The sequence below is a fragment of the Bicyclus anynana genome, chromosome 2 (assembly GCF_947172395.1).
Source record: "Bicyclus anynana chromosome 2, ilBicAnyn1.1, whole genome shotgun sequence".
In the NCBI taxonomy this organism is placed as follows: domain Eukaryota; kingdom Metazoa; phylum Arthropoda; class Insecta; order Lepidoptera; family Nymphalidae; genus Bicyclus; species Bicyclus anynana.
Window position 1 is genome coordinate 8,228,118 of NC_069084.1, and position 56,420 is coordinate 8,284,537.

Genomic DNA, 56,420 nt, shown 5'->3' on the forward strand with positions numbered 1-56,420 from the left:
AGAATGAGAGGGTTAGGCCAATAGTCCAGCACGCTGGCTCAATGCGGAAATTCTCAGGTAGGTTTCCTTCACCGTTTGAGACACGTTATTTAATTTTTTAAAATGCATGCAACTGAAAAGTTGGAGGTGCAAGCCCCGGACCAGATTCCCCACACCCTCCGGAATCAGAGGCAGAGGTTATATCTATTGGGCTATCACGACTTACAAAAGGTTCAAGTATAAATAAACGAATTTTTGATATTTCGAGATAGCTTAATCTCCACTATGATTAAAGAAAATAGCTAACTATGGCTAAATTTCAAATTTCAACTTGCTGGCATTTTTAGTACGTGAGATTTACGTACCGTTTCTTACCTACCGTTGCAGGCTTACAATCAAATGTCACTAATCTCTGCCTTCCTATTCAGGCGACAATAAAATCTCCACGATTGCTGAAAACACCGTTAAAGTGAAATATTACCAATTCGTTAATCACGATGGAACAAATATCTCGGAACTGTCACGAAGTAATTCCTGAATAGCGTGACAATAACTTACAAAGTTAACAATCGAACATTCCACCGGACCTGAGCATTTAAATAAAAAGAATAATTACTGGCCACATAAATTCCCAATTTCAAAGTTCGGACATCGCCGCCTGCTTGAGATCCAGAAAAAAGAAAAAGAAACCGTAAAGAATTCCTGTCCCGTTTTAATATTTAGAGGATTTTCATGCTATTTTTTTAGTTTTACCCTGGGCCATTGTTTCATTGGAAAAAATATCATATTTTTGAGACGAATATCTCAGCATTTCTTGGGTTAATCTTGCAGGTGACAGTAAGAAAAAAGGCGTAATGGTCTAAGTTACTCGTCACTTAATGAAATGGCAAATGAAGCATCTATTGACAATAGATTCTCGTGTCATTGATAGAAATATTTAGATTTTCTTTCTTTCGAGAAACACGTAATCAAAATTCTCAGCCTGAACTTAAGTTTTCTTTGCGTCACGCTTCCGTGCCTCGAAGAGTCAGGGCACGTTATGCCGTCCATCCCGGTCATAATCTTCGTACCTCGGAGAGCAAGTTAAGCCATCTATTAACGTCTTTAGCATCTGATAGTTATCGGCACAGAATCAAACAATCAAAGTCCGCCAACTCACTTTGGAACACAGATGGGTCCAGTAGCTAGCACTAGGTGTTTAACTAGTTGTTTTAATTTGTAGAAAAAGAAAAATCACTCCTCCAACGCAAGTTCGTAATGACACCATAGGGCAGGCAGTGCATTTTCGCATCTATGTAATGCACGACATTCAACGAGTCTAAGCTATTCCTGCAGTGGACCGTTCAAATACGCTGATCATGATCATTTATTTTATATTGGTAAACGCCCCTCAATTTCACCCAGTTTAGTTCCCGTTCCCGAAAAAATACGGGGATAAAATATAGCCTATATTATACACAGTGAAAAGCTTTCTACTGCTGAAATAATTTTTAAAATCAGAGGGCCTAGTGGCAGTTTGATACTGTTACTATCACGTTAACGTAAACGCGAATTTCTAAAGAATTGAAACAGCGCCATCTAGTGGCACTACTGCACAACTGTTTCAATTCCATATAAATTTGCGTTTACGTCAACGCGATAGTAACAGTATGAAAATATTGAAAACTCCCACTAAGTACACAGTGTACAGTCAGTGACTGTTCACTAGTTTTCGAGTTAAATCATAGCAAACAAATTCTTACCCTCTAATATTAGTTTTGATACGCAACTATGACGTTATATCAAGCCAAGTCATCATCCATATTACGTATGCGATTCCCACATCGGATGCGCTGACGGATGCATAGATATACCTACATACTCATAAATATCCGGTTTTAAGACGAGCAAATGAATTATAATGATACGTCCTTACAGGATATTCTCACCGATGTCACTAACTTGTCTACTGGATGAAATTGTAAGGGCTTGTTCACCTATGATTATGTTCTAGGATTACTTGATTTTTTTTTTAAATTATGTTAACCATAATTATCTTTTTAAGTGCTTGGAAAATTCTACTCCATTACAAAAACTATAAAACCCTTTTGTACCTACCGTTCAAGTATCTATTCTATCTTCTATTCTTCTATATCTATATCTATACTTATAATAAAACTGGTCGAATTCTATAAATTTATTTGCCAAACGTTACCGTGGCATAACGGACGCCAGCGCCATCTAGAATCTATACTTATAATACGTATTCGGTACATTTTGTACATTCTGTACATTGAAGATATTTTGAAAATTTTTGTTGGGGGGCATTATTATAATCGATACTGAAGCTAAAAATATTTTTTAAAAGATTCAAACATTTTTATAATTCAAATTCTAAAGTGTAGAAATAGGGCTTGAAAGTTTACATTGATTTCCACGCGGACGAAGTCGCGGGCGTCTGCTAGTTTTATATAAAGTTTATGCATCTTTTAATCAATACCTAACTCTTTTCTGTTTATAGTAATGTCACTCTTCACGAGACTGGATATCGTTTACAAAAAAACAGATATATTAATCTCGATATTTCACAGTCCAGCCAAAACATAAAGAAAGTAAATATAAAGATGATTTTGATGCAGGTCATCTTTTCCTAGGTTTGCGTGTTCCATCTTACAGACAGTTTCTTCATGTAAAGCTAAAGTAACAGTAAAAGTAGTAAGTAGTAAAGAAGACTTTATTTTTCAGTGATTAAGACCGTCACTTTTGATTTATGACGTTACTTTGACTGTTACTTGCTATGAAGAAACTGGCCGTAAGACATTAGACAGCATCATATTTTGTCATGATATGGTCGTAAGCAGTCGTTAACATGTCACTGTGAAAAGAAAATAAAAATCCGTACAAATATAGCTATTTGCTATTAAAAATACTTTTCTTTTTACTATGCGCGTGCACACTTCACCTATTGTTAAACGAGTTTCAAGTAGATGGAGCCGAAAGCTAGTCGTCTCTTTCACTCGTATAACTTTTACCTATTTTCTTCCTTGTCTTCAAACAGCATTGAAAGGAAGCGAGCGTGCGAGTATCTTTTTTTTTTGAAATTTGAATATATTTGCACTTTTAAAGGAAGGTTTCGCTAAAGGTTTTTGAACCCGCTCTAAGCGATTATTCACTAATACCTGTTATCTGGATAGCTATTGTGTGTACGTAATTCGAGACTCCATTTTAACTAGCAATGTTCTTCGACTTTGCCAGTAAATGGAACGTTTCATCGGCATTGTATTCGTAGCTATAAATCATATCCAAATTGCAAATACGTCGACGCAGTTTTTTAAGATCTACGTAGGAATTTATGACTCATGATCTGTTGAAAGATTTTGGCATCATAAAAAAGACGCATTATTTTTCAAAAAATATCGACAAACACATTTTAAGAATAAATGAACTGATTTTGAAAACAATTTGCACAAATTGACGCGGATTTTCGAGGATCGGAACTGATTTGTTTTTAGAATAGAAATAAAAGTTTAAAAATTAGTTTTTTTACTAGGCCTGAAGCGTCCCACCAGGCAGACCTGTACCAATTAAGAAAACAATCCATCGGCCCAGCCGTAGATAAAACCCAGGACCTTCGTTTTGTAAATCTACCACGCATACCGTTGCGCCACGGAGGCCATCAAAACCCTTTCAAGTAAGCCCACTTTAGACTGCATTGTCACCAAAGTCCAACTTGTCATAGAATTTTACAAGACGGAGTACGGGTACGATTCCCGGCTGGACCGATTGACATTTTCTTAATTGGTTTAGGTCTGGCTGGTAATAGGCTTCGGCCGTGGCTAGTTATCACCCTACCAAAAAAGACGTACCGGTTCGGTACGATGTCGTATAGAAACCGAAAGGGGTGTGGATTTTTATCCTCCTCCTAACAAGTTAGCCCGCTTCCATCTTAGACTGCATCACTTACCACCAGGTGAGATTGTATTCGAGGGCTAACTTGTACCTACAGTATAAATAAATAAAGAATAAATAAAAACTTCGCTCCAAAATAAAAATAATTGCTTTTGAATTACACTTCACACAAATATTATAAAGACGAAAGATTGTGTGTGTGTATGTTTGTTCCTCCAAGCGCTGCGTCTACTGAAGTAATTTGGCTGTAATTTGGAATGGAAATAGATTTTACTCTGTATTAACACACAAGCTACTTTTCATCCCGGAATAATCCATGGTTCCTGCGGGATTTGTGAAAAACTGAATTCTACGCGGACGAAGTCGCAGGCGTCCGCTAGTAGATAATAATATAACTAAGTTATGTTACCCGGTTGATATGTGAGCATATGTGTACACACGGAGGGAATCTCAGGACATTTATGTCGCGTTCGCGTGTTTGGTGGGTGCATAATGATTTACCTGCAACATAGGGATGTCGTCTGTAAGGTTTTATTATCACTGTTAAATATATGAATTTGTAGCGATTAAAAGAGAGAAAAAAGAGAAAAGAGAGAAAAGAACGTCGCGGTATAATAGAAAATCATCATCATCATAATCATATCAGCCGATGGACGTCCACTGCAGGACATAGGCCTTTTGTAGGGACTTCCAAACATCACGATCCTGGGCCACCTGCATCCAGCGAATCCCTGCGACTTGATGTCGTCAGTCCAGCTGGTGGGGGGTCGACCAACACTGAGCTTTTTAGAATAAAATAAAAGAAGCTAGCGCTTAGAATAAAAGAAGACATAGTGACTAAAATCAAGTAAGATATGTTTAGATGGTTTGGGCACGTAAAGAGGATGAATGAAAGGAAACTAACGAAAGGGTAATAATAAGGCAAGGTCGAAAGAAAAGGTTGAAAGGGTAAGGCCAACAAAAACGTTACTGGACCGAACCTAGAAGGCGTCAAGTCAACGACATGTCTCGTGAAGAGAAAAGACATTGTCGACCACTAGCGGCGAAGTTGCTCGCTCTCGCTTTCATTAATTTCGAGTCCGCCGGCGGCTGTTGGTCTACTTTTGTGTTTCCTACAGACTTATTCAAAAATAATAATTATAAAAAAGTTTGGTGATGATGAAGTCTTTAAATTAAAGTTACGAGGGTCCACAAAAAACTCAACTATTGTGAAATGCTGATAACAAGTTTATTTCTTGCTGTCCCCCATCATTAAAAACCTATATTTGGCCCACTGTTGAACACGAGTCTCCTCTCAGAATGAGAGGGGTTAGGCCTTAGCCCACCACGCTGGCCAAATGCGGATTAGCAGACTTCACACACATAGAGAATTAAGAAAATTCTAAGATATGCAGGTTTCCTCACGATGATTTTCCTTCACCGTTTGAGAATCGTGAAAATTCGTCTTGTTATCCCAATATTGCACAATATTGTTTTAAACTAAGTCACCATCATCATCATCATATTAGCCGATGGACGTCCACTGCAGGACATATGCCTTTTGTAGGGACTTCCAAACATCACGATACTGTGCCACCTGCATCCAGCGAATCCCTGCGACTCGCTTGATGTCGTCAGTCCACCTGGTGGGGGTCGACCAACACTGCGCTTACTAGTGCGGGGTCGGGTTAAACTAAGTACCCAAAAAATAATATTAAATGTTTCATATCGATAGTTCGCCTCACTATAAACACGGTGGATATCTCCTTGATCTAGGGAATTCCTCGGCGTGTGCTAAAGCGTGCGGAGTGAACTTGGAAAGTAAACGAATCTTAAATGCATTAGCAACTTACACTACATTGTTAAGTCAGGGAGTTTGCATATTAAGGTCAGTGACACACTGAGATACAAAATTTTTACTAATGTTATAAATTAGAGAAGAGAAGGTTTTGAATAATAAACTATGTACCTACTATACTACTACTTTGAGTAATGAAATATAAGTTCACATTCTTTATATCATTCCATTGATTAAAAAAATTGTAACTCTCGCGCATAATACAGCTAGCTAGTAGGTAATTCGAAATTACTATTCCTATACAAAATTATTAACTTACCTACTACTTGAAACCACTGGCATGTCTATCAATAAGTTCCAAAGTTTTTATTAAACGCATGCTTAAAGAAAAGTCGTATTAAAGTGACAATGATTAGGTAATGACAAAATTGCTTGGAAATGAAATGTATTACATGACAGGCTACATATACCTATTGGTAAATGGTGATAAACTAAAAAAAGAAAAACCTGGCTGAGTTTGTTGTGGGCTCTTCTCGGACCAAGGCGACCTCCTTTTCCTTTTTGGAACCTTCGTAACTTTAATTTTAAGTTGTCGACTAATGATTATCACCATTATCTTAAGTATAATATTTACCTGACGTTTCCAAAGAGCTTGTAAACTAAGCCTATTTGAAATAAATTAATATTGATTTGATTTGATACGTGTCTTTCAAGACTATTCCTTGAGGATCAACCTGTATAAGATAAGCTAAGATAACGAAAAATATCGTCACAATTAAAAAAAATAAACGAGCTAAGTGTGTCACTGTCTTTCACGCTTTCTTAGTACAATATGCAAACGCAGGCCTTAGAAACCAAGAGTCAACCGATATTATATCTTATACTACGGAATCGACAAGACAGACCATTATGATAATTAATTAAAATTTATAATAAAACAACAATTGAATTTAACGTTTTCTATTAACGATGTACCAACCTGTTTGTCTATATGACGCTATGTTCTGCGCTTGTTTCATATTTCATTTATGTAGAATCAATTACATGAACAAATTTCGTCTAAACAAAATATTGTTGTAATTTGGTAAGTATATTGTCATCTCGAGCAATATTGAACGTTGAAGATATGAAGGTTTTCTACTTAAATTTTACAGTAATACCTATAAGAAATCACAAGGTGGCAGTTAAAATATCATGGTAAATTACTCAATATTGTTTGTACTAAGTTATATTACGGAACCTTCTTCACGCGAGTTCAACTCGCACTGTGTTATTAAAAAGACAAATCTTTTTGTAAGTATGGGCAATAAATCATAACGCTATTGCTTCTAATGTAAACACTGTCATGTGTGATGAAGTTATGCTAGACAAAAAAAACTGGCTTCTGAGTTCTGACAACCACCGGAGATAAGTCCTCGAGTTGCTGACGCTTGTAGTGTTCCCGATACACTTTTAACACTTGAGGAGTCTGATGTTCGGATACCTCTGGCTGGGTTGCGGTAGCTTACGAAACATTCCAGTCATTAGGCGAGTGGGGTTGTAGTCGGTTTAGGTCCGACGTAACCTTCTTGCCTCCTCGTGGCGAGAAGGTGTCCATGAGGATTTGCCCACGTAAAAAAGGGAAAACAATAGCTACCGGCAAAGACGTACCGCCAAGCGATGTAGCGTTCCGGTACGATGCCGTGTAGAAACCGAAAGGGGTGTAGATTTTCATCCTCCTCCTAACAAGTTAGCCCGCTTCCATCTTAGACTGCATCATCACTTACCATCAGGTGAGATTGTAGTCAAGGGCTAACTTGTAAAGAATAAAAAAAAAAAAAGCTAGGTACATGTCTATTATTTTCAAGTCTATGTAAGAGTATTATCTTCACCAGTAGCTAATTAGCGAGGTAAAGTGCCAGCTTTAACGCCAAATGAGACGCTTTGTTACATATCACTACTATAGTTAAGTTACATTGCAACAGAGTATTTGTTTTAATTACAAGCGTTTCCAGCACTGACTCTTAAGATGTTCCTAACCGTTTATTCAATCACCTTTGACTGCGATCTTACCTACTGGGGTATTCACTAATTTGGTATTTATTAACAACCTATTAAAGTAAACATAAATCAATTAAACGAGATATGCATATGCCTTCTGCATGATATCTACGATAGATTGTCAGTAGGTACCGGATGACATTTGTTACATATAATCTCAATTTCGTATAGTAGGTATATGTCAACTAACATACGTCAGAGTTAGTGAATCAGCTTGCTGTAAGTGACGATGCAATCTAAGATTGAAGCAGGCTCACTTTAGAAGAGATACTAGTTTATTATTATAATATCTCTGACGTTTTGCTACAGGAATACAAGATCGCTTGGCGATACGTCGTTGCCGGCAGGGTGGTAACTAACCACGACCGAAGCCTACCACCAGACCTAAACTTGTGCCAATTTCATTTCAATAAAAAAATATTCCTAAACTAAACACTATCTATCCCGAAAGTAAGCATAGATTATGTTATAGGTAATATAGTTGATTAATCATATAAATTTATATACTACATATAAATACTTATACAGTACTTACAACTACTTTTGTAAATAAATACATATACTCGTAAATACTAGCGGAACCCGCCAAGTTTCGCTTTCACTTATGTACACTTCTTCCCTACTATACCTCTAATCTACCCCTATCCTACCCTACCCTATCTTAAGTAAACTATACTTTAGGTATTTTTTTATATGTGATGTAATATTAGTGGAGTTTTATGAAGGATCCCTAATTTTTAAATAACTCCTATTTTTAAATATAATATAATAGCACTTGGGGATAGTGAAGCTTCCCAACAGTCATAGAATTCTTCAAATCGCTACAGTAGATTCGAAGACTATTCAATACATTTACACAAACAATCCAATTATTCCAATTTTTCCTCAACTGGGAATCGAACCCAAAGCATAACTAACTGCACCAGAGAGGTCGTTAATGTTGGTTTAACTTCAAAGTAATGTAAAGAAAAGCCCTGACATTACCTATACTCAATCATCATTAAAACTGCCTTTTTCAAACAGTAAAATGATAGTGTACAATTATTTTCAACACCACAACAATACCAATTATTTTCCATTTCCCAGCGAAATGTCAAGTTCTAAATATAGCCGGTGAATTTCAGAACGTAATCGCGCTTTAACACGAAACAACCTAATTAACATTCTAACTGAAATAAATCCTGAAACTTTCAGCGCAATTACGAAGTTTCTATCACATTTTAAACTTGTCCAATTTCCACAAAGCAAATTAGTTATGGTAAGCAATGTGGATCCGTATAATAATTGCGAATCTGAATCGATTCAGATTGTGTTTACCTTGCATTCATTGGCGTATAAAGAAAGAAAGACAATATTAAATTCTAAATGTACATAAATGGCTAGAGCAATAAAAGAAGAACGCCCTGCAATATGTGGCATGACCTAGAAAAAGGCCCCAAGTCAGCATTTTGCTACATACTTCCTATCCAAAAAAAAGTATGCAGCACTGATTTTCAGTTAGGACCCAGTTCAGGTGCCGCCACGTACACAGTTCAACACACTATGTAAACCAACGACCTTTTAATAATGTAAACTATTATTAATTAAGAACAAAATTAAAACTAAATAGGTAGGTACATTGATTTTTAAAAAATACAGAAAAGTAAAACATCGATGAAAAGAAATAATGATAATAACAATAAAAATATCACCTGCAATAAAGCCGTAAGTAGGTATACTTTTCTTTATTTAAAACTCTTTTTCCTAATGGAGATAACTAAATACTTGGTAATATTAAAAACGATAGTTAGTATAAAAAAACATACGAATTCGTAATTGAAAATTAAATATATAAATAATAATAAACACAAATACTTTTAATATACATTTCAAAATATATTATAAGTTATTGCAGTGGTGGTAAAATTTATAGCACACAAAACATTACATAAAAAATGAGAATTATAAAAATGAAAACTCTTATCTAGGTTTATTTCCTGGGGTGGGCCTGGGGTGAACATATCACTGAACAGAGTCGACACTCAATATAAAAATTTCGTTAGCAATATTTGCAGACGCAGACCTCTGACCTCGACTTATTTATTATTTTTTCTTTGTATCTATGGTAGGTATCAGAAAAGGTCTTAATATATTTTTCAAAATATTTATTACTCATAGGTTTTTCTTTGTTATAAGTTCTAATTGTTATTATTTGATATTTTAAATGATATTTTGTGTAAAACTATAAGTATTTCGGCGCCTATCGTAGAATTCCAAATTGGTAGCCCAGTATCCTAGGATGGGCACTGGACTATTCTAGGGTGGGCCAGGCCCACCCGACCCACCTGCTATATACTTGCGTATACTATGCTTGCATTATATTAGATATCTACCTATGTATTGTTTAGTGTTTAATGAGTTAAAAATAGGTCTTTTTCTATACTTGCTCCCGACTGAATTTTTCGCCCACGACGGCCAATCTCATGTTGAGATTAACCACATACGCAGGTGATAATATATTGCACAAGTGTGTGCGCAAGCACAGGTGCACTCTCTATTCCTTCACTCTCATAGTCACAGTGCGATGGGACGGCAGACACGATCGGTTAGAGAATTCAAATCTTCGAATTTAAAAAAAAAACATATTTTTATAGAAAGTCTCTTCCTTACACTTTAAAGTAAGTATTTTAACGCCTCATGAGTCTATCATTTATACAAAAATATAACCCGACTGGTAGTTCTAAAGATTAACCTGTTTATACAGAATAGTTAACTTTTTAAATATCCGATTGAGCCATGAATTTCGAGGGCGAGTTCGGGCACCTGCAACTTTTCATTTATGTGCATTTTTAGAAATTAAATATCTAGTCATCAAACTGTGAAGGAAAAACGTGAGGAAACCTACATATATATTTTTTTAATTCTCTACGTGTGTAAAGTCTGCCAAACCCGCATAGGGCCAGCGTGATGGACAATTAGCCTAACCCTCTCATTCTGAGAGAAGACTCGTGCTCAACAGTGAGTCGAATATGCGTTGTTAATGATGATAATTGATTTACATATCGTTCAGATTAGATTTTTGTTAGACATTCGTATATAAAACGCAAATGCTTACAAAGCTAATTGTGGACTTAATTAACTAAAATAATGCGGAACTTTTGCATTACAATTTTCACCGTGACATTGTAGAATGTCAAACCCTCATGGAACACGCGACGGTAATGATATTATCTATGTGAACATCCGCATTTACGTTTTCAAGGTTTGTTTGAAGTGTATACTTTATTGTCGGATTTTTTGTTATAATTTGTTTTTCGTATTTCAAATATCCCTAACTTTTCAGTTGTGTGCATTTTAAGAAATTATATATCACGTGTCTCAAACGGTGAAGGAAAACATCGTGAGGAAACCTGCACACCAGAGAATTTCTTAATTCTCTGCGTGTGTGAAGTCTGCCGATCCGCATTGGGCCAGCGTGGTGGACTACTGGCTAAGCCCATCTCATTCTGAGAGGAGACTCGAGCTCAGCAGTGAGCCGTATGTGGGTTGATAACGACGATTTCAAATATTTGCTCGTTGGTCCAGTGCTTACCTTATGAGGCTTCGGATCACTTCGAATCAGGAGGTCTTGAGTTCGAATCCTGGGTCAGTCAACATGTATTACCTACTGTATTATTCCTTCTCCTAAAGACCTGTTGTCATGTGGCACGTCGATTCTCTTTCTACAATCGCTAAAGTTTCTAAAACGAACAAAATATATGGGAATGACAGTTTCGATCGACAACTTGATTACTTGATCTGTCGATAGCAAAAGTCATTCCCATATTTTGTAAGTTTTCGAAGCGTCAGCGTTTGTAGAAAGAGAATCGACGTGCCACATGTCTACTGGCATAGAAGCATGTCACTTTAACTTCAACGCACTAGAGCCAATTTAGGAACTTTATTTTCCTGAATTTACTCAAGCTGTGAATTGACCCAAGACCTTAACGTAAAACTAAGTATTTCAAATAAACATAATAGCATCTCTGCCTCTGATTCTGGAGGTTGTGGGTTCGAATCCGGTCAAGGGTATGCACCTCCAACTTTTCATTTGTGTGCATTTTAAGAAATTAAATATCACGTATCTCAAACGGTGAATGAAAACATCGTGAGGAAACCTGCAGACCAGAGAAATTTCCTAATTTTCTGCTAACCATTGGGCTAGCGTGGTGGACTATTCGCCTAACCCCTCTCTTTCTAAGAGGAGACTCGAGCTCAGCAGTGAGCCGAATATGGGTTGATAACGAAACATAACATCAGGTGACCCGCATGCTCGATTGCTCACAATACTCGTTTAAGCAGTAAAAAAGTGATAACTCTTTGTAGAAAAAAAGAACATGCTTAAATTTTACGCGTCCAGAAATTTTGGGGCAGAACGGATTCTGACAGACAGAGTGATATGAAAGATCGCTTTGGGCTACATGACGCGAGTGACGAATTCATTTATTACTGTCTACTACTTATGTACCTATTGTTAAATGGTGATAAACTAAAAAAGAAAAAACCTGATTGAGTTTGTTGTGGACTCTTCTGGCCGACCAAGGCGGATTTGGAGCCCTCGTAAATTTAATTTTAAGTTTTCGACTAATTATTATCACCATTATCTTATAATATTAATACCTGACCTTACAAAAGTGCTTGTAAACTAACCCTAATTGAAATAAATGAATATTGACTATTGACTTTTGTAGGCATTAAAACAATATTTTTGTGACGTGACATGGTAGCCCAGTGAGATGTGATAGCCCAGTGGATATGACTTCTGCCTCCGATTCCGGAGGGCGTAGGTTCGAATCCAGTCCGGGGCTTGCACCTTCAACTTTTCAACTTACTACCAACTTTTCAGTTTTGTTCATTTTAAGAAATTAAATATTACGTATCTCATACGGTGAAGGAAACAATCGTGAGGAAACCTGCACATCTGATAATTTTCTTAATTCTCTGCGGGCTAGCGAAGTAGACTACTGGCCTCATCCCTCTCATTCTGAGAGGAGACTCAAGCTCAACAGTGAGCCGAATATGGGTTGATAAAGATGACGAAATAATTATATTAATTTCAAATAGAACTACATACGAGTAAGCATGTAACCCGACCTTTACCGCTGTAATAAAGAATCCGTTTTGGTTTTGCTTTTATTTGCTGTCCTTCAAAAAAGTTTTCAAACGAATCGCCTGTGGGATTTATTCCGTAAGTTCTTTTTGAAATCATATTATGGAACTTGTATTTTGAAGAAACCTGAAGTAGCGATCGTACCTAAATGTCGTACGGCTATAAAGAAGTGGAGACAGAGTAACGTATGTATGTATTGTTATAGTTGGTCTACTTTAAAAGTTTGTTTGGTTTTAGATGTAGTAGTAAGGTATACGGGCATCAGGCATTTAACCCGCCGTGAGTGAGGTCTCTCAGGATCAGAGGGTATCTCATACCCGACCATTTGTAAAACTGTAAATGTTTTAGAACTGAGGGTTTCCTGGAACTCGGCTGGCTTAGTAGCTGTAGGGGGTGCTGTAGAGTTTGATTTTAGATATAACCACCTAATTTTAAAACAATTATAAGTTTTTTTAGCTGCTCAGATTTTTTGGTTGATATTAGATTAAATTATTATCATGTACTCTTTTTTAAATAATGTTTTATTTATTAGTTTAGTAGAAGCTTTGAGTGCAATAATTATTTTCCATTTATTAATACAAACGTTTGATACACTACAGGGCTGATGAGGAAGCGTAATAAAAAAAAATATTAAATCAGTTTTTTGATACTTTTTTTTTTTTTTTTTTTATCTTTATTTTTTTTTAGTTTTTTGATACTAAGTCAATACAAATGACTGCATTAGTAAATTTAGGTAAACAAATGCCCCTCATAATGAAAGAAAAATGATTTATGATTAGAAATAACTGGGTTATTTTACCATATTACATTTTCTTGACGCTAATACGAGTAAATATATTATAGTAGTGAGTTATATTCTAATGATGATGATGATTCTAATGTGCCTCCAGTTTATCAAAATTGACAAATCTATATTTGGGTATGTCACACCCTGCTAATAGTTGGTGTAACTATCATATATATCACCGTATTCACGCCAGGTTAATAGTACATCGTTGACATACAGCGTGGTGTGTAAAACTGAAGAATTTTTTTTAACTTCTGTTTGTACCACAGAACATACAATATATGCATTTGAAAACAGCAGTGCATTGTTTTACTTCTTTCCAACGATTATTATCACTGTAAGGTGTGTTGTAGTCAATAGAACAGTGACATTGAGCTAGTCGATCGGAGCCCCAGGCCTCAGATTAATTGTGAATATATCAATAATGATCCTCATGACGATACTCTTGTAATCGTAAAAGCTGAATAGAAAAATATATTCATATACTAAAACTAATCAATATACATACCGTCATGATAAATGAAGAGTCAAACTTTTGTTCCAACACTTTTAGCCAATGATCTTATAATGAAAAGCTTTGACCATTATTTTGAGAAGCTTTAACTTGGTTGTATCGAAGGTCATATACAGAAGGCAGTAATCCAAAGAGGTTCCTTAATCTACTGCATTAATTGACCATTTCTTGGACCCTGAAGTTCTACAATCGCAGAACAGCATTGTTTTATATTTTTATACGTTTATAGAATTGTGCCTATAAGGCCGTTTTTATCTCTTATGCCTGAACTTGGAATGGAATAAAATTTGTCTGTTTGCATAATGCATATTACATACTTCTCTTTAAAAAAAACAGTAATCATTTCAAAGAGTATAATATTTAGTATTCAAATTACAGGGTGAGTAATAGTTGGATTAATATTTTATAACTTACTTTTTATAGAATACCTACTAGTAGCTAAAAAAATTAGAATATATTCGCGTAGTCATAATTCCGTATAGACTAAGCCTTAAAACAAATAACCGTATTTGTTCCCAGAAAGTGCAACATAAGGAAGTAAGTTTCACATTCATAAAACACTTAACTATGAAAGGTAAAGTTCAGGATTTTCCTTAACGCGGGTCTTCCCAGGACAATTCTTATAATAATCATACACCTATGTAATAAAAAGTTTGTGGTTTAAAAAATATGAGTACCTACCATAAATCACAGTGAAATAATTTTCATGAAGATTAATCTATTTCTTTACTTATCAAATGTACGAGTATACCTTATTACATTTTATTGATTTAATAACACTGTTGCTGTGATCCATCTAAGAAATTGCTTTCGTAATAAATATAACACTTAACACACATAACTTTATCTACAATGGGGTAAATACGAAGCGGTGAGAGGCCTCCGCTAGTCCCTCTGGCCTCCTTCAGTGGAGGGTGCCGAAGACGAACCAAGAGTTGCAGTTGAGATCAGTTGGTATACCGGAGTTGGGTGGAGTTGGTACCGGCGGCACTCGACGAGGTGAGGCTGGCCTGAGGTAACTGGCGGGCAAGAGTAGGTACATTTGGGCTTTTTCTGTAAACGTTCGCTGTTGGTAATGGAAAGCCTAGGGTAGGAGGGTGTTTAAGGTTTGAAGGACTTCATCACGATAAAAAGGACCTGTTAAAAGTAGCATTTGTGAGATGATATATTACTGGTGTTTGCAGTTTTAAGAACTATGATAATAGCTATCGACAATCAGGAAGATATTTGCACTTAGAGTAATTCAAAATCATCGCAGGGAATCATCAAATATGTAAGCACCTGATTACCTTACAAAGTTCGAAAAGCTGTTATAGGCTTGCGACTGTGCCAAGACTGTCGCACTAATGCATGCTGAATTTTGAAAATTGATTACCTACCAGCAATAAGAACTTTAATACTAAGATTTACTAACAAAACAAAAAAAAAACGATAATATTTTTGTGAAAAAAATTATATCAATATAAGGTTTGCAATTCATTTAAAATAGTTTTTTTCATTTGTTTTTGTTCATGAAACTAGCTAATCATTTATGTCCACCATAAAGAGAAGACAGAAGATGATTTTGAAATAAACTAATAATTTCAATAGTCACCTGCACTTCCTACCTTTTAAATGAATTTCACTTCAAAAGTCCTGCTTTCTCCACGGTCAAATAATTTTAAAATATAGAATAGGACCCAATAATTTTCACTTTACAAATATAGCACCTTCTGCTATCTACAGAATTTGATTCTCGAATTAGGTTTTCTGGAGGGAATTTATGGAAAGTCATTAAAAAGGTCTTGATGACTGTACAGACAAACAATCGTGTGATTCTATAAGGATTTTGATTATCCCTTTTGAGGTACAAATTAACACTAATCGTTTTTTTTCTATATCAGTTAAAATTATCGGATATGCATGTGTGTAGTAGTCCTAATCCACAAAAGCCGTTGTTATCATTGACGTGAAGGCAATAAGGAAATACTGACTGATCAATTTGTGATGCAATTGCTCTGCTTGGTGTGAATGAACTGACTTTTATCTGATCCATTCTGATACTTGTTAGTCAGTTTCAGTATTAAAGGTCTTATTGCTGGTAGGTAATGATGATAGTAGTTACATTGTTGGGGTTTCATAGCTTTAAATGATATATATTACAGTATTTGTAATTTACACTGGTATATTAATTCGCTTGGCAAAATACTAGGTATGTACATTAGAAAGGTTCATCGTTAGCAACCTATTTTAGGCTCACAGTTGAGCACAACTCTCAGAATGAGAGGGGTTGTCCACCACGCTGACCCAATGCGGATTGGCAGACTTTTCAGGTATGCAGGTTTTCTTACAATGTTTTCCTTCACCGTTTGAGACACGTGTATTTAATTTCTAAAAATGCACATAACTGAAAAGGATTGAGGTGCATGCTCCGGACCGGATTCCACCCTACACCTTCGGGATCCAAGGCAGAGGTCATATTCATTGGGCTCTGCGAATGAAGGTTATGTTATGGTAAAGGCAGGTCGAATGATGATTTAAAAACGTTTGGCGAGGAAACACTGCGCTTACTAGTGCGGGGTCGCCATTCCAGCACTTTGGGACCCCAACGTCCATCGGATCTTCGAACTATGTGCCCCGCCCATTGCCACTTCAGCTTCGCAACTTGTTGAGCTATGTCGGTGACTTTGGTTCTTCTGCGGATCTCCTCATTTCTGATTCGATCACGCAAAGATACTCCTAACATTCCATCTCCCGGGTATGCGGCCTTTAAACTGACCGACCGCATACCATAATCTTCTATACTAGCGTCGCATAACTTTGCTTTTGCATCTGTAATTTTGATTTTTCTTTTTTTGAAAACCATCTCTGCAAATAACAATAAAAAATATTAACAGAAAGAGATTAACGCGTAGCAACTGACTTCAAAGTGTTACAAATAGGTACCTTCTAATAAAATATTAAGGCGCCTTTATGAAACTTTACAGCAATTCTTCATGTACAATCAATTGGTAAAGTATGTGTCAAACTTCTAGTCCATTCTGGCGTTGCTAAAAGTCAAACTACGCTGCGCTATTACATAACCTTTCTGGGATGTATTTTTGTATACCTACTCGTACTTTGCCATAACCTTTGTGGTTAGAGCGGACTCGAAGTTAGGCGCATACTTTAATTGAATATTAAAAAATAATCATTCCTAATATTAGAAAGACTTGTGTGTGTGAAGATTTGTGTATGTTTGTTGTACCTTTACGCCGCCGCTATTAAACCTTTTTTAGGTTTTAATAAAAAGCTTAAATTAAATATAAAGTTTGAAAGTATTCAAGTTAAAAAAAATACGATATATTTGTCACGATCTTGAACAATTTAAGACCTTTTAAAATAGCGTTTTTAAAAAAGCGTCAACTAGCCTATTAAACGTGAGATTTTTTTTCTGTCTGTTTATTTGTCTTTGCGCCCTCATGTGGCTTTTACCCTATTTTTATCGGAATAGATAGGTAAATTGTTAAAGTATTCATTAGCCTTCGTGGGCGGTTATCGTCGACCGCTAGGCGACAACGTGGATTGAATTAATTGTTTCCATTTGGAACTAAGGAAGTGGATTCTAACTATTATTTTCCTATTCCAGTTTACAATTACTTTTATGAAATTCAGATCAAACGGTTACTCGGGCAAAGTCTTCAACCTAATCGTCTCTTATGTAGATCTAAAGTCAAAATCAAAAATATTTTATTTACGTCCTAAGTCATTAATATCAGCCTATCTTAACCCTTAACTGCAGTGGTGAAAAATAATCACACTTATAAAGTCGTAGGTCCGCGATACCAATACTCAGATTTGTAGGAGCGAGCGAAGGACGTCGTGCTTCGGTGTATTTTCGGAAGGTACCTGGAAGCGGGAGGCGCTGAGACACACGTAGTACTTTTACACGCGTTTAAAGGTCCAATGGACCCACGACTAAAGTAACGGGTTAAAGACACACAACAGCGTCAGGCCTCCTTATAGGACAGGGGATATGGAGTTTAGACCCACCACGCTGCTTCAATACGTGTTGGAGGGCTTAGGGTGATAAATTCTTTATGGACTACTACCAAATTATGTTAATGATAATGACCAGGATGGCAAAACGTGCTATTCGAGTCACGAGGTGTTACACCACCAACTGCCCAACCCGGGCTGAGAATTTCAACGTAAGATTTCATAGAAGAACTAATACCTCACAGCTGGACCCTACGACCTGCGTGATCGGAAACCACATAGGCTAACCACTGAACCAACGAGGAAAATCTGAATTATTAATAACTATTTTTGAATTTATAATAAGTAATAGCATAAACGCAATAATATTTTTTGAATTCACGGATAGGTAATTAATTTATAACTTTGATAAAAAATATAGACAGGGTATTGTTATATCAAATGATGAGATAGATATCTTTAGATAGACAAAGAGCAAACTGTCTATCTAACTCTATTTGCCCTAATCATCTAAACTACGTACTAACAGGAAACAATATAATGTAGGTTTTGTAACATGGAATAAGACTTGTATATTATTATTAAAAAAACATAATTCAGCTTGTTTAATATTAAATACTTAATACATAATACACCTTTCGTTGCTAGTTCGTTTCCTTAAATTATATTTTCTTAGGAATCTAGGTCCAACTCCTAAGGCTAGAAGTCGTGTACGAGCAGAGATAACTACGGAACCAATATGGACACAGTAATGAGCATTCGTAAACCTTGTGAGGATTTTCGTTTGAACACAAAAACCATAGAGTCGAAGTTAGAGTCGTAAACACATTTTTAGTACAATCTTTTATACGTAGTAGTTTGTTTAACTATGCCTTGAAATTGTTCTATATTTTTTTAGATTTTTAAATTAATATTTAGTACTAGAAAAAATAAAAATATCTGAGTGGTAACCTTCCTAGCGGCGACATGCCAGAGTTTCAGCGACCGGCGGAACCCCATTTTCAGCGCAATATTTAGTTAAACAAATATTTGTCCAGACTCTAAAGGTTACATACAGTTTTTGTTAGGAAATTTCCTGTTTTTTTAAATCTTTTGTCAACTTGGAAATAACTTAAATAGCTTTTGAGTTATAAGTCAAAAATCAAACCCACTTTTTTATTTTTAGTTAATAGTTTATAGGATATTACGCATTTTTTGCGAAAACTATCTACCTTCAATTCCGAATCGAATGACACCTCTACCATTTTTATATGTGGACGCCTGCCGTAAGCACTCTCTTTTTTTTATTCAATGACAAATTGACCCTTGTCTGCGATCTCACCTAACGTTAAGTGTTGATGCAGTCTATTAAGGAAGCGGGCTTACTTCAAGAGGTACAAGTTTGTTATACCCATGCTTAGGACGGTTTCTATGCAGCATTGTACCAGAACGTTAAATAGCTTTCAAGTAAGTCTTAATTAAGCGATAAGTCTAAGGTTGGTAACTAGCTCTTTGTCTTTATTTTTGCGTAGGTGTTTAGTAGGTGTAGTTTATAATTCCGCGTAGGTGTTTATACGGCAGGTTTACAATATATAATTAAAAGCTATTCCTTGTTTTTCTTTATCCAATTGACAGAGGGCGAGGTCATTCACCCCCGATATCAATATAACCCTAACTGTTAAGGTCCTGGTAATCTTCGGATCTCACACGGAAGTTAACCATTCGTGACTTTAGGGCATTCTGAATGGGATTAATTAGAAATTTATTGTTTTTCACCCGATCACAGCGAAGCCGTAAGGTTTCTTTGATCTAGAAGTTTCTTATACTGAGCTCACACTTGAAAACCAAGTATAAAGTAGATTATTATTTTAATTTATTCAATATACAGCCTCGCTGCTCCAGTAGTAAGCCTATGTTTTCGTATCATGGGTTCCATTCTTGGCAATGGAATATTGAGTAATTTTTTTCTAAGGAATTCTCAGTTGTTTCAAGTAAATGATGACCAACATGGGTTGCCATTCCAGCACGACCATCGGCTCTTCGAACTATGTACCCCGCCCATTGCCCCTTCAGCTTCGCGACTCGTTGAGCTATGTCGGTGACTTTGGTTCTTCTGCGGATCTTCTCATTTCTGATTCGATCACGCAGAGATACTCCTAACATAGCTCGTTCCATCGCCCGCTGATTGACTCTGAGCCTTCTTATGAGGCCCATAGTTAGCGACCAAATCTCGGAACCATAGGTCATCACTGGCAACACGCACTATTCGAAGACTTTTGTCTTTAGGCACTGAGGAATAATGCACACAGTTATATAAAAGCAATCAGTAACACCGCTGTATATACCTAATCGTAATGAATTATGTGTTCATGGCAACGCTTTGAAAAATACTGTTAATGATAAACTTTAAGGGGTCCCCCAAAGCTTATTGTCTGGCTTCTGGAGACATGATGCCTTATGATATTCAGTAGAAAATATAAAGAATTACTTTTTATTCTTGGACAATAGGATCTGGTCCATAGTTGGTTACCGTAGGTGCGTAGCTTATGTTATCGGCTGCTAAATGTACAGTTTAATTATTTATCAAGTTTTGTTAATTATTTTATTTCATCATGTAGAAAAAATAATTGTATGCCACTGCATGTAATTAGCCATCGTAGCACTCGTGCTGTCTATTGTACAATTTGGCTTCGCTTAATTGAAAAAAAAATCACTCGTGCTACAGTGGCTCTCATTACATGTCAGTGGCATAAACAATTCTAATAAACTGGATATTAGATCATACATAGGTAAATACTTGTAATACAATTGTAACTTTTCCTACAACGAATTTTCACTTTTCCAAAGCGCTATCTGTGATAGGACTCAATAACTATTTAGTAGCCGCACCTCAACAATTATTGTACTTCTTGGCTTACTAGTACCTAAACCATTCTTTGTCATAGTTTCATATGCTTTCGATAGATGGCGCTATGTTTTTAATATATATATATATATATATATTTAATTTTAAATGAACAATAATTTTTCAAGTGTTGTCTTTCCGTACCTACGAAAACGGAAAACGGTACCTATAAATTTTAATATAAAAAAAAAATAAAAGTATTTTTGCAAGGAAAGAAATTAATATAAGAAAATTTTATGGTATTTGAGCCTATCAAGATCACACGTGAATAAGTCTTTAGAATCAGTTTCACCAGTGTGATTCATGATAATAATATAAAAATCCCCTAAAAGAGATAAACTTATCAATGTGTAATGCTGATAACCTTACTCGTATTTGTTTATTGTAAATTAAACTTTGCGGAATTATCTTGAAGTAATAATGTGAAAAATAAAGCATCAAGCCCGTGGTAAATCGAGACCGCGTTTGATGCAAAATAAGGATCAGACTTACCGTGCGTCAAACTTTATGAGCCCATCCTTTTTGTTTTTTTTTTTTCAAGTACTTGCCAAGTCTTTAATACTTTTAATTATGAAGCTTCTCGTTAACCCTTAAACACCTACGTGCGGTCTCAGAGACAGCAACGATTTTTAAAATTATTTTTTTTTCTTGTGACCCGGCTTTTTTTGTGTTATATGTACAAGTTACTAATCTGTTAGAAATATGCAAAAAAGTGATTGTAATTTCCGCAAAAATGTAAATGTTTATGCATTGCAACATTGTTTTAGTTTTTATTGTACTTTTGATTTTTTCATATAGTTTTATATATATTTTTTTAAAGAATATTTGCCTAATATATGAAGAAGTTTATTTATATCTTATATAATATGACCAATATTCCCATTCCAATGCAGCTAGTCAGAAAAGACTGTGCTAGAAATGGGTACGACAATAGACCAACGGGGCTTGGATCGAACCACCACCCCTCGGTGATGAGTCCAACCGCTCGTACCGATGAGCTATTGAGGCTTTTCAATGAAATAAAATCAAATTATTAAGGTTATTAGGTATTTAGAAAATAAAAGATAATAGGTAAAAAATTTTATGTTCCCCAAGTTATAGATCGCATACATTTAGGATACTCATTTTATACAAAAAATCGTTATATCGAAAAATTATCACGATTTTTACGGGATCAGTTTATGAATTTCGGTCATAAATGAGTCTACAACCGTTATAAAGTGTATAAACAAGTATATAAATCAATTAAATGTTCCATTGTTACTGTAGATTCAAAATTAAAAGTAATAATCTATCAGCGGTCTCTGAGACCACACGTAGGTGATTATGGGACTGAAATATAAAGTAAGTGTTTAATGGTTAAAGCACGATGAGCTTTTGTTATAAAGAACACTTACAACTTCTGCACAATTATTATACTTCTATACAGCTAGGATATTCTATACTAATAGAATGATATACGGATGTTTGTTACTCTTTCATGCAAAAACTTCTAAATAGATTTGGCTGCAATTTTAAAATAGAGACAGATTCGACCTTGGATTAACATAAAAAATCCATGGTTTTCACGTGATTTGTGAAAACCGGAATTTCAAGCCGACGAAGTCGCAGGTGTCTTTAGGTAACAAATAATTTTAATGCGAAATAGCACATCTTTATAAGGGCAAAGCCTGCTGTGCTACAAACGTAAGAGTTTGCTTGCGCTTTCTGCCTAGCAACATTGGTGTGTTGATAAAAATAAAACCGAATATGTCGCTCTATCTGAATTGACCCTTAAACGTTATATTGAAGCTGTGACTAGTATACAAACATTACAGTAGATAATTATTAGTACTGTTTGCTAACAGTGGATGTGAATTTGTGTAATTTAAAATATTTTATTTAGCGTCAAAGTGTATTAATAGTTTTCGATAATCAAGTAAATTACGAAAACTGCTTCTCGTTTAGAATTTAAATTTTGAGATTGCTTAAAATTAGGAGATCTAATTTTCTCTTTCCTCGTGTTATTTAAATTTTTTTTACAGCGATGATTAAATTACTTCACCAGGGTAATTATCTATTTCAGTGTACGATTCAAAACACGAGCCACGTGACGGTGTTTTTTTTTTTCGTTTTTCTGATCATCTAACATGGTTATTTCAACCAGACCTTATTAAAATCATTTTTCAACAGTCATGAATTGGCACAGATTTTTCGTTCTCACGATCATCAGCTGCTGACATGGTTATAATATAATTATTTAAATAAAGTAACGTTACCCTTTTATATGTGGGGAAATCCTCATGGATAACTTCTCTCCACGGGGAGGCAAGAAGGTTATGTCGGACTTCAACCGACTGTAGTGTGTAGATGGCGCCGTCGTCTGTTATGCCACGCTAACATTTGTTGTTACAAATGGTATAAGTAAAATCTTAAATTGCGAACAAATGTATAGTATTCGACCAGTTTTTTTATAAGTATAGATATAGATTACATTTATCGTTGAAATCATATTGCCTCGTGAGGTAATGACTAATGCTTTGATTGAAGTGTACACCGAGATACATAAATAACCTGATGATTCGACAAAAATCTCTCAAAGTACTTACGTTGCACTCCAAAATCAAAAAGTTACCAGATAATGGCTTATGTTTGACTTCGTTTGTTTGTTTACACGTAGCTTTGCTAGACGGATTCTTTCAATAAATTAGAGTCTTCCCTAAAATATAGCCTGATTCTGCAAACAATCTGTCTCTTCTTAAATTACAGTTTTCGTCACAATTTTTGTGTGTTGTATCATGAAGTGAAGAATAACTGTGAGATTTATCAGACAATTTAAACCGTTCTTGTTATAGTGAAATACATCAATATGAAGACTGTGTTGATAATCTTTGTGACACTTGTGATTATGATTCAGTGTAAATATGTACCAAGTGACATGCCCTTTACAAATCCTCTGGTCACTGTATACCCTTGTTTGGATACTACAGATATTATCCTGTCGTATGATCCTGGTTTGGCACCGAAGGACAGGAATCAGTATTACTTGCAATACGAGCACAGAACGTTACCTATAAACGTATCTGTAGTAGCTCAGTTCAGTGCCGATGTTAATATTATCTTGAATCTTAGGACGGTAAGAATAAAACTCAAAATTATTAATGAGCGGGGAGGTTTTATTTTATTTAAAAAAATCGAGGGTACTTTAGTAAAACAGTCACAGGGATTTGCAGGCGGCTTAGGATCGTTATGTTGGAAGTCCCTACAAAAGGCCTATGTCAGGCAGAGGACATCCATCGGCTGATATGATGATGATGATGATTTGACGGCCGCGTGGCGCAGTGGGTAGTGACCCTGCTTTCTGCATCCGCGGCCGTGGGTTCGATTCCCACAACTGGAAAATATTTGTGTGATGAGCATGGGTGTTTTCCAGTGTCTGTGTGTATTTATACCTTATATAAGTATTTATATGTAGTATATAATTGTATATTAATATTATAATATCAACTATCTTAGCGCCCATAACACAAGCTACTCTGCATGCTTACTTTGGGGCTAGATAGTGATGTGTATTGTTTAAGTATATTTATTTATTTAAGATGATGATGATGATGATGACTAGGTCATAATAAAACAGAAACCAAATGTACGACGAAACCGGAGTTGATTTTTATGACTTCTATTTTTTTTGTTTTTAGACTAATAACACGTTCACAAGGTATTCATTGAAAAGTGGCTCACGGATGTCACATGAGTTTGTGACTTCTAACCCAGAATTAATGATATATGGATATAAAGTGAAGGGAACTGTTCGTGGTAGAATTCCTTATCTGACTAGCTTCAAAATTAATGGCGTGGAAACTTGTAATCAGCCAAATATGGTAAGTTATAAGTCCTTTTCAATTTCTCTACTTTATTAAGGGAGCTAAAGAGGAGTTTTTGGATTAGCACGAGAGTGGTAACTCTGCGAAAACAAAGTTTCATGGTCACTGGCTAATGATAATGTCCATGAAGCCAAGTGTCTGGTATCTGCATGATATTCCGTAGAAGATATCAAAAAACATGTTTTGCACTTTGACAATGATGCCACTACGCAAACTCAATAGCTACCTACTGTACTAACCTATGCTAGGAACACTAAAGCCTTGTAGTTAGGAAGGGCTTTTTTAGCCGGTAGGAGTCTGGCACTATCCGGTTCAGGATGTCCATGAGGATTTTTTTTCTCGAGGAAAACCAGCAAAGGTTTTGGAACATGAGATGACAAACTATCAGATTGTACAAAATAACAAAAAATAGCACAGTACAGGCTTTAGCGCCAACAAACGTGTTAAAAGTTTAGCTATTAATCTATTTTCGGAACGCTAGCATGAATTTTCATTCTCAGCAAGTCAACATGTCAATCACCTTTTGGGTGCCTTAACTTGACCTTTTCAAAATTTAACATTTGTGAGTTGGCAACACGAGTTTAGCAGTTACAATTTCGTTTCTTTTTCTTTCTGTTTCCTCTGCAGGTATGTCTGTTACAGTAAGATTTTTGTAATTGAACTAAGTTAGCCTAATTTGACTTTTTATTATTTAGACACTTCTAGATGATTATGCTGCTAATACAATGGACGATGAGACACGACTCAACTGCGGTAGACGCAAAGTAGGACATACCGAGTTGATCGTCAATGGCGCCCAAACTAAACAAGGAGATTGGCCATGGCATGCTGCACTATACAAATTCGAGTTTCCAAATAAAAAATATATATGTGGTGGAACTCTTCTTTCTAAGCATTTTGTTTTAACAGGTAAGTAGGAAAATGATGACAAAGTTACAAAGAGTACTTATACTCACTCGACATTAAGATTATGACTAGTACTGAGTAGATTACATAACACACGCATCATCATTATCACTATCATGTGAGTAATTATTTCATAAACAGACCTTTATATTTATTTTATTAAAAAAAATACTTTTATAATTTAGTTGCAAAAGAATAGTTGATTCCTATGACATATTCATCTAGATGGATTATTGCCACATCATATTCATAAATTAAATCATCTTCTCTGTAAACTGAAATGGGTGTGGATTTTAAACCTACGTCTAACAAGTTAGCCCGCCTCCATCTTAAATCGCTTCATCAAACTTACCATCAGGTGAGATTGCAGTCAAGGGCTAACTTGTAAAGAATATTTTATTTAATTAAATGATATGTTTCACTTTCATATAATTTATTTATTGAGTTATTTGATTTGATTTATTATTTGAGTTACAATATTTTTTATTAAAGCTGGTCATTGCGTTACGGAAAAGAGAGACCCAGCCCCAGTTTTGCCAGAAATTCTGACTGTTGTCCTCGGAAAGTACTACTTCACTGGAAGCGATGTAGAATCTGTGGAGCGACAAGTAAGTACTTATCAGAACCTTTCTTCAGTGCCGTATTAAGGTAACTTGATGCCCTAAGGCCTAAGCAATAAACCCTGTGTGTCATCTCTTTATGTGTAATACTAGTACAAAGAATTATTTAAAAACCCCGAATTTTTGAAATTGCTTTTTTTCTTAATCTTCTGTAGTGCCTTCCTAGATAGGATGCCCTAAGCAATTGCTTAAATACCTTATTGACTAAGCCAACCCTGCCCTTCTTTTAGTTGTATATCTTCGTAGGTTTTTCCTATTGTACTCGTAATAATATTATTTTGGGTAATGATATTTGATTGTAGTGATTTTAGCAGACTCAGAGGTGATTACAAAAATAAGAAAACTAATGTTGAACAAAAGTTTCACAACAATAATTAACAAGTTAATTAACAAATCAAACTGTAACCAACATAAGACCCTAGAATGGCAGAGAATGACCTTGAGTGAAGTCAAGCACTTGTGAACGTTGTGTGTAGGGTTAAAGGTACCTTTGATTGTTAACTTTTCCACTCAAGTCACTCTAATATCCCAAGTAAAGTTAACTTTACTTTGAAGGAAATTAAAGTATAAATTTTATTACCTGTTGATAAACATAAACTAAAGAGCGTCAGAAAAGCTGGAAAAAGTTCAAAAATTCCTGAGAAACCTATTTTTTTTTAAGGGCGTTACGTGCCCGTGCCGTCGCCTGTATCACTTTAAATATTTTAACAATAGCGTAAACTCTAGTTCTACACAGGTGCTTTATTTTTGTTTTTCAGGTACACAAAGTTATAATCCATGAAGATTTTCTATATCGGCCTCTACGAAACGATATTGCTCTTCTGAAATTGAGGACAGAAGTTATGTTCACCACCTATATTCAACCAGCTTGCTTGTGGTACAACAGAGCTAGTGAAAAGTTGTTGAGTGATGAAATAATAGGAACGGTAAGAGGAAAAAAACAATCCATGGAAATAACATCTTCGAGCAAATCAATGATGTTAGAAGAAATCAGGTAGATAGGTTATACGCGGAGGGCGTATAGGTTCGAATTCGATCCGCTTTTTCGAACTTTTCCGATTTGTGCCTATTAAAAAATTAAATATCACGTGTCTCAAACAGTAAAGGAAAATCATCCCGAGGAAACCTATATACCTGAAAATGTACCTAATTCTCTGCGTGTATAAAGTCTAATAATGCCCCGCCCAGACTATTCGCCTAACTTAACTCCTCTCATTCTGAGAGGAGACTGGTGTCCAACAGTGAGCCGAATATGGGAGGTTAATGATGATGCCCAATGCGGTTTGACAGACTTCACGCTCGTAGAGAATTAAAAACTTCTCAGGTGTGCAGGTTTCCTCACGGATTCAAGGGGGCTTTTCCTTCTCTGTTTGAGACACGTGATATTTTATTTCTTAAAATGCTCATAACTGAAAAGATGGAGATACATGTTCTGGACTGTATTCGAACCAACGCCTTACAATATTATATTTTATTATATTCATTAAAAGGGTGTAAGGGGGAGTTTCCCTAATTGCCAACCTCACCTGCTCGTGGTGGACCAACTAGTGGCAGTATAAACATTAGATTTCTAGTTGTTTTTTATTTTATAAATGGCACAGGCCGGTGTCGGGCAGCAGCGACACTGGTACGGAAAAATCCAGACCTCGAATGAACAACCCGCATGCCCAGCGTGGTCATTCTATGAGCACTAACCTCAAGTCCATGCAAGAGCCCTATGTCCAGTAGTGTACGTCCATCGACTGTATTTAGTGTTGTCAGGTGTCCGGATAAAGCCGGACATAGTTAGGCTTTTCTATTCCGTGTCCGACTAAAATAAACTGTGTCCGGCTTTTGCAAACGAGCGAACGACGAGAGTGTGTGGGAACAAAATTTACGGTAATAATTATGATTGCTTCATTTTACAAGGAAAATAAACTGTCGTATCTATTAATACTGATGTACACAAAATACTCAATAAGATAAGTAAGACTGTCCTACCTTTTTACCCAAATGTCAGGCCAAACTGACTGGAGTGTCCGGCTTTTAATTTCGGCGACCTGGCAACCCTAACTGTATTAAAAGTCAAGTTACGGCAACTCGTATTTTTAAACATTCGTATATTTATTCCAGGTCGTAGGCTGGGGTTTCAACATCAACAACAGCTTCACACCTGTAATGCAGCAGATGCAGATGCCGTTAGTATCCAACAGCGTGTGTATGTCCAGTCACAGCTATTACAATACCATTGTGAATGAGCACAATTTCTGCGCTGGTTACCGCAATCGTAAGTTAACTAGTTTTTTTTTAATATGAATAGTCGCCAGTACGAATCATCATCATCATCATTAACAACCCGTAATCGACTCACAATTGACGCGTCTCCTCTCAGAATGAGAGGGATTAGACTGATAGTCCACCACGCTGGCCCGCTGCGGATTGGCAGACTTCACATCACACACGTGGAGAATGGATAATGGTCACTATTTTTAAATGTTAGCTCTCTGTATTATCCGTTGAAAACAAAATATACTCGTGTAAGAATTATTTCGATACGTTAATTAGTTCCCGAGTTATGGAATTTTAAAGTGAGCGCGCGGTGATCAGCACAACACAGATCAAACATCATTTGCTCGCCCGTTATAGACAATTTCGTACTTCTGCCTCACCTACTGACGAACTAATGGCTAGAATTGAAAAATTCTTTTTGTGTTGAAAAGTCCGTTTAACGAGGAAGGCTATAAGCTACATAACAACACGCTGCGACCAATCGGAGTACAACACCTATCAAAAATGTGGCCAAAACGGGGAAAATAATGTTCGGTCGGCCTTTCTCCTTGTCGCCCGCATATCATGGGAGTGTCATCAACTTGCCAAGCTATAACACTATATGTGTAATTTTACAGACTCCTCACCATGTAACGGTGACAGTGGCGGTGCTTTCCAAGTTTTCATTCCGGATTTGGCGCTACCGACAATGGACACGAGCACTCCGGGATCCTGGCTCGTCAGAGGCATCGTGTCAGTGGCGAAGTCCCGGAGTGACGCCGCGCTGTGTGACCCCGACGAGTATGTGGTGTTCACTGACGTCGCCACCTATCTCACTTGGATAAAAGAGAAAATGGATTATGAAGTTTATTGAATTTAATAAATAAATATTTTAAATTATATTTCTTAAACAAGCTTTAACAAGCAAAAAAAAAAAATTCACGTGTCTCAAACGGTGAAGGAAAAACATCGTGAGGAAACCTGCACACCAGAGAATTTCTTAATTCTCTGCGTGTGTGAAATCTGCCAATCCGCATTGTCCAGCGTGGTGGACTATTGGCCTAACCCCTCTCATTCTGAGGGGAAACTCGAGCTCAGCAGTGAGCCATATATGGGTTGATAACGACGACGACTAATATTATAAATGCGAAAGTATGTCTATCTGTTTGTCTGTAACTTTTTCACGGCTAAATGGCTTAACCGATCAAGATGAATTTTGGTAATATGATAAATCAGACCTTGTAATGGGACTAAGTTTTTATTCCGGATTAGAATTAATAAATGAATGAATGTTTATTTTTTTTTTAAATAAGCGGAATGCGGGAATAAAATATAGCCTATGTTACTTATCTGATAATGTTTCATCAGTGAAAGAATTTATAAAATTGGTCAAATTGTTTCAAAGCCTACCTAATAAACTGAAATCGATTCTTATCTCTTCTTAATGTTAGTTTAGATACATTTTAAAAACGTTACTCACGTGCCTACATAGGCAAAGTTTCATGTATTTCTATCCATTAAAAAATATCCTCAATTTGAATAATTTTAATGTAGCTATTGTCACAAGAACTAAATAGGTTCTAAGATTTGACCCAATCATAATACTATGTTACTCCTTGGATTGTAACATAGCAATGTTGATTTGTAGAAATTATAAGCATGGCAGTAGAATTAGGTAGGCGAGGCATGTTGCTAAGTGGAGACGCGAAGTGGCAATGGGCGGGCCACATAGTTCGAAGAACCGATGGACGTTGGGGTCCCAAGGTGCTGGAATGGCGCACCGGAAACCTCAGTGTTGAGCGACCCTCCACTAGGTGTATCGAGGATATCAAGCGGGTTGCAGGGAGCCGCTGGATGCTGGAAGCTCGAGATCGTTGTGCTTGGAGTTCCATGCAAGAGGCCTATGTCCAGCGTGGATGTCTATCGACTGATAAGGTATGATTTTTTTAAAAGAGCAACTGTTGAGTTTCTTTACGGTTTCTTCTCAGCAGAATCTGCCTTCCGAAACGGTGGTAGAATCTTTACAAACAGTCAACTGACGTATCAAAAGTGCTTGTAAACTGAACCCACTTGAAATAAACGAATTCTAAATTTTGATTTTTTTGAATTTTGAAAAGTTTGGTTTGACTTGGGTGAAATGGACGGAGGCGAGCAACTTTGACCCCTAAATCATATCTCTTCTACAAAAATAAAACTCTTAGTTATATCTAAGGTTATCATTTTCAACGAGTAATATAACATTTAAGTAGCAGTTACAAAGTAGGTGCCCTCAGAGAGAGAAAACTATAGCAGAAAACGTTTGAGAGACAGAGAAAGCGTAGGATGAGCAGATACACTTAGGATCAGCGTATACACACTATGATACTATAATAAGCCTTAGGTTAAATTTAAAAATGGCTGCTGGTTTTTATTTTAGGTTAAAAAAGATTATCGACGTTTAAGTTGTAAGTGTAGTCGGTGTATTTGTCGGCGGAGCAGATTAAATATTACTTCTGATAACGGAGAAACCGTAGTCTAAGAGAAGGTTTACGTGTCAAGGATGGCAGATACACAACAAACACTATCAATCATCACCAGAACGACCGCTTAACTTGATAATAAAGTTCTACCCTCTCAATATTGCTCAAGAACAGCGCTGATACTAAATCAACCAAAAAGTAAACCAAGATTAACTAGCGTATGGCAAGGAGTCAGCCACCAGTGGATCTTGGACTTGTAACCGGATCCAGAAGAGTTGAGAGGCCTCTTTACAATATGTTAACTCTCCCCTTCTCCGCTTGTGTTGGCTCCCTACCAAGTGACTAACAATGCAATACTAACCGGACCGGACGATAACTCACTCACTCACTATATTCACTGAGTCGCTACTAAACTTCTACATCTCTATCACTATTTCACTATGCTTAACAAATGAAAGATGACTATCCATTTCAAAGACGCGATTACATCTCAACTGCTCAACTAGCAGACTACAGTGGGGGCAGGGTACCCCTGTACCTGTCAAGCGTACCGGCTACGCGCCATTTTGGACGCAATGCTATTAGAAGAGAGTCACGTTATCAACCTTTTACAATCTTATTTATTTAAACAGTAAATAATTAAATCCCAATTACATGAAAACCTGATTCTAATATTATCGCAATTATTAACGTAGATTTTGCTAACCGATCAAATAACTCACTCGGCGGCATATTTATCTAATGTCAGATTGTAACTGTCAATAACTTAAAAAAACTTTTAATTATTTTTAAGTTAATTTAGCTAATGCAAACATTTAACAAGTATAATATGAATTGTTTTTTAACAGGCGTTTAACAGTGTAGCTTGATATTCTGTTTGCGCTGGCCTTAACAAGATTTAATTAATAACATATATATTTGATATATGTTATTAAGTTTATAGTTATTTTTAATATAAAACAGTGACTGTGTAAACTGCACATACAAAAACATGAAAGGAGAATTACTAATTTTGAAGACACTTCTAATTTTAATACAATGTAATGATTATGTGCCTTTTGTTAGTCCGATTCTAACAATGTACCCATGTTTGAACACTCGAGACATTGTCGTTTGGTATGACACCACTCTACCGCCGAAGGACAGGAATCAATATTACTTGTACATAAACAGAATGTTTCCTGCCAGAGTGGCGATCGAGACTAAATTCAACGCCCACGTGAGCATTACTATGAACATTAGAACGGTTAGTATATTTTTTTATTCAATGACAAATTAGCCCTTGATTGTTATATCACCAGCAGGGTTATTATGTAACTCGATAAACCATTCAAATAATGAGTCACTACATAGTTTTTCATCATATTTTCGTTAATATAGTAATCTGACATCGTATTTTTAACGAAATGACATTTAGTATCTTCATTTAACGTAAAGTAGTTATAGGTAATATAGATTATTACAACGAAAAACCGTGATGTATGATTTTCATTGAAATAATCTTGTTAAATGATCGTAAAACAAAAAGCAGCCAAGTGCAAGTCGGAATCGCCCATGAAGTGTTCTAAGGGGTTTTTTTCTATCTTTGTATAAAAATCTTAATGCGGTTCACAAAATACATTTACTATACTGTAAGTAAATGTATTTCGTGAACCGCAATAAGATACTATAAGAGCTGTGTTTTAACACAGCTCTTATAGTTTCGGAAAAAAGTGGCTGTGACATATGGACGGACAGACAGACATGATGAATCTATAAGGGTTCCGTTTTTGCCTTTTGGCTACGGAACCCTAAAAGTCACTACCATTTTATGTACAATGACGTAGAAAAGATCATTTCGTTGAAATAACTATGTTCAATTATGATGATTTAAGTATGTCAGTCCCATGCTCATACCAAAGGTATGTAGGTACGCTCCACAGTAGCCAACTATGAAGTTTTTTATTCTTTACGACTTAGCCCTTGACTACTACTCTTCTCTTCATCTCACCTGATAGTAAGTAATAATGCAATCTACGGTGGAAGCGGGCTAACTTGTTAGGAGGAGGATGAAAATCCACACCCCTTTCGGTTTCTACACGACATTGTACCGGAACGCTAAATCGCTTGGCGGTGCATCTTTGCCGCTAGGGTGATAACTCTACGGCCAAAGCCTCCAACCAGCCAGACCTGAACCAATTATGAAAACCTTAATTTAGAAGGTAGCAGGTTTCCTAGTTCCATACCCTTCAATATGGTTTCACTGTGAAAAATTATAAAATAATCTAAAAAATAATCATTTTGAAAACTTTACCCTGTGACATTACAAATGAAAGGGCTTGTTGCAAGGATCTCAAAATTTTTTTTGTAGATTTAAAATAAATAGGCTTAGTAATATAAAATGAAATGAAATTAAATCCTCTGAAACTGCTGAACTTAAAATAAAAAATTAATATAGAATTTAAACTATCGTGAGTGTTATTCATATTAATCCATTATGAAACACGGCTAAAACTCACGTGATATTAGGTCGGAGTATGTTACCCTTACCACTCAACCCCTCTCTCAGCGCGCAATGCGAGCAACGGCGCATCGCGCAGCCGCTTCGCAGTTTGGATCGTGCCGCGATGCAAGAACCAGCTCATGACTAAGGGCCCCATATGGGTTCGAAACTAGTCGGGCATACTCCGACCTAATATCACATGAGTTTTAGCCGTGTTTCATAATCGATTAATAAGTAATACAGAAAATCCTTTTAACTTTATTTTTATGTATATAGGGTAATAACACGTTTACACCAGAAGTATTGAGAGAAGGTGTGGCGTCAACGCATACTTATAGAACTACAAATCCAGGCCTGATTTCTTACGGTTATAAAGTGAAGGGAACGGTTCCCGGGAAAGTTCCATATTTAACTAGCCTCACAAGTAATAAAGTGGAACTCTGCACTCAACCAAACGTGGTAAGTACTAATATATATATTTTTTTCTATTGATCTCATGCGATCAGGCGATAGACTATGAGCAAAGAAGTTTTTTTTTTTTTTTTAAGATTATTTGTGGTATATTTTATAATAACCAATATTCCCATTCCCCTCCAACTAGCCGGGAAAGACTGTGCTAGGAGTGGGTACGACAATAGACCAACAGGGTGAGGATCGAACCACCACCCCTCGGTGATGAGTCCGACCGCTCTTACCGTTGAGCTATTGAGACTATAGTTGTAGGGAGTGGTGGCGGTTAGAAGCAACTTTCCCCAACGGGAGAAGCTCCATATATATGTCATATGTGGCTTTCAATCAAGAATCTGCCGTCTTTACACGCGTCGAATCGCCTGTGGTACCGTTAACTGGACAGCGAGATGATTCGGATGACTTATGAGTCTATCTTGTATGTATTGTATTTGTTGTATTTGTCGTTAGTGGATTTTATTTCTGCTTTTACTGTTGACATTTGTAAGTATTCGTGAATTTCTGGTATTCGTAGAAACACGGCGCGTTCGACAGTTGTTTCAGTATGTAGTTTTGCGCTCTTTGTATAATGGTGATGTTGGAGTCGCAAGTTGATCTATATCTATACTAATATTATAAAACTGAAGTTTGTTTTTTTTGCTTGAACTCGCTAATCTCAGGAACTACTGGTCCGATTTGAAAGATTCTTTCAGTGTTATATAGCCCATTAATATATCCCCGTATCCCGTATTGCTACGGGAAAGGGAAACACGAGGGTGAAACCGCGCGGCGTCAGCTAGTATGTGTATATTTCTAACACAGTTTTCCTACTAATCGGAGGGAGCGGGTCATGTTAAAAAGATGATGGCAATTAATATTAAAAAAAAACCGGACAAGTGCGAGTCGGCTTGCTTGGGTTCCGATTAGTCGGAAAACACTGTGTTATGAATGGGAACGACAGTAGTCCAACGGGCAGAGATCGAATCTTCAAATATTCTTAGACTAGCTGCACTCTGCAGCGTTACCCGCGAAAAGCTCGTGTGTAAATCCAGGGTATTATCTATTTTTATTTTAAATTGCATCCAAATCGGTTTAGTAGTTGCGGCGTTAAAGAATAACAAACATCGATACAAACTTTAACGTTAATAATAAAAATTAGTACCTATTAATAAAAAAATAGTAGTAGTAAAAGTCTTCATAAAATAGAAGTAAATTAACAACTTTTTTGTTTATGTTTAAAAAATAATTAATATAAGTCATTAACTTAAAAATCCAAATAGTTAACTATTAGTTATTTTCTGAAGCTATCTAAATTATTTCGTGTTGTAAGATTTAAGTGCATCTAGCAACTAAATGGTTTAAACTTACTTAGACATATCAATTTATATTGAGATTTTAGTCCTAATTTTTTTTTTCAAATTTCAGGGTTTTCTTGACGCATATACAGCCAACACCGTTGACTCTGAGACCCGACTGGACTGCGGTAGACGCAAAGTGGCACACACTGAACTGATATTCAACGGGGAGCAGACAAAGCCAGGGGATTGGCCATGGCATGCGGCACTCTACAAATTTGATTACCCAAACAATAAATATGTATGTGGTGGAACCCTACTCTCCTCACATTTTGTTTTAACAGGTACTAATATATTAAGATGATATACAGTCATCATCATCTTCAAACTTATGTGTCCGTCCACTGTGATACATCGACTTTTCGTGACCGCACCGCACATTCGATATCAACCCATATACGGCTCACTGCTGAGCTCGAGTCTCCTCTCAGAATGAGAGGGGTTAGGCCAATAGTCCACCACGCTGGCCCAATGCGGATTGGCAGACTTCACACACGCAGAGAATTAAGAAATTCTCTGGCGTGCAGGTTTTCTCACGATGTTTTCCTTCACCGTTTGAGACACGTGATATTTAAATTCTTAAAATGCACACAACTGAAAAGTTGGAGGTGCATGCCCCGCACATTCATCGTCATTATATCAGCCGATGGACGTCCACTGCAGGACATAGGCCTTTTGTAGGGACTTCCAAACATCACGATACTAAGCCATCTGCATCCAGAGAATACCTGCGACTCGCTTGATGTCGTCAGTCCACCTGGTGGGGCGTCGACGAACACTGCGCTTTCTATGTGCTGTGTGGGGTCGCCATTCCAGCACCTTGGGACCCCAACGGCCATCGGCCTTTCGAATTATGTGCCCCACCCATTCCCACTTCAGCTTCGCGACACGTTGAGCTATGTCGGTGACTAGTTCTTCTGCGGATCTCCTCATTTCTGATTCGATCAGGCAGTGATACTCCTAGTATAGCTTGTTCTATCGCCCGCACATTAATAGAGTTTAATAAATTAATATACCTAAGTACTCAATCCGTGAAGCCGTGATAGCTCACAGGATATAAACAAATTTTAGTATTCTTTGTATAAACAGTCATACAAATGCGTCCACTGATCTGCATCGTATGGATTTTATATACAGTAAAAGCGCATTATTCGCGGGGGATACGTTCTCTAAATGTGTCGCAAATACAGAAACCGTGAATATGAAATGGTATTTTATATGGGATTATAAGGGATACGTTCTTGGGTGACAAAATAAATAACAAATATATAAAGAAAAAACAATTAATTGAAATTATTGATTAACTATTATCTTCAGTCTTAGACAAGGTCTGAAGAATTTTGATTTTTTTCTTGACATTTTTTAAAAGCTTCTTTCAGAGTGATTTTAAGAAGTGGTATTCTTAAACCATCCATTCGTAATTTCGGCAATAGGTATTTGCAAGTTATAGTTTAAATTTGCAGATTTTACGTCAGTTTCAGAATTTTTTAATCTGCGAATAGTGAAAACGTGAATAAAGAAAGCGTGAATAAGGAGCTTTTACTGTACCGTAAAATTAAAAATCCGTTTGATGCGATGCGCTCGAAACGTACGATGGAGATCAGTGAACGCCTACCGTTTATATTTCTGCAGTCAACGCTCATTTGTGCATTTAATATAGTATAGGAGTTTAAGTTAAAATCTTTATCTACAGCTGCTCACTGTGCCAGCGTGAGAGGCGTTCCAGTTGTGGCTGAAGTGATGAGTGTCATTCTCGGGAAATACAGATTGTACGGAGGCGATTTAGGAACTCAGGAGAAAGAAGTACGTTTATTTATATATGTCATTTCTAAAATTTGAGTATTTTTATTTACATACTTATTCCGCGGTAGTTTATAAAGTAAAAGAAACAATAAAGACTAAATAATTTCAAAAAATTCAATGACAGATGCTAACGATTAGCAGTGATACTCCCCGGTTTTGAACCAAATAAGCAAGAGCTCTTGGATTATATTGGATGTCTAAAGACGAGAGGCCTTAAATCTCAAAGGCGCCACAAATATAGTAAATTCCTTCTTTTGACTTCGACTGACTTGACTCGTCAAGCAACTTTGGTAATTCTACGAATTTCCCCGTTTCCTCGATTCGTTCACGCAGATATCCTACTCTCCTAACATATCTCGCTCCACCGCGTTGAGTGACTTTGAGCATTTTTTAAGGCCCACAGTTAACGACCATTCAGTTACTATCGTTCGTTATCAACCCATATTCGGCTCACTGCTGAGCTCGAGTCTCCTCTCAGATTAAGAGGGCTTAGGCCAATAGTCCGCCACGCTGGCCCTTCACACACGCAGAGAATTAAGTAAATTCTCTGGTATGCAGGTTTCCTCACGATGTTTTCCTTCACCGTTTGAGACACGTGATATTTAATTTCTTAAAATGCACACAACTGAAAAGTTGGAGGTGCATGCCCCGGACCGGGTTCGAACCCACACCCTCCGGAATCGGAGACAGAGGTCATATGCACTAGGCTATCACGGCTCTCTCAGTTACTATGTACCAATAATAAGTATACACCTTTTTCTTGTTCTGCAATTTTCTTTTACTATTGCTTATGTAATAAGTTTATTATATCGTATTATTTTTCAATAACAAAAGTTTACTTGTAAATATTTTAATTTTTAGGTACACAGAATAATTATCCATGAAGATTTTCAATATCGTTATTTACATAACGACATAGCTCTTTTGAAGTTGAGTACTGAAGTTTCGTTTAATGACTATATTCAACCGGCTTGCTTGTGGTACAGCAAAGCCAGTGCAAAATTGTTGTCTGAAGAAATTGTAGGGATGGTAAGAAAAAATATCAATTTAACAATATCTAAATATATAAAACGCAAACTGACTGACATAGTGATCTATCAATGCACAGCCCAAATCACTTAACGGATCGGGCTGAAATTTGGCATGCAGGTAGATGTTATGACATAGGCATCCGCTAAGAAAGGATTTTGATCAATTCTACCCCCAAGATGTTGTAATAGGTGTTGAAAGTTTGTATGAAACTTTGTCATATTTATTTGATTTGACTGAAACTTGGAATGGAAATAGATTTTACTCTAGATTAACACATAGGCTACTTTTCATCCCGGAAAAATCCATGGTTCCCGAGGAATTTGTGAAAAACTAAATTTCACGCGGACAAAGTCGCGGGCGTCCGCTAGTTATTCCATTAGAAACATTCTATGTACAATTATCAAACTTCGAAAAGCGGAGCGAAGCATCAAGCGGAATTCCATGGCATTCGTTATATACCCATATTCAGCTCACTGAGCTGCTGTCTGCTGAATCTGCTCTCAGAATGAGAGAGGTTAGGCTAATAGTCCACCACGCTGGCCCAATGCGGATTGGCAGACTGCACACACGGAGAGAATTGAGAAAATTCTCTGGTATGCAGGTTTCCTCACGATGTTTTCCTTCACCGATTGAGACAAATGATATTTAATTTCTTAAAATGCATACTACTGAAAAGTTGGAGGTGCACGCCCCGGAGCGGATTCGAACCCACACTCTCCGGAATTGGAGGCAGAGGTCATATCTACTGGGCTATCACGATTCCATGGCATACAATAATTTAATTTTACGCGATAATTAATAAAACCGATTTAATAATATACAACAAGCAGCATTCAAACGTACTGTTTATGGATTTCTAATTTCTGTGTTTTTTTTAACAGATTGTTGGCTGGGGTTTTGACAGCAGTTATACTTTATCACGAACTATAAGACAAACACAGATGCCTATGGTGCCTGATAGTGTCTGTATGTCGAGTAACCCAAACTTTTTCACGTCTATTCTGAACGACAAGAAGTTTTGTGCTGGATATCGCAATCGTAAGATAATATTCATCATATTCATCTTTATACAGGTTCTTCTGCGGATCTCGCTTTTCTGATTCGATTACGCAGATCCTCCTAACATAGCTACGTCATATACATGTTAAATATTAAAAAAAAAATCGGTTGTCTGTAAAATCGGTTTACTGACGGTAGTTGAACGTGACAACGTCATTAGAAAATACCGATGGAATGGTTGCATTTTTTAAGAGAAAATGTTCGTTTTTCTAAAATACTGTTTAATAATCTTTATAGACCTGAATAGACTTTATTTCTTGTAAAAAACGTTGGCAACCCTAGAGCAAGGGAACGAAGCATGCCGTCATCTTTTTCCGAGCGTGCAGCCGGCTTCATCGAATTACTTGACGTTGTCACGTCAAAAATATGTATATACATACTTATTGTTCTACTTAAAATTACATTTGCATTTACAGATAGTTCGCCTTGCAACGGTGACAGCGGAAGTGCTTTCCAAGTGTTTATTCCAGACTCAGCACAGCAAACGGTAAATACACATAGTTCTGGAGCCTGGCTCGTCAGAGGCATAGTGTCTCTGGCAGTGTCCCGGGATGACGCGGCTGTGTGTGACCCCGACGAGTATGTGGTGTTTACTGACGTCGCCGAGTATCTTACTTGGATTCAGAATAACGTTGATTATGATTTATAATACGATTATAATGTATTTTTTAATTATATAGAATTAAAACTTGAAATATCTATCTATCTATCTATCTATCTATACTATAGTAAAAGAGTAGAAATCGAGTGTCTGTACTTTGACCAAATTTAACTAAAATCAAGTTAGGGCGATTAGAAATGAGCAATAGAATACAAAAATATTTTTTTTAATTTTCTTGTCTGTCTGTCTGTCTGTCCTTCTGTCTGTATGTTCGCGCTATTCTAATAATAATAATAATAATAATAATAATAAATAATCTTTATTACCATACTTATTACTAGGCATACATAAACTCTATTTAATTTTAACGATTGTGCTTAAGCTATAATGCATAAATTAAACAAAAAGAAAAGAAACTAATTATTATTACTCGCCTACCTAGCAACATGGCAACTGGTCGCAAACTCAGCCTTCTGCTGTGCATAGTGCACAGCGCTGATTTTCAGTTTGCTCCGTTACAACAGTCTAACGTGCACCGTGCTTACTACTAAATTATTTAAAAGAAAAAATAGAATAGGATAAACATAAACTCAATAAAATATACTTTACAAAATCTACACTATAATAATATACAATATACAAAAATATTACATAAAAGCATAAAATAATACATAATAATACATATATGTATAATTACACATATATACATACCAATAAAAAAAAAAAAATAAGATACGAGTTAAATAGATATCTATGATTATTTCATAAATTATTATAAACAAATCGTGCTGCCTCTATTTGAGAATTAATGTAAAAATTTCTCACTTTGTATTTAAAGGTAGCTTCGCTAACAATCTTACCCTGAATACGAATTGGAGGTGGGAGGTCATTCCAAATCTTAGCCGCAGCGAAACGAAAGCATCCCCTAAACGCTGCATTTCTATAACTAGGAATCACCAGTTTGCATTGGTTGATCACCCGCGTCACTCCTCGATCCTTCCGCCAAAGCAGTCGCTCACACAGGTAGGTGGGTCGGTTACCTTGCAATATTCTCCGTATTAACATTACCAAGTGCAAGCTTCTGCGTGACTTCATATTCATAGTCTTATGTTTATTTAGCACCGGTGTAATATGGCTTCTTTTTGGATTGGATTTGGATTCTCTGGTTCTACTGAACGGATTCTGATGCAGTTTTCACAAATAGATTAAACAAAGTTCAGGGCAACATATAGGCTTTGTTTCATTAAGATCGGACAGATAGAAAAAAAGTTATCTTGAAAAAACCGGATTGCTGAAATCGATTCGCAGGCGTTATTTAAAGAAACGAGTTTTCCACTAAAACTGAGTAATATCGACATTAAGGCACATATTTTATACTCAACTGACCAATTTGTTTGTTTATTTGGTTGAACGCGCGAAGCTAATCTCAGGAACTACTTAATCAATCTATCTTCTATCTATCTATATCTATACTATAATAAAAGAGTAGAAATCGAGTGTCTGTACTTTGACCAAATTTAACCAAAATCAAGTTAGGGCGATTAGAAATGAGCAATAGAATACAAAAATATTTTTTTTAATTTTCTTGTATGTCTGTCTGTCTGTCTGTCCTTCTGTCTGTATGTTCGGGCTATTCTCTGGTTCTACTGAACGGATTCTGATGCAGTTTTCACTAATAGATTAAGCAAATTTCAGGGCAACATATAGGCTTTGTTTCATTAAGATCGGACAGATAGAAAAAAGTTATCTTGAAAAAACCGGATTGCTCAAATTGATTCGCAGGCGTTATTTGGAGAAACGAGTTTTCCACTAAAACTGTGTAATATCGACATTAAGGCACATATTCTATACTCAACTGACCAATTTGTTTGTTTATTTGGTTGAACGCGCGAAGCTAATCTCAGGAACTACCTAAAAGTTCAGGTTCAAACTGAATAATTCTTTTTGTATTTAAATAGTCACATTGTCTCATAATCTATACTTTTGTCAAATTCTGTACATAGAAGATATTTAAAAAAAAAATATTAGAGGGCATTATACAATCGATACAAAATATTTATTTCGATTTCTTGTCTGTCTGTCTGTCCGTATTTTTTGTTGACCGGGCATCACGCTGAAGCTACTGAATGAATTCAAATGAAACTTAGCACGGTATGAGAATATAATACGGAGCAGGATAAAGTATACTTTTTATAACGAAAATAAAATCTGAAGGCGGTGAAAAAGGGGTTAAAAGTTTGTATGAAAAGTCCTCCTTTTATCCTGGTCAATTTACCCAAGAACAAAAAAAGCGCGGCCCTGGATATTTTACCCAATCACAAAAAACGGAACGCGTGACTACGGCTGGGTATTTTACCCAAGCAAAAACGAAGTGTGGCCTTCGGCCGGGGGTTTGTGATATGGCCACTGATCATGGCTACGGCTGGGCATTTTACCGATGCACAAAAAACGGAACGCGTGGCCTTCGGCCGGGGGTTTGTAATATGACCTTTGATCGTGGCTAAGGCAGGGCATTTTACCGATGCACAAAGAACAGAACGCGCGGCCTTCGGCCGCCCACTTTATTGTGCACCGGCCTTCGGCCGGGGGTTTGTGATGTGGCCTCTGATCGTGGCTACGGCTAGGCATTTTATGCACAAAAAACGGAACGCGCGGCCTTGGGCCGCGCACTTTATTGTGCACCGGCCTTCGGCCGGTGGTTTATGATATGGCCTCTGATCGTAGCAACGGCTGGGCATTTTACCGATGGATAAAAAACGGAACGCGTGGCCTTCGGCCGCGCACTTTATTGTATACCGGCCTTCGGCCGGGGGTTTGTGATATGGCATTTGATCGTGGCTACGGCTGGGCATTTTACCGATGCACAAAAAACGGAACGCGCGGCCTTCGGCCGCGCACTTTATTGTACACCGGCCTTCGGCCGGGGGTTTGTGATATGGCCTCTGATCGTGGCTACGGCTGGGCAATTTACCGATGCACAAAAAACGGAACGCGCATTTTACCCAAGCAAAAAAAACGCGCACTTTATTGTATAGGGGTTATGATTTTGTATTTTTCATATATAAAAAATTCGAAAATGTAAATAGAAGGGGCGAAGGGTTTGAAAATGTACATCGATTTTCACGCGGACGAAGTCGCGGGCATCTGCTAGTAGACAATATACGTCAAATATTAGTTAGTTTGAATAACAATAAAAACAGGAGCTGGTTACTTATATACTTCAAGTTATACTTTGTCCTGGCCATATAGTATGGCATATTATGACCCGTACCTTCTGTTTTTAACCCCCGACGCAAAAAGAGAGGTGTTATAAGGCACCATAGCTCCCGAAAGGATGAAGCGATTTCAATTGAGTTTTTTGGTATTAAAGGTGACTTATGTGCGAGTGTTCTTAAATGTGTTTGATGAAAATCGGTTGAGCCGTTTAAAAGTTGTGGGATCTGAAAGTGGGAAAGAATAACCGAATGTCTGGAAATATACTCGAGTGGGGTCTCAAATGAAAGCGCACTGAAAGAGAATATTGAAGGCTTTATCGAGGTAATTTCATGAAATTGAAAATTTTGGAAAACCCTATCAATTTTTATTATTGCGTTTATAAATGTTCAATCAAATCTAGTTTAGTTCTACTTTCGATAATTTAGTAAACTACACTAATTTTCCTATACAAAATATTAATAAAATAAATATTAATTCTTCCTGTATATTTATTACCTTTAAAGAATTTTATTATACTCTGGTTTGATGTAATATTTATGATGGCTTAAAACTAGTCTTTTTTTGTTGATTTTTCCTGTTGCCTGTGTCGTAGCAAACTAGATTTATATGGAATTTTGAAATAAGGCTTGATTTTTGCAAAGGCGTACACGAGTTTCTGATCCAGATCAATGTCAGACTAAGTTAATACAAATACAATTGTATTTGTATTTTTATTTTTAGAGTAAAAAAAAAAAATACCTGTGAAATGAACCAACTTGAATAACGCTCAGAAAGCTGTTACTATAACAGAAAATGACTCTGATGAGCCTTAATAAAAACCTAGTTTACCGATGTCAGTAGCTGTTGTTAAAAGTGTAACAGGTTTTATTATATCACGTGATATCGCGAATATGAAAATAGTGCATTTTACGTTATAATGTATAGTAAATTGGGGTTTTTGGATATACTCGAGTGTGGCAGATGAACATAAACTACATAAACCTTGCATGTCGTTAGATATCGCCATCAAGTATTAGCCCCCAATATTGGTGGGTACGTTTAAAACAACCCTCTAAAACGAGTTCATAAATAGAGTATTCATGTACTTCTTTTTTTGGGTTGTTCCTCTTCCTCCCAAACCCCTTATTGGCTCCCCCTCTACTACGAGTATAAAAGTGCTAATTTTTTAACGTCTTTACGACATAAAGTACAGTATTTTAATATTTCTCTACTAGCACGTAGAATAAGCGTAAGGTGAGTTATCTGGCATTTCGAAAATCTCATAATTTGAGGGTAACTTAATGTTACAAGTTCTTCCAGTAAGGGTGCGGGTATTACGAGTAACATTCATAATCATCAGAAATTGTTAATGTGGGCTTGGTGAACATATTGAGGAGGGGATGGTGAGTGTTAGTTATCAACCCATGTTTGATTCACTGCTGAGCACGAGTCTCCTCTCAGAATGAGAGAAGGTAGGCCAGTAGTGTACCACGCTGGCCCAAAAAAAAAAATCTCAGGTATGCAGGTTTCCTCACGATGTTTTTCTTCATCGTTTGAGACAAGTGATATTTAATTTCTTAAAATGCTCACAACTGAAAAGTTGGAGGGTGCAAGCCCTGGACCAGATTCGAAATTACGCCCTCCGGAATCGGAGGCTGAGGTCATATCGTTTGTTTGTACACCTACATTCCAAACTAAAAAAAACATAGACACTATTTCAGAACCTCCTCCTTTTTTTGAAGTCGGTTAATGAACTACCTACCTACACATGTAGGGCAGTCAGATGACTATTTTTTTTTGTAGTTCCGTTAATTTATCTCGAGAAACGGAGCCCGAAAAATTTAGACAATTATAATATTATCGGATACACAATGCCATATGACAGATTTTTCTTTTCTACTTCTTGTGTTGTAATTATTTTATCTAATAAACTTTATATTATTATCTTATATTTAACTATTCTTAATGATGCATTAAGAATAGTAAAATAATTAATTAATTCATCATTATCAGCAATTTTTAACGACCCAGAGAGGGGTTTGCATTAACTAATTAGGGACAATTAATTATTATAGTTACACTATTAAAAAGTAAAATAATAATTATCAGGTTTTAATTGAAATGTAGTATTTTGTTATATTATAAAATATGGCACTTACGGGTTCTTAAAGTCAGTTATTATTAAAAGTTATTTTTAAACACAATTATAACTAACTGCTAGTTATAATTGTGTTTAAAAAGCACGACAGGTAGTCTTCAAAATATGTATAGTTTTACAGCAACGCAAAACTTCAATATTTTTTTTAATATTAATAAGTTACATTATTTAATAATAAAAGATACGTTTTGGATGGTAATCCCGAGGTATTCATCTTTTTAATAATTAAATACCTGTTTTATTATTAAATTATATGTTTGCGTCATACCAATAAACTTGCAAATTGTGCCCAAAGCGAGCTATTGTGATGTTGTCTTTGCTGATGAAAAGAGGTGTTTATGGTAAGTTCTGAATTTTTATATTATTTATATTAATTTCTTTATAAAATTGCTTAAATAATCTTTATTGTATTTTTATTTTTAGATTTATGGTATTTGCTATTTATTATTAGTGTTACAATAAATATATATTTGTACATAAGTACCAAATGAAATGTCAACAATGAAGTACCCACTGATTTTGTTAGCGATTCTTATAAAAACCACTAGTCAGCAAGATCAGTGGTCATTGTTAATTAATCCAGCAGTCTCTTACAAACCTTGTACTGGAGATTATGACATCAGTGTCAATTATGAGCCTGGTCTTCCACCAGACGAAGAAAACAAATACGACCTTACAATCACCAAGCAGTTTCCATTGCATACTAATTTGGTAATCGCATTCGATTCCGATGCAAGCATTACGTTGGTAAGTGATATATTTTTCATGTATTGTCTACGTTGTTTGGAAAATATTAATTTAATAATTTTAACAACATAATAATTAAAATATTAAATATATATTCTTAAGCTTCAACTCATTTAAAATCACTCATGTTAAATATATGACTTTAACTCTGTATTTGTAGAGCTGTTGTTATACAACTATTGTCATTGTAGCTAATATTATATTATGAATAGTTAAGATTTGGTTTTTGAGAATTACAACATTCTTTCACTATTAAAAAGCTACATCTTCTTCGAGTAACATAAACTATATTTTATTACCATATCCTGAAGGAATTGGCAACTACGCGGGAGCAAACCTAAACAATCCTACTAATATTAATAAACGCGAAAGTTTGTATGGATCTTAGGATGTTTGTTACTCTTTACCGCCGCTACTACTGAAGGGATTTGGCTGAAATTTGGAATGGAAATAGATTTTACTCTGGATTAACACATAGGCTAGGCTTTTTATCCCGAAAAAATCCATGGTGCGTCCAAGCGAAAACTGATGATTTTGATGATATGAATGTTTGTTACGCCTCAACTACAGAACGCAATTAGCTGAAATTTAGTATTGAGATATATTAAAGCATGGATTACCACATAGGCTACTTTTTATCCCGGAAAAATCCATGGTTCCCGAGGGATTTGTGAAAAATTTAATTCCACGCGGACGAAGTCGCGGCCGTCCGCTAGTATGGTAATAAATATCATATATTATTTATAATAATGTGTTCATAATTGCAATTATTTATTTCAGAAAGACAAAAGCTTCGCCAGAGTGGATCTCAATTACGACAACTCATTCACTATTCGATTTTTCAAACCAAAAGATGAAATCACATTTACAGTAAAGGGCGTTACACCTGGAGTAATCCCTTACGTATCAAGTCTTGTTATAAACACTAGAGAATATTGTGGTGAGCCACAGTTGGTGGTAAGTTTATACGATCACATATTATATTTTACTGGTGGTAGAATCTCTACATACTAAAATACTCTAAAACTAAGCCTACTTAAAATGAAACTGATTTTGAATTCTAAAGGTACTGTTCCACATGCTCTAAAATAGCATGTCATTAAGTATGCTCCGTACATGTGTATGCTTATCGTCAGTTTACATTTGCTAGCAATAAGCATGCTATTTTTAAGTATGCTCCTGAATAAGCATGCTCAAAGGAAACATTCCAATTACACATGCTAATTTGTATCTATCGCTCTCTGTCTATGATATCGTGTAAGAAGGTGGAGAGATGAAGGTGAAGAGAATACAGAATAGCAGACTCAATAAGCAAACCTGTTCAGACGCGCTAAAAGCACGCCCCTTTCCACCCGCGCTGCAAGTAGCATGCTCATTATTAGCAATGTTGCGATACGATATGATGCTAATAAGTAGCAACTGCTCAATAGTAGCGTGCTTTCGTGCTTGAAATGAGCATGTGTAACAGTAGCTTAACGCATATCTTCTTGCGTTAATCTTCTTGCTTATTTAAAATGCGCATGAGTTCAAACAAAATATTATAAAATTCAAAATTGATTCATTGTGATTCCTTCCTAATAGAGCACTGATTATAATCATAAGTAAGACATATTAAAATTTAATTTTAAATTTATTAAAAATATATTTAAATGTAAACTAATTATAGAGGAAATAAATTTTTCAACTTGATTATTTATATGTGGATAGGTAAATAATTATTCCTCTTCATATTTCAGGGATACCTAGATCCATATATACAAGGTTTCAAAGATGCAGCAGTCAGTCCTGATAGAAGACCACAAGGAAATTGTGGAAGACGTAAAGTGACACACACAGAGTTGATTGTAAACGGAGCCTTTACGAAACCAGGAGACTGGCCTTGGCATGTTGCTTTATATAAAATTGATCGTTCAACTATAAAATACATCTGCGGTGGAACACTTATTACTAAGAACGATGTTTTAACAGGTATTATACTGTTTATTGGTGGACTGACGACATCAAGCGAGTCGCAGGGATTCACTGGATGCAGGTGGCTCAGTATCGTGATGTTTGGAAGTCCTATGTCCTGCAGTGGACGTCCATCGGCTGATATGATGATGATGATATTTTATTTATGAATTAGAATATTTTTGATTTCATAAAAATTGGCTGGCAAAGATCGCTTATCATTAAAAAAAAAATTAAATAATATTTTAAAAAATTGGGGTTACAATTTTGACAAACATAATATTAATTGTAAGAAAACGATAAGATTTTTGATATCGGATACTTTATTTGATTAACGTAGTTCGTGTCGTTTTGTATGGGCAGCATTAAAGTATTAAATAGAACATTAAATGGTCTTCATTTAGGTACTATTTTTGGGTAAAACGGTTTTTTAGGACCTAATATGCCTAATTTGGCAGGCAGTTAAACATAGGCCTTGAATTTTCCTTTACAGCTGCACATTGTGTTACGTCAAGAGGAACTCCCGTACTACCCGACACTTTGAGTGTTGTCCTCGGGAAATATAACTTGATTGGAGGAGACACAGAGTCCCAAGAGAGAGAAGTAAGTAAATCCAAACGTCTCATTAAAGTTCGAAATTCGACGGACATGGTCTTCGAAGGTGTTGGAATGGCGACCCCGCATTATCCCTTGCATTCTGTAAAGTTAGAACTCTGTGACATCGTTCATTTCCATGTTAGTGGTGAAAAATTACATTTTAATTTTGGCATCCTATAACTTCAAATTCGATTATGACTTGTTAGCGAAAAGTTTGTCGACTAGTGTAAAATTAGAGAATTGTATCCCAAAAAGCGCTGTGTGGTTGAATCCCTCCTAGGTGGACCATTGACGAGGAGCCGCTGGATGCATGCAGCTCAAAATGTTGGTGGTTTGAAGTCCTCCAGCAGTGAACCTATAAGTCGATCGGCTGATAATGGTAATGCAATATTTTAATGATAATGATCCATACCGAGGGCTTAGCGTGATCTCCGAGTCATGGGGTTGCTCCGTTAAACTTCTCAAATCCTGACTGAAAAACTTTACTGAGTATCTTACTGAGTACAAAAAAGTAAATCATATATAAAATTTTCTCGTGTCGCGGTTACTTACCAAACCCCTCCGAAACCTGGACCGATTTTTGAAGTGTGTGTGCATATTGTAGTGTAAATCGGAGAATCGGCCAACATCTAGGTATATTTCACAACCATAAGTGTTTTTTTTTTAATTTTATATGGCAAAACAACGTTTGCCAGACTAGCTTATGTTCATATAATAATTCAATCAACCCCGCAATATTTTATACCCCGACCTGGAACTCGAACCCAGGACCACTAACGAGGCATTTGACAGCCGGTAAACTATTATTAATATGTAGGTACTAATATAAAAAATATTTTCTTAATTTTCAGGTATTCAGTTTGATTGTCCACAAAGACTTTGATCACAAACGGTTGGAGAACGATATAGCGTTAATAAAACTGAAATCCGAAGTTGTGTTTAATGATTACATACAACCTGCCTGCGTGTGGTATCCAAAAGCTATTGACAAATTACCAAGCAATACGGATATATTCGGAACAGTGAGTAATTGTTCTTCAAGCATCATCATAATTATAGTATTTTTCAGATAGCATGGGTACGGTGACAGACTTGAATCGCGGCAAACTTTCAAGAGAGAAATGAACTGTCACATCAATAACCCACATAAGGCTCATTGTTGAGCACGAGTCTCCTCTCAGGATGAGAGGTGTTAGGCTAACAGTCCACCGAGCAAACTTAATTCAGGGTCATCAAGACCCTGAACTAAGTTTGAAAAACTATTGTAAAGAGACTTATTTTAGCAATATATTTCATTTACATCTTAAAATATATACCTAACGTTTAAAATTCACAGTTTTTTTAATTATATTCTGCATAATCTTGTAAAATTAATAAATTAAACTTGCCTTCTGAATACTCATTGAACTTTTTGAATCAAATTTCAGATTGTGGGCTGGGGATTTGAAAATACAGACCGCTTAGCGCCACAGTTGCGAAAAGCCAAAATGCCCATCGTGACAGAGAGCACGTGTATAAAGAGTAATCCTCTCTTCTACTCCAGACTTCTGACAAACAACAACAAGTTCTGCGCTGGCTATCGAAACGGTAACTTTCAATCATTTATAGTTTTACAAGTTAGACCTTGACTACAATCTCACCTGATGATAAGTGATGATGAAAAACTTGTTAGGAGTACGATGAAATCCACACTCCTTTCGGCTTTTACACGACATCGTACCGGAACGCTAAATCGCTTGGCGGTAGGTCTTGGTCGGTAGGGTGGTAACTAGCCACAGCCGAAGCCTCCCACCAGCCATACCTGGACTAATTAAGAAAACCTCAATCAGCCCAGCTGGGGATCGAACCCAGGACCTCCGTCTTGTAAATCCACCGCGCTTACCACTGCGCCACGGAGGTCATCAAAATCGATTGCTGGGTTGATAGTGACGTGACTGTGACTCCGTGATCTACCTCCAGCTGGCCAATTCACTATGATTTATGTTAGCTACCTACCTAATATAATAAAATCCAAATCAACAACAAACGCGTTTTTTGTGTTCCGTAAAGCCCATTGTTAACCAAAATCACAATTAAATTGGGCATTGTCATCTACCTACTTTATGATTGTTAGTAAGCAAGAGAATAGCAACGCATTGGAGCAGCGTGGTTTATCTACGCTCTATATCCCTTGGGATATGGAAGGCCTGACCCTGTCATCATTAACAACCCATATTCGTCTCTCTGTTGATCACAAATTTTCTTATAGAACAAGAGTGGGGGGGGGGGAGGGAATAGTCCACCACGCTGGCCCAATGCAAATTGGCTGACTTCACACACGTAAAGAATTTAGAAAATTCTCAGTTATGCAGGTTTCTACACAATGTTATTCACCGTTTGAAACACTTAATATTGCATTTCTTTAAATGCACATAACTGAAAAGTTGGAGGAAAACCGGACCGTCAGAGGTCACGTCCATTGGGCTATCACGACTTCCTGGCACTGAGCTTAAAATAGGCTGATAACTATGTTTGTACCAATATCATTATTTCCGCAGGTACCTCAGCATGTAATGGAGACAGTGGCAGCGCCTTCCAAGTGTTCATACCAGACCAGACCGGTGATGATAACCCAAATGCCATAGGTGCGTGGTACGTACGAGGAATAGTATCGGTCACATTGGCAAGAGTTGATGTTGCCATATGCGATCCAAACGAATATGGTGTCTTCACGGACGTTGAAAAATATAAATCTTGGATCGACAACAATATTGCGTGATACTGGTCAATGATACTTCAAGTGATATGTGTGACGTAAATAAAAATGTTTTGTTGTGAATCAGACGTAAATAAAATTGTTTAGTTGTGAATCAATTTATTTACCAGCCGACGTCCGTTTTTATCCGCGTAGTTCCTAATCCCCTGCGAATACGGGTATTAAATATAGGTCATGATACTTTTTAAAATAGGTTTAGTAGATCTAGATCTACTAAACCTATTTTAAAAAGACCCTTTTTTAAAAACCTCTTTTAAAAAGTTTGTGTGATTGTAGGGAGTCATCTCTGAAGATGACTCCCTACAATCTCACAAACTTTCTAACTTTACCTCTATATAATAGTAGTATAGATTAATAACCAGATTTTCCCTGCTCTTACTTATTATTGAACAGGAATAGCAGAAGAAGAAGTATAGATACTATATTTTATAACTAGCGATGCCCCGCGGTTTTACCCACTTAGTTTCCGTTCCCGTGAGAATATGGGGATTATAATAGCCTATGACACTAAAAAGTAAGGAGGCTTACAAGCGGTAAAAGAATTTTTAAAATCGGATCAGTAGATCCAGATATTACCCTTTACAACACCACAAACTACCTTTTTATATATTAGTATAGTTAAAGACGTAAAAGTTAGTAAGTACATTATCTTATTGTTATGTACACCTTACCTTACAGATTATGACCTTACAGATTATGTACAGAGTGCAGGCACAAGGCCATAATCATAAAAAGGTTATCAATAACAGTGAATCACTGCTAAAGCTAACGCTTTAGCAGTAAACGGACCAAAGGGGCCTGGCCCGCGTATCCTCATACGCAATACGTAAATTTATATGGAATTGAAACGGTTGTGCAGTAGTGCCACTAGATGGTTCTGTTTCAATTCCTTAGAAATTCGCGTTTACGTTACGTGACAGTAACAGTATCAAACTGCCACTAGGCCCTCAGTTGTTATATTAGTGTACTGTGAGAGTGTCCAATCAAAGGTATTGTATCTTTAGGGTTCCGTAGCCCACAAGTAATCCTTATAGTTTTGCCATGTCCATCTATCCGTCCGTCCGTCTACGGTCGGACTACTACTACTAAAAAGCTGTAGTGTAAATAATGTACATTAAAAATGTCGTGAAATAAATTCCTAAAAAATATTTATATAAGGTAACTACATGTAACAACTGAGTAGCAATTACCATTTAAAGAGAGTACGTTTTTTTAAATAAACGACCAACTTAAAAAAACAAGAAAATTGCATACAAATTCCATTGTAAATGAAATTAATAAAGTTGTCAGTAAAATAACTCAGAGTCTGTTAGAATAGAAAGCTGAAATTAAGCATGAGTATGTATATTAATTACGTCTAAAAAGTGGTAAAAAGAAAACTTGAAAACAATAGTATCGTTATTGGTATTTTTGTGCATTAAATAAGGGTTTAAAGTGCTAATTGCTACGGAACCTTCAGATTATGCATTGAATGTGACCCGACACGCACTTGGCCGGTTTGTTTAATTACTGTTTGGTAGGTATATTAGCACTTGACGTTGACCTTGAACATCTCAAGATGCGGATACGAAGTATTGTGATACTTCTGATACAATTTTAGAATTGCTTAAAATAAAAGAAAGATAGGTATACTAATTTTTTTTTAAATTATTATCACACATTCCGAGATGAAGATATGACTAGACTTATACAACCACAACACAATGCACTTGTGTGACGTGTAAACTGATTTCAAAAGAGTATTAATATTTTAATATTATTTACACACACATCAAGAGTTTTTTGAATATAATATTATTTTTGTATACATCTATATACTCGTATTGTTATATTTTAGAGATCAACAGGAAATGGAGGATATAATGAAACAATTTGTAATTCTGTTGGCTGTATTTATCACAAAAGTAACAGCAGAAGAAGGATGGGCCTTCGTAGGGAATCCTCTATTGCACGCGCATCCCTGTAACGGATCTGACTTCATAACGCTCGAGTATGAGCCTGGTCTGCCACCTGAGGAAGAAAACAAATATGGCGTGCATTTATTGAAGGAATTTCCAATCAGCACAATGATACGCTTGCAACTGGATTCTGATGCGAGTGTTACATTGGTAAGTTTGGTACAATATTTTATAATTAATGATAATAAAAATAGATATAATTGACACCTGCCACCCGTCGGGAATGACATGTTTTTTTTCACTCAACTAAATATAATTTTAATAATTTAAAGAAATACAATAAATAATTCAAATAAAATAGAAATTATCATCAATATCACAAGTGAATAATACGATGAACCCAAATAAGAGAAAACATGCGACGTGGAGGCGGCAGAACGAGCGCACAAATCAAGAACTATGAATCGTCGTCATCATCGCCGTCGTCGCCGGAGGAATTTAAAACCCCGCCAACATCTGCGGGGGATGTGACACCCACTCCGGTTCGGAGGACTCATCGGGGTGTCACCACACGGCGGCGGCAACAACAACAGCAACAATACCAGCAGCAGAGTGACGACGATATACTACCGGAGAGCTTGGGGCAAGTGGAGCTGCGGGCTCCAGTGAGTGCTCCCGCTACCGGTGGTATAGTGCGCCGCATGAGATGGTCTCGTCCACTCAATGAGAGCGTCATGCGTGCGTACTATGGGGCAACAGAGGGGGGAACTAACCTTACTGCGTACCGGTCAAGGATGTTGTCTATGTTTCAGACTCTTGAGCCAACAGTGACCGTGACTGCGCAGCGACTATCGGATCAGGTGCGAGCAATCCAACGACGTCATCTGCTGGATGAAGCTAACCTTGAACGACTGCGCTCTACTTCAGTACAAATCGATACCATCCGTAGCTTACCCCAGCAAACATTGCAAACCAACATCCCAGAGGTACTACAGGATGGTATCGATATGCAAGTAAGTAGCCAGAATTATGAGCAATTGAGGAGAACTTTGGAGGATTCTATTATGACATATAGGTACATGCCTCTTAATTTAAGACCAAAATTGCCTCGTTTGCCTGTACATAGACGAAATATGGCGTTAGTGGGGGTTCTAGATCAGATTTTAGGTGAATATCTCGTAACATCTGAGGACCTAAGTGATACGCATTCGATTCTATTCTGTGGAGCCGTTGCGGCGTGTCGTATTGCGGGTGTCAAATTCCCTGAACCACGCACGGCTCCGCAGAGGACGGGTCAAGCACCAGCTTGGCGGACCAGAATCGAAAGGCGTATCACACTGACTAGAACTCTCATAGCTAAGCTAATCTGCTTCAAGGAGGGCAACAATCGCCCTAGAGTTATGCGATTTGTGACTCAGGCTTTTGCTGGGACTGACACACGTCCGTTCCAGTACTTGGCTTGTGTCACCGAACGCATTGACTTCTTGAAGCAGAAAGTCTATGCATGGGCACAACGCATTAGGCGTTATAAAGAGCGTATTGACCGGTATAATCAGAATAGGATCTTCCAAAGTGACCAACGGAAAGTGTACAGGAACTGGGAACGATCCAGTGTCTGTGTGACAGATGGGGAACCTCCGACTTCTGATGCTATGTCAGATTTCTGGCGTAGCATCTGGTCGGCCCCCGTAGGCCACACAGAAGGCGATTGGATGAGTACTGTCAAGGAAGAGTGTGCAATGGTGGAAAAAATGATTCCGATATCCATTACTACAGAAAATGTAAGTTGTGCAATTCGTCCGGCGTCAAACTGGAAATGCCCAGGACCGGACGGATTGCACAACTTCTGGTTAAAATGGTTTCGTAGCGCCCATTCTATCTTGGCAGTGCAATTTCAAAATGCCATTGACACTGGATCGCTACCGGCATTTTTAACAACTGGTGTCACGTTCCTGCTACACAAATCCGGAAGTACCACAGACCCCAAAAACTACCGACCGATAACATGCTTACCCACCATCTATAAGCTCCTTACATCCATTCTGTCATCAAAATTAACGATGCATATAAATGCAAATAATATTTTGGCCCCAACACAGAATGGATGTAAGGCCCGGTCTCGTGGTACAAAGGAACTTCTCCTCATAGACACTGCTATTTGCCAACAGGTTCGGCGAAACAGAAAAAATCTCACGGCTGCTTGGATAGACTACAAGAAGGCCTATGATTCAGTGCCTCATTCATGGCTCATGGAGGTCATGCGGTTGTACAAGGTCGATACAACACTATGCTCTTTTCTTGAGTCATGTATGAGACAGTGGATGACAGTTCTTCGTCATCCAGGCGCTTCTGAGTGTTCTGAATCGAATGAACTGATAGGGATTAGGCGAGGTATTTTCCAGGGCGATAGTTTGAGCCCTCTATGGTTTTGTCTAGCTCTTAATCCTCTCAGTACTTTACTGCGGGATTCAGGGCTAGGCTTTCGCCTTCGCAGGGGTGGTGAGCTCATATCCCACTTGCTTTACATGGATGACCTCAAACTGTATGCATCAAAGCGTACAGACCTAGTGTCATTGCTGAAGATTACTCAAACCTTTAGCAATGACATAAGGATGGAATTTGGTGTAGACAAGTGTGCGGTCATCAATGTAGAGCGAGGAAGGATAGTGAGCTCCGAGAATATAGTTATTTCAGAAACTGTCATTCTCAGATCACTCCTTGAAGGCGAGACCTATAAATACCTTGGAATGACAGAAGCACTTTGTATTGAGGCAGGGAATATGAAACAGGTAGTGAAGGAACGCTTCTTTGGCCGCCTGAAAAAAGTCCTAAAAAGTCTTTTATCAGGCGGTAACAAGGTGCGTGCCTTCAATAGCTGGGTCATGCCCTTACTCATATACACTTTTGGCATTCTAAAGTGGACTCAAACCGAACTGGATTCCCTGGACTGTAAAGTCCGCAAACTGCTGACGTCATACCGGATGCATCACCCCCGTTCATCTGTAATGAGATTGTACCTCCCACGCAAGTGTGGAGGACGTGGCTTCTTAAACGCCAGGAACCTCCATAATCGTGAGGTGTGCAATCTCAGAGATCATTTTCTCAAGATGAATGTGAGTATGTATCAGGATGTCGTTGCAGTGGATAAGGGACTTACCTCGCTATCCCTAGGCAAAGAGAACTGGCGCAAGCCTATAGTAATCAGTAACTCAGATCGTGTGGCAATATGGAAGAGCAAGAAGTTGCATGGACGATTCTACAAGGCCCTTACTGGGCCGGATGTAGATCAAAT

At 36.8% G+C, this 56,420-nt stretch overlaps 3 protein-coding genes across 4 annotated transcripts; all 3 read left to right on the forward strand.

Moving 5' to 3' along the window:
* The first annotated feature begins 23,718 nt into the window (after nt 1-23,718).
* LOC112052554 (clotting factor C-like) lies at nt 23,719-29,464 on the forward strand. The gene is made up of 7 exons (XM_024091681.2): nt 23,719-24,069; nt 24,632-24,814; nt 25,513-25,726; nt 26,216-26,331; nt 27,102-27,269; nt 28,456-28,609; nt 29,229-29,464. Exons 1-7 carry the CDS (start codon nt 23,803-23,805, stop codon nt 29,462-29,464), a joined length of 1,338 nt encoding a protein of 445 aa, XP_023947449.1. The 5' UTR covers nt 23,719-23,802.
* Nucleotides 29,465-31,990: 2,526 nt separating this feature from the next.
* On the forward strand, nt 31,991-39,896 carry LOC112045206 (chymotrypsin-like elastase family member 2A). Its single transcript, XM_052888494.1, has 7 exons — nt 31,991-32,295; nt 33,808-33,990; nt 35,404-35,617; nt 37,027-37,136; nt 37,998-38,165; nt 39,050-39,206; nt 39,644-39,896. Exons 1-7 carry the CDS (start codon nt 32,041-32,043, stop codon nt 39,874-39,876), a joined length of 1,320 nt encoding a protein of 439 aa, XP_052744454.1. The 5' UTR covers nt 31,991-32,040; the 3' UTR covers nt 39,877-39,896.
* Nucleotides 39,897-45,382: 5,486 nt separating this feature from the next.
* Nucleotides 45,383-51,324, forward strand: LOC112045195 (chymotrypsin-C). 2 transcript variants are annotated; one of them, XM_024081290.2, is made up of 8 exons: nt 45,383-45,522; nt 45,605-45,928; nt 46,709-46,885; nt 47,665-47,896; nt 48,372-48,481; nt 49,327-49,497; nt 49,903-50,062; nt 51,013-51,324. In XM_024081290.2, the coding sequence occupies exons 2-8, from the start codon at nt 45,674-45,676 to the stop codon at nt 51,231-51,233; spliced, it is 1,326 nt and encodes a 441-aa protein (XP_023937058.2). In that variant the 5' UTR covers nt 45,383-45,522; nt 45,605-45,673; the 3' UTR covers nt 51,234-51,324. The 2 variants fall into 2 exon arrangements, with proteins under 2 accessions (XP_023937058.2, XP_052744443.1); XM_052888483.1 differs by lacking the exon at nt 45,605-45,928 and having other exon boundaries at nt 45,501-45,522.
* The last annotated feature ends 5,096 nt before the right edge of the window (nt 51,325-56,420 follow it).

Bases quoted from the DNA above. Each gene is read 5' to 3' on its own strand.
- LOC112052554 (XM_024091681.2), top strand. From the start codon at position 23,803: ATGAAGACTGTGTTGATAATCTTTGTGACACTTGTGATTATGATTCAG. The intron at 25,727-26,215 runs GTAAGTAGGAAA...TTTTTATTAAAG, and splicing joins TAAGCATTTTGTTTTAACAG to CTGGTCATTGCGTTACGGAA. The intron at 27,270-28,455 runs GTAAGAGGAAAA...TATTTATTCCAG, and splicing joins GTGATGAAATAATAGGAACG to GTCGTAGGCTGGGGTTTCAA.
- LOC112045206 (XM_052888494.1), top strand. From the start codon at position 32,041: ATGAAAGGAGAATTACTAATTTTGAAGACACTTCTAATTTTAATACAA. The intron at 32,296-33,807 runs GTTAGTATATTT...TTATGTATATAG, and splicing joins TTACTATGAACATTAGAACG to GGTAATAACACGTTTACACC. The intron at 39,207-39,643 runs GTAAGATAATAT...TTGCATTTACAG, and splicing joins TTGTGCTGGATATCGCAATC to ATAGTTCGCCTTGCAACGGT.
- LOC112045195 (XM_024081290.2), top strand. From the start codon at position 45,674: ATGTCAACAATGAAGTACCCACTGATTTTGTTAGCGATTCTTATAAAA. The intron at 45,929-46,708 runs GTAAGTGATATA...TATTTATTTCAG, and splicing joins CCGATGCAAGCATTACGTTG to AAAGACAAAAGCTTCGCCAG. The intron at 48,482-49,326 runs GTAAGTAAATCC...CTTAATTTTCAG, and splicing joins CAGAGTCCCAAGAGAGAGAA to GTATTCAGTTTGATTGTCCA.